At 33.0% G+C, this 72,089-nt stretch overlaps 5 protein-coding genes and 1 long non-coding RNA gene across 6 annotated transcripts; 2 read left to right on the top strand and 4 right to left on the bottom strand.

Annotated features, from left to right (window-relative positions):
* Positions 1-18,178: 18,178 nt before the first annotated feature.
* Positions 18,179-25,096, bottom strand: LOC133699836 (uncharacterized). The gene is made up of 18 exons (XM_062123323.1): positions 24,762-25,096; positions 23,903-24,019; positions 23,654-23,779; positions 23,491-23,553; positions 23,266-23,373; positions 22,433-22,510; positions 21,374-21,466; positions 21,194-21,280; positions 20,535-20,636; positions 20,303-20,422; positions 20,130-20,192; positions 19,871-20,025; positions 19,450-19,531; positions 19,220-19,278; positions 19,074-19,119; positions 18,758-18,849; positions 18,606-18,675; positions 18,179-18,424 (listed from the first exon to the last, which is right to left on the bottom strand). The coding sequence occupies exons 1-18, from the start codon at positions 24,987-24,989 to the stop codon at positions 18,353-18,355; spliced, it is 1,761 nt and encodes a 586-aa protein (XP_061979307.1). The 5' UTR covers positions 24,990-25,096; the 3' UTR covers positions 18,179-18,352.
* An 11,182-nt stretch (positions 25,097-36,278) lies between these two features.
* On the top strand, positions 36,279-39,078 carry LOC133698481 (probable polyol transporter 4). Its single transcript, XM_062121419.1, has 2 exons — positions 36,279-36,755; positions 37,579-39,078. The coding sequence occupies exons 1-2, from the start codon at positions 36,551-36,553 to the stop codon at positions 38,946-38,948; spliced, it is 1,575 nt and encodes a 524-aa protein (XP_061977403.1). The 5' UTR covers positions 36,279-36,550; the 3' UTR covers positions 38,949-39,078.
* Positions 39,079-46,376: 7,298 nt separating this feature from the next.
* LOC133698938 (uncharacterized protein At4g19900-like) lies at positions 46,377-48,286 on the bottom strand. Its single transcript, XM_062122051.1, has one exon. It carries the CDS (start codon positions 47,976-47,978, stop codon positions 46,641-46,643), a length of 1,338 nt encoding a protein of 445 aa, XP_061978035.1. The 5' UTR covers positions 47,979-48,286; the 3' UTR covers positions 46,377-46,640.
* A 9,787-nt stretch (positions 48,287-58,073) lies between these two features.
* On the bottom strand, positions 58,074-58,571 carry LOC133698300 (uncharacterized). The gene is made up of 2 exons (XR_009843053.1): positions 58,489-58,571; positions 58,074-58,360 (listed from the first exon to the last, which is right to left on the bottom strand). It is a non-coding gene; the product is annotated as an uncharacterized LOC133698300 (long non-coding RNA).
* Positions 58,572-58,676: 105 nt separating this feature from the next.
* LOC133698634 (probable polyol transporter 4) lies at positions 58,677-60,368 on the top strand. Its single transcript, XM_062121627.1, has one exon. It carries the CDS (start codon positions 58,880-58,882, stop codon positions 60,236-60,238), a length of 1,359 nt encoding a protein of 452 aa, XP_061977611.1. The 5' UTR covers positions 58,677-58,879; the 3' UTR covers positions 60,239-60,368.
* Positions 60,369-67,672: 7,304 nt separating this feature from the next.
* LOC133698940 (uncharacterized protein At4g19900-like) lies at positions 67,673-69,585 on the bottom strand. The gene has a single exon (XM_062122053.1). It carries the CDS (start codon positions 69,272-69,274, stop codon positions 67,937-67,939), a length of 1,338 nt encoding a protein of 445 aa, XP_061978037.1. The 5' UTR covers positions 69,275-69,585; the 3' UTR covers positions 67,673-67,936.
* Positions 69,586-72,089: the final 2,504 nt, after the last annotated feature.

Below are 72,089 nucleotides of genomic sequence, written 5' to 3'. Positions count from 1 at the left end.
TTTTAGTTTGTTTTTTATGGGGTTATTTCGACCTCATGAATCAGGTCACGGGTTTGGTTAGTTGACTCGAGTGGTTTTTTCATGTCTTTTTTTAATTGATTTTTTTTAATTTCATCTTTCAACAATGAATTGAATGAGAATTGAACTTTATAATTTGTTTTAGTTTTCTTTCTATATGATTATTCTTATCTTATGACTTAGATTTGATAGATTAACCCAGATTGACTCGACACATATTTATAACTGAATTTTATTTTCATTTTCTTCCTTCAATATTGGGTTGATTGAGAATTGAGCTTAATAAAAAAAATTATTTATTTTCTATAGGTTATTAGGGTTTTATGACTTTTATTGAAGATTTAGCAAGTTACCATGAGTCAATCTGAGTAAATCTAATAGATCCAATATGTTGTCATCTCAATATTTAAAAACATATATCGTCTTGAGTTTTTTTTTTTTCAATCTATAGCCTGTAAGCTTTGTGCATATCACATATAATTGTATTGTTTAATCCTTTGTGTATGAGATTAATAAAGGTTGGGAGAATTTCCTGTATTTGTTGTGTGCTTTGAGATTATTTACTTGTGTTGATTATTTGCTTACAACAAGGTAGTTGTTAGAACCTCTTTAGGTGAGTGAAACACATAGTTGTAGGCAAACACAAGTGAAAGGGGAAAACGAGACTTAGTCTAGTAGGGACTAGATTGCCACATAAGGCTAAATTTTAAGGTGGAAATTTTGACCTTGTGACAAATGATATCAGAGCATGGTTGGTTCTAAAATCGTGCAACCCAAAGTCATGGAAGTTATTCGAGAACGGTTGGTGTGTCTTGAGATTTTGATAAGGCCAGAAAAAGAGGTTGAAGAGCGCTCTATCATTTATTGATTAAAGGAAGCTATGAAATGCATCAAAAGGGATGAAAGTTTGTACATTTCTCTTGTAGCAGAATTGAGTGAACGATTGGAAGCTGCTGAAGAAACTATCGTCATTCTAAAATGAGCAGTAACAAACATTTCTAGTGGGGTAAGTACATCTAAATCTAAAGTGCCTGAATTGAAGTCTTTCGGTAGGGCAACAAGTTACAATGAACTTGAGAATTTCTTGTGGAACATGGAGCAATAATTTAGTGTTGCGAAGATCAATGTGGTTAAACAAGTGAATCTCATTATGATGTATCTTAGAGGTGATGTTAAACTTTGGTGGAGGCTAGGGACCAAAAAGGACTTAAGTGTTGGATGTCTCAAGATTGAAACGTGGGATCATCTTAAGCAAGAGCTGAAAGAGTAGTTCCTTCCAAATAACACATCTTGGATTGTGTGGGAGGAATTGAAAAGGCTCAAACATGAAAGGTTAGTTCGTGAAAATATTAAATCTTTCAGTTCTTTGATTCTCGACATCGAGAATATATCTGAGGAGGACAAATTATTCAACTTCATGTCTGGACTTCAACCTTAGTAAAAGATCTATCCTCTATTATTGATGTTATGAACAACTTGATTGATTTTAAATCGACTATTAGAGAGGGTTATGTGACTTGTCGTTCGAGTTGTCTTAGGACTTGAAAAGTCGACTCACATCATATCAGCCTCCATATAATTTATTTATTTTTCTCTAGAAAATATGTGAATAACATCTCAAAATTTTATAAAGTTTTACTTGAACAAACCATAATTAAAGTTATTAATATGTTTATATAAGAAATTTTTATAATTTCCTTTTGCATTTGAATCCAAAATGATACAAGTATCAAGAAAAAAAAATGAACATGGAGTCATAAATAGAGATGATAATCGACTAGACAAGTTTAGATATGGCACATAAAATATACAATTCGATCAAGTCTACAATTTTTAAATTTAGTTGGGTCTATAATGTTTATGATATATTTAAATATAATAAAGTTATTAAGTAGAAAAATCATATTAATAATGATGATGATGATGATGATGATGTATATTAAAAACAAAATAAAACTAATATATATTATTTAATTGGTCAGTTCGAATAGGTTTTACGAGTACTGAAGATCTAAGGAGCTAGCCAATCCCATCCTTCATCGAATCGGATTAAGATTAAGATTTTCTTTACAGATAAGATAAATATTATTACTTTGTGCAAGGCCGATTATTGGAGGGGCTGGTGGCGTGAAATACAAACCGGGCACACGTGATTACCGGTGGGAGACCACCTCAAAGAAGGTGTCGATGGGCCTCCAATGCATGTGATTACTCCATGTTATACGTTTGTGTTTGTGGTGGCTAGCTTCATATGCACGTGTAGCCTGCCCCCATGTGTGGTTTGAGCTTGACTCTCCCCTCTCTTTTCCCATGGCTTCGAGGAGGAGGAGGAGCTTAATTTCTTCTTGCTTTTACAATGGTCCATGCCAAAACCAGGGAGGTTGCAATCAGACAAGTATTTTTCATGTTTTACACCAACATGAACCATGCTCTAATTAGCCAATAGTTAGAGCTAGCTAGATCGATGTAGTAAGGATAGGACAGAGACATCAAAACATGCAGCTGGTAATCATGATGAAGAACACTAGTTAGCACTTACCATAGTCATGATGATCGAGTTGTTGGATCAATCCATACGAGAAAATTTATAGCTCAATTTGGAAATTTACTTGTTGCGGCAAGACGAGTTATAGCCCTATTATTAATCTAAAAGAACCGAAAGTTCATTGACCATGATTTGCTTGAATCAAGATTTTATAATTTCACGGCAAGTAGTGTTTCTTAACTAATTTTTCTTTCTTTTTAATCTGATAAAAAGAATTAATATGGATTTTATTTTTTATTGGAGTTTTTCCAATCAAATAGTCCCACGGAAATGGAATTTCAATGATAATTTTGGGAGATGAAGTTGTTTTTTCAAATGAATATAGGGGATGAGTGGCAAAGGAAATGAGAGGATTATTTCTAGCTAGTTGGCCCTCGCATACAAATTAGGACCACGAGAGCTAGCTAGCCACATGTATATGATTAAGCCACGAACAAGGCATAAATTATTAGTAAGTTTAAGCTTAAACAAATTAAATCAAATCTTAATTATTAAGGGAATGTGAAGATACAGAAATCAAACATGGTCGGTTGGTTAGGTAAAGTGACTTTGTATGGGCATTTTCACATTATCATAAAGGACAAAACCGAATGTCTGTCGAACAATTTAGAAAGTGACACTCATTAGCTAGCTTCATAAGTAATCATAGTCAATATGAGACTAATTTAACCTATTATAACACATCTAGTCTCCTGTTTAGTTTAATTATTAATTACTACTAGCTCATTTTGACTAATCATACCAAGAATTCATCACAACTTGAAGTGTTAAACTACGTACCTGCCCTTGAGAGGCTTGACGTGAATATGATGCTAATTAATTTGTTGTCGTTCGAAGTCTGAATTCTAAGGGATTTCACGATAAAGAAATTATTCTGTGATTGCATCAACGTTTATTGTGAATAGCTTAATTATTAAGAATTTAGTTAAAGATTTAATCTTGATGTATGAAAGCGAATTCGATCGAGAAATACTTTGATTATGAAAAATATATATTATATCTATCACCATCGCGTGCAAATGTTTGGTGGCTCTAACATTAAGAAATGGATTCGTATCATTGTCATTAACAAATTTAATATATGAGAGTGTTGATGTGAGATCTGATGATCCAAAGGTTGTAATTGAACGTGTTGCTGCGGCATTGAGGGGGGTGATGAGGGGCCTTCACGGTTGGACCACTCGTGCAATTCCAGGTTGGAGCATGGATTCTCAAGGTTGGTGTGTTTGAATGTTCAATTCGCTTAGATTCATTTTTTGGAATTATAAAATCTTGATGTTACATCATGGGTTATGACCTATCATCCTATACAATCATGGAAAGTAGTGCATGCATGATTATAAGTGCTAATTTGACAGTCAGGTGTGACATAATGGTTAAAGTAGCATGGTCAGGTGGGGGGGGAGTTTAAAACCACGTTTTGTCACAATCATAATTTTGAAAATGCTTAGTTTCAAAAACTAGCATTAGCGTCTTACATTCATCAGCTGATCAATGATAATGTCTATACAAGATTTGTACATAACGGGTCATAATGATCATAAGATGTAAGATGAAAAATCCATGGCTAAAGAACTGAGATGGAGTGCTGCAACTTTGAATGAACAAGTCAACAAAGGTTGTCATGATGAATAAAAGAAAACATGAACCAATTTGATACGCAATTGTCTTTATACATGCATGCATTCCTTAAACTATGTGCTGCTGTTGTCAGTTATGAAGTTTTTGATTGCTTCCATAGAAGAACCAACTAATCCATAAAATCCGAAAGAAGCTAACAGCCACAACAGCTCTAACCTCATCAGAATTCGTAAATGTAAGTGTTTTGTTAAGCTTTTTCCCTTCTAGATTAACTTTTGAACATGATAATTCAGTTGATGATAATGAATTCTATCTCGCCAATGATTAATTCTTAGTGGGGGTATTTGGCAGGACTGAAGGTTTTATCAGAAAGCAGGAGTTGCTGAGAAACAACTCATGATGAAGAGAGAATATCCATTAACTTTATGAATAATATTATTGGACTATTCTAAATTATTTGCGATAGAAACCTAACCAAGCTAGTGACAAGTAGCAAATTAGTTTTTATGGGGGGCTGTGTAAGTATCAATCCTTAGTTACTTGCACACCCAGAAGTTAGGTCATGCTGGGGGATTTCTTTCCATACAGAGGTCACCATCGTATCCAGAAGCTAGCAAATTGACAACTTGAATTAAAAGGAATATTCACTGCAACATTTGGAACATTCAGATCAAGTTTAACAGCAGAATCCAATAATTGAGCTCAACCATTAACAAGTCTTTGCAAGCTGATGAACTTCAGAAGGAAAGACGGAAGCTGAAAAATCCATCAAACTTGTGTCAAGAAAGATGCTTCAAATCAAGGGTTCCACCTACAAAAACAAAAATCAGAAAATGACCAGTTTTAGTGGAAAGCACATGAGGACCCTGTTGTCCTCAAAATATCCTTACATAGAATCACACTGGCTACTGAGATGCATGATTCTTGTTCATGAAATTATTAGCCAGTCATCTCGTTCCAAATGTGGGCTATGAATTGCTGTGGTGGCGGTGGGTCCATGTCCGTAATTCTAGAGGGGGGGCGAGAAAAGGAATATTGTTAACGAGCGAGCAGCCATGTTGCATGCACGTCTAGCTAAGAGATCAGATTTTTGTGACAATGGACAAGCACCCAATAATAGATTATTTGATCACAGAGAAAACTTAGTGTCAAAGCAGGTGGGTCCCATACTTGCTGTCGCTATTTTCCTCTTGTATAAAGTGTCAAATATTAGGTATAGCCACAAGGCTATATGTAGTACAATGTTTATCATATACACACACACACACACACACACACACACACACACACACACACACACACACACACACCTTCTTCGTCTTTCCCTGAATCATGGATTTTATGACATTTTACATGGGATTGTATCCCAAGTCAAGTGGTGCCTGAGGAAGAAACCAAAACAACCATATCTACGTAGATTTCCTTTTGGATATCGAGCTAGACTTTCTTCCCAATAACTTAGAATACGTATCCATGATCTATATCAGTAGAGCTGGTGACTATGACATTTTAGCACAGTTATTAAATTAAAACCACATTATTTGAGAGTTGATCCAATTAATTCACCCTGACGAGTCAACCTATAACATGATACCTGACTATGAAAACCATTGTTGACTTTTTAAAATATTTAAAACTACATTATTATTTTAATTAACTTGGATACCACCGACTGTGACCCTGGCCTCGAGTTCCATGAATTTATTTATAAATTTGACGAACGAAGTGAACGTGTAAAGCCCTGCGCACTCTCGTTGCTTAGTAGGGAAGTAGCTAACAGCTATAAGCTATCATGGAGGATGACGACGTGGATCACGCTATAAACTTTGACTCGGTCACTCCAGCACGGAAACCTTTTTCCTTGCGTGAAGACAACAATCAAATCTCGAATCGCTTCTTCCCCTGGTTTTGGCCCCCGAAGCTATTCCATTTGTCCTCTTCTTTTAAGAGATTCCATGGAAAAAGCCATTTGATTCTGCATATAAGCTTCCTCGTCCCCAGCATATGAGATTAGCAGAGATGTATTTCAAGTATACCTTCATCATTAAGCATATAAAAGGCATCAAGAACTGATCTCGGACATGCTCACTAGACCACCCAAACCACAAACACTATTCTTTCCCTTTATTCTTATGGCCTCCTCTTCCAACCTACTTCTACTTGACCAAGACTTCCCTACTGATGACCTACCTCCTTTTGCTCAAGAAACGGTTCTTAACCATACTCTTGACCTACAAGCCAAGGACAAACTGTTTAGCCTCCAAGACTACCTTCTTCTTAACTATGACATGTCTTCCCTTTGTTTTCAAAGCTTAGGCATCCACCCTAAATATCCTTTCATTCATCTCTTCACTTTCAAACCCTCTGGATTGTTCCCCAAAGAACTCTACTTCTTCTTATGGTATTTATGTCACATGTACCATGTTGCCATCGAGTTTCCCACTGATTGCTTTCTTTTCAGCCTTCTCAGGACTTCTTGGCCAGCAGATTCTTGGTACTATACTTTGAAGTTCCTCACTTGGTTCCACAACCCCACACAATGGATCTCCCTTATCCAACATGAAAAATCCAAATGGCCCCATCCATAACCTTGCTGGATTGAAGTACATCGTAATGCATCTCAAAATAAATCTGTTAAGCAGGCTTTTGCCCATTTGTTCTCTATTTTCATATTTCATAAGCCTTTCAAAGCTTTAACAGACAATCTGGTTATAAGTTTTCCACAGGCTACCATCTACAAAACTCATTCATACTCCCTGTATGAACACCCCTTAGAAAATCTCTCGGAATTCAGGACCTTGCAAAAAACAGTGTGCCTAAAGAACAACATCATTCCTGATGAAATCTGGCCTAAAGGAATAGATCCTGATGAAGAAATTGATTATGATTTGTATGACCCTCAATATTATGCTCATCTCCATGACCTGCAAATGTAGTACAAAAACAAAAAACTCAAGCAGATAATTTTGGGCATCTCAACGCTTCTGGAACCACATGAGATGGAAATGGTTGCCGATGATGACTATGTGTTGGCCCTACAAGTCCAAACTACTCGAGATTAGGATAACCTATCAGATCAGAATCTCTCTCCAAATCATGAACCTATTGTCGGTTGATATTCGTATTAGCTTGTCGTTTATATCATAAGGGTGCATTATTAAGTGTGTTTCAGTGCTTTTTGATGTAATGAGTGATGTAAGCAAATTAAATGTGCTTCAGTATTTTCTGATGTAATGAGTGATGTAAGCAAAAGCCTCACATGTAGTATATATAGAGGTTGTGTGTAGTGTTGCAAGGCAGAACCTTGGAAGGATAGACCTCGAGGGAGAAGCCTCTTCAATAAAGAACTTGTTTTTCTAATTCTCTGTTCTTCAAACCCTTTTTCCTATTTACATTAAAAAACTAGAAGCTTTTGTTATCATCCAATAACACATGACTCCAGTGAGTCGCTGTTGAGTGCCTAAAAGAATGGTTGTGTTAAGCCACTATGTTAGAGTATACATCTAACAATTGTGGTATCAGAATCCCTTTGGTTTGGGAGTGATCATGACCTCTTCTTCTCTATCTTCACCTCCTTCTTCTTCCCTTCTGACTTCTTCTTCCTCCTTCCATCTTCCCCCTTCCCCTTCCATTCGCAAGTCTATGTCTACTAAACTTGACTATCTCTATGAGGTTATCCTTTTAGATGATACCCAAAAAATCTCTGAAACAGACCTTTCTCTTGTCAATCTTTGCCATGCTTTTGCCAAAAAGTCTCCCTCTGTTATCCGCAGTATTAAAACTCTTATCAAACAACCTTCTCGTGTGGCCAAAGAATATGTTCAAGCTTCCTCTTTTGACCAACATAAAATTCCCGCTACTTCTCGAGAACAATTTGTTACTCTTGAAATTCCATCCGAATTTCCCGGCCAATGGATTTCTCAAGGATATACCCATATTCATTTTAGTGTTATCCAACTAGCCTTGTCTTATCATGGCTGAAAAGGTTTACCTGTTGCAGCAAGATTAGCTCTTCTAGATATTAGATATCTAGAGTATCAACATGCATACATTGGATCTCTTGAAACCACACTCAATTGTGGCACAATAGTTGTCACTTTCTATCCCAACTCAAATTTGGCTTTGGATGATCCTCAACTTCATCACTTTTTGAAAGTCCAACTACAAATCACTGGTGCTGATCAAGTTTTGGACACTTATCAAGCCATTTTTCATTATTAAATGGCTTACCGGGTCCAAAATCATGCCTTTGATTTAGTACTCCCTATAACCAATGATGTTTTGCTTATTACTGTTGATACCAATCAAAAAGCTACCTGTACTCATGTCCCGCGCCAAATCCCGAAAGAGGACTTACAGAAGCTATTCCCCTCTTCTTGGATTACCAATTATGAAGAGCTGCATCAAAGCTCTATCCCTATCCAATCCACAAAACCCGAGTTCACCAAAAAGGCTGATGGTACTGTTGAAATCATCTTTAAGAAAGAAGAAGCTTCTACTTCTCCACCAGGAATCTTTTCCTCCTCCATCTCGATGGTGCAACCAATTAACAAACCTCTACTAGTACCTGTAGAGTCCTTCTCTACGGACGGTCTCCCCGTCTATTCTTTTGCCCAGGATAATCATGTTTTTTAGGATACTTGTAATTGTGACGATTGATGTCGTCCAGATATGGAAAATGACTCCCCTGAGCAAAAAAAGGAAATCTTCCAGTAAGAAGCTGAAAGCCAGATACAATTAAGGAGACAGAACAGTTGACACTTTGGGACAACCCATTGGAAAATTTGACTATCTTGTCAAATATACTCCTCCCTCTTGGGCCCCTCCAGAACACGTCCCCACAATCTCCATGTATCAACCTATAAGACCTTATGATGATGATTTTCCTGCTTTACAAGAACATGTAAAAGATAGGGTTCGTACTCTTCCACAAGTTCACAACCCTCAAGGCGTAGATGTCGATGGCCGCCCTAAATAAGTCACCCAAGCGGAAGAAATTCTCAATTGGCAAAGTTAAAATGCCATTGCTCAAAATTTTATTCTTCATATAATAGAATCTAAGGTTGACTTGGTTCAGACTAATCTGAAAAAAATGATTGTCTCTGTTAATTCTCAAATTCTTCATCTCGAACAACTATGTGTTGAAATTCAACAAAGGATCTCCACCATCCATGAGTATTTACTTCTTCAAACTTCTAATGGCAGACATGTCAACCCTCAGAAGGAACACGAGATTCAGTCTCTCAAAATACAACTCAAGTCTCTTCAGACTGAATTAGCCAAATCCAAATCTAAGCCTTTACCATTTCCTGAACCTCCACAAACTAGAATGACCTCCTATTATCCAGACCCTTATTGGGCTAAACATTCCCCTTCCTACAACCCCCAATCTCTACCTACCACACCTCAACTATTTGGAAACCCAGACCCTGAAAAACTTTTCAAACCTCTCTCCAAAAGAGATAAAGGGAAAACCCTATTAGCAAGCACTTCCAAAAAACCCAGATCACTAGCCCCTATCATCTCTTCATCATCTGATTCTTTTGAATCCAAAAAGCATGACACTAATGATCCATTCCAAGACTCCTATGACCCTTATCAACTTATGATCCAATCAAACCACCCTTCCAACCCTATCCAGTCTTTTCTTACCACTTATTCCAAACAAACTATTCCTAAAATCCTTACCCATGAACCTCTTGCCAATACATCTGAAGAAGAGACTCCTGATGATGAAACTCTGGTAACTTCTGAAGACTCTTTTACTGAAGAAGATTCTTCTGACACTTGTTCTATGCCACCATTACTGATGGCTGATCCTCTTCCAGCACAGACATCAGATCCTCAATCATCACGGACTCGGCAAAAGCCTCCTCGACCTCTACCACAAGAGTTAGTGTGGATGAACCCATAAGCAGTGATGATGAGGTAAATCTCAATCCTCGACATTATCATCCCCATACCCATTCTCCAGGTACCGGTGGTTATTTTACTCTAGATGATATCCCACGAGTAAAATGGCGAGACAGAATCCTTGAATTTCTTTCATGGCTAACTAGTTATATGCTTAAGGACGGCGCCACCCTCAGGGATGCATTACAACAATTCTCTACAAAGTTCTCTGGCACTTTATGGGACTGGTTCCATGCCTTAGGTGATTACAGGTAAATGCAATTTGTGAACAGTGCATCTCTTTCTGAAGCTTTGGGCTGGCTTCATTATGAATTCCTTGGCGAAGCTTTAAATGACAAAGAAATAGCACAGTATGAGTACTTCAAAATGAAGTGTTGTTCCTAATTGCGATCTGATTTTGAAAGGCATTTTAAAGAAATGTGCCGACGATACCATATTCTCTCTGGTCCCGATGATCCAATCCTCAAACATGCCTTTTTGGCATCCATACCTAGAGATTTGGCTGATGAGACTTTCAGATTATTCAAAACCAGAAAAGAAGTTATTGACAACCAATTTCTTGGCACCATATTTCATCAAGTGTTGGAAGCACTCAACAAAATGTGTGATCAACACAAATATTTTACCAAGATATTACAACCTGACAAAAATATGTTTCGTGCTTGCAAATGATCAGATTTGCTGATTAAATGCTCCGATAATACTGATTGCAATTGTTCCATGAAAAAAAAAAGCATTTCAAGAAAATCCACCGATCTTCTTTCAGTGGTCGCCAGAAGAAATGGAAGTTCTTAAGATGCTGCCACACTAGACGCCCCAAGCACTTCACTCCCAGCTCTAACAGATGTTTCATCTGTAAGCGCAAAGGTCACTTTGCAAAAGCCTGTCCCCAAAAGAAGGCTCAGTCATTAAAGTTAATTGATTTTCTAGCCCAAAATACAAAGTTCAATCCTGATGATGATGAAGTTGAATCCTTATTCTCACTCACGGATGAAATCACTCCTGATACCATAATTGCTGTAGCAGATGAAAGTTTTGATGATGAGATCTATGAACTTTACCAAGCCCAACCTACCATTTCTCCTTCACATCTAATACCCTTAGCCCATGTTACCATTCTTACATCCAAATATGTTAAGCCCATCAAAGCCATAGCCTTATTTGACACAGGAGCCCACAGAACCATTTTTAACCTAAAAGTTATCCCCCTCATTGTTGGGTCACCCATAAAGAATACTTTCGAGCTGCCGATAATCAAGTCTTTTGCACCCAATTCAAAACTAAAAAGCCTATTACCATATAAATCATGCCTCAATGTTCTGTCAAAACCCATGTCCTTAGTTCTCCTTTACCTAGCAAAGACTTAGTCATTGGGTTTGATGTTTACTTCAAATCCAAGTTTAAAATCCTTCCTCGTGGTATTCAGTATAAAGCCCATTTCCTTCCATACACAATTATCCCTTCACTCTATGAAATCCAACCCTCTTCCACAGAAAACATTGCCCTTCTCAAAGCCCAAATTATCCAACATTCATGTTCAAACTCTCATTAAGACTTTCTTGCTAATTTCCTCATCCATTATGGCAAAATCCACAGTTTTTTATTAAACTTCTTTTCAAGCTTAATGAAGACATCAATCCCACGAAAGCTAGTCATTCAGGAATGAATCCTGAGTACAAAATATTAGCTCAAGAGGAATGTGTCCAGTTACAGACCCAAGGTTTAATTGAACCTACAGACTCTCAATGGTCCTGTGAAGCCTTTTATAATAATAAAAGGTTTGAACAAAAACGAGGCAAACTCAAGCTGGTCATCAATTACCAGCCCTTGAATCATTTCCTCCAAGATGATAAGTTCCCTTTACCCAATACAATGACATTATTCTTATGCCTTCACAATGCCAAAGTTTTCTCCAAGTTTGATCTCAAGGCAAGTTTTTGGCAACTAAGTATTCATCTTGAGGACCGATACAAAACAGGTTTCTGCATATCCGATCATCATTATCAATGGAGAGTCATGCCTTTTGGTCTTAAAATGGCACCCTCATTATTTTAAAAGGCCATGATCAAAGTGTTTGAACCGATGCTTCGATCAGCTTTAATCTACATTGATGATGTGTTACTTTTCTTCAAAGATGAGGACTCACATGCTACTTTGTTAAAGCAATTTACAGAGATTGTTCACCACCATGGCATCATGCTTTCTGAAAGCAAAATGCCCATTTGTCAAAAGGAAATCGAATTTCTTGGCATGATCTTTGCAGATGGCACCCATATAGCTGAAGAACTCCAAAAGTTTCCGGATGGCCCCCTCACGAGAAAGCAAATTCAATAATTTTTTAGCATTGTCCAATATCTCAGAAATTTTATCCAAGTTTACTTCAAATCCAAGTTTAAAATCCTTCCTCGTGGTATTTAGAGTTGCACAAATGACAAGACCACTTCATCTTATGCTCAAGCAAGATGCAGACTCTTGGACAGAAAAGCAGACTCAAACTGTCAGAAAATTAAAGACAGCCACACAAAATCTGCCTGCTTTAGTCATTCCATCCACAGGTCAGCGCATACTCCAAACCGATGTCAATGACAAGTATTTGAGTGATGTCCTCTTCGAAGACAAAAATAGCCACCGACACATGTGGCTACAAAAATAGGTCATTCAAGGAGTCAGAAACCCACTACCACTCCACTTTCAAGAAAATCTTAATTGGAAAGTATAGCATCCAAAAAATTTAAGTTCCACCTGACAGCCTATCACTTTACAATCATCCTGGACTGTTTCTCTTTTTCAAAAATGATTCCACGTGAAATGTTGTAGTTTCATTTATGCCTTGTTTGTTTCAAGGAAACCAAATTCCAGGAATTCATTTTTCTTATTTTCCAATGTTTGGCAATCATCCGGAAACTTGGTCAAAGGAAAATTAATTCCGGTCAACAAAAAATACTTACTTTACTCGTAGGAAAGTGTTTTCCTTTCCTTGTCAAAAGGAAAACACTTTCCTATCTTTACTGATAAAACACATCTAACTCCTCTCTGCATCTCTATCCAAAAACAATTGAAAAGCAAGAAGATTTGTCATTCGGTTTCTCATTCCCCTGTCAATCGATTTCTGAGAATCACACTCTTCATTTCAGGTATTTTTTCCCCCAAATTTCTCTATTATTTTTCAATATTATTTCCTTTATGTTTTTATCTTCTTCATATTTTTTAGATCTGCAAGAATTATAGCTAAAAATCTTTGCTCTTGTTTGTCTGTCCCGAAAAACTCTATATATTTTCTCTGTTTTATTTATCTTCTGTATGTATTTCTCTATTTAATTTATCTTCTGCCTGTCAATTTTTTTCCCATACCCAGTTTTCTTCTTCATCTCCTCGTCACAGTCAAAAATGCTCACAGAAAAACCCAACCAATTTCATCACAATCAAGCCATAAAAAACACATTTATTCTTGCACATTCGGCAGCTTCTTGAGAGAAATAAAAATCCCCAAACAAGACCCAACCAGCCCTTACCCTGTTTCCCCGTCACCGGATCCAGCACAAAGAGAGTGACGCGAACAGGAGGGGAAACTGTCGGGTGAGAGAGGGATGAGAACTGGGGATGAGGAGCAAATCAGTGATAGGCGAGAGAGAACCGAGAGAGAGAGAGAGAGAGAACAGGGGAATGGTGATGGTGTCCTGCCCCTTGAATCTGTGATGGTGTCCTGCTTCTTTAGAGAACAGGGGAATGGTTAGAGAGAACCGAGAGAGAGCAGGGGAAGAGAGACAACCGAGAGAGAACGATCAGTGATAGGCGAGAGAGAACGAATAGTGAGACGAGAAAAGCCAGGGGAATGAGGGGAATTGGGGGATTTCAAAAACTAAATGAGGGGAATCAGAGGGGAGTGAGAGGGGAATTTGAGAAACTGAATGAGAGAAACCGATTGAGAGGGGCATGAGAAACCGAATGAGATGGGAATGACAGTGGAATGAAACCGAATGAGATAGGAATGACAGTGGAATGAAGAATGAGAGGAGAAATCAAATGATGATGAGATGATGTCTTTAATTAGTTATGGGAGAGAGTTAGAGATAGGCGAGAGAGAACAGAGAAAACGGTGGGGTTTTTTTATAAAGGCTGCTGTAGTTTGTTCATGTGGTTGTAGTAGAACCCCACACAGATCATGAGAACTAATTATACTATATTTGTAATTTTAGTTATAAATTATGTGTTTAATAGCGTAATGAAATATAATGTAATACAACTCTAACTAGGTATTGTTCCTCTAAAAATAGAGATTAACAATAAAATCTCCCTAATTTGTAACTGGTGATTGGGTTGATTAGTTTTTTTATCATACAAATATTATGGACCAGCCTTGCCTACCTATTAGTGCTTAAACTCAACAATCTTCATGGTTATAACTAACAAATCAAAATAGAATAGAATTGAACCTAGCCATGAACTCGATCGTGTATTGTGTTGCCGCATACGAGGTGATTTTCGAAACTTATGTTTATTTAATTATTCGATAATCACATTATTAAGAATTAAAATGATTGATCTTATTGATCATTGTGAACTTATGAATTGTATATTGTCAGCTTCTTTGACATAATTTATTGTATTGATTATGTAAGTATTTTATATGCTTTTTTTAATATTTATTTCCCTACATTTTTAGGTTTTGTTATCAGAAAACTTCACTTTCATGTTATGGATAGTAAGATAATTAATGCAGCATGCATGGGAGCAGCTGTAACTGTGATAGCTACAGGGATAGCTATTATTGAAGAAGAAAGAAATAGAATTTATATACCAAGAAACCACATATAAATGCAATTGCTCAACGAGAATTCTATATTGACAGCATTTTGAATCGAGGTGATCGACATTGCATTGAACAAATTCGTATGAAACTTGTTATATTATATAGATTGTGTGATGTTCTCACAAGTCGTAACCTATTACGATCAACTCAAAATGTGTCTATTAGGGAGCAAGTAATTATGTTCTTACAAATTGTAGGCCAAAACCAAAGATTTCGGGTTATTAGTGGTATATACTATACGTCTGTTGAAACTATCCATCGTTACTTTAGAATTGTTTTAAAAGCAATTCTTAAGTTATACAAACACCTTATTAAAGATCCAGATGATACAGTTCCAGCTGAAATAATGAATAATAGAAGATTCTATCCTTATTTTAAGGTATGAAAACAAGACCAATATTTTATGAATTAATTAATGACATTCAGAAGAAAAGGTTATAAATTATTTTTTCATGTTTATATAGGATTGTGTGGGAGCAATTGATGGTACCCATGTTCCTGCAAATGTTCCTGTTGAGATTCAAGGAAAGTTTTGAGGACGAAAAGAAGGAACAACACAAAATGTTTTAGCAGCTATAACTTTTGATTTGAAGTTTATATATGTTTTAGCTGGCTGGGAAGGAAGTGCCTATGATTCACGGGTTTTACGTGATGCATTATCAAGATCTAATGGTCTAAAAATTCCAAAAGGTATATAATACAGTATGTATTATATGCAATAAACATATAAAATGTCTTATTACATAAAGATAGTAATAGGTTTTTTTTTTAATGTGTAGGGAAATATTATCTTGGTGATGCTGGTTACGGTATTCGAAAAGGAATCATTTCTCCTTTTCGTGGAGTTCGATATCACTTGAATGAGTTTACAGAACGTTCACCAGAAAATGAAAAGGAGCTATTTAATCTTCGACACTCTTCATTGAGAACCGCTATTGAGCGAAGGTTTGGTATTTTGAAGAGTCGTTTTAGATTAATTGATGGAAAATCTTTTTGGTCTTATGAAACACAAGTAGATGCTGTGCTTGCATGTTGTATTATTCATAATCACATAATGGGGGTTGATCCTTATGACTTTCTTATGGAAGAAATATGTTCGGATAGTGAACCAATTAGACGAACAATCAACTTAAGTCAACGGGAGGAAAGGGAAGAGAATAGGGAGTGGATAACAAAAAGAGAAATGATTGCCTCAACCATGTGGAATGATTATAACACTCAAAGAAACTAGTAATTGAGTGTTAATTATATGTGTTTGTTTTTATTATGTCTTGCTTGAGTTTGTATTATATTTGTTATGTATTTGGAGTAGATGTTGACTTTATTATAATTTCTCTTTTAATTATTAATTGTAGTTTTTATATGAAATTTATTAAATCTAAATATTGTATGATTTTATTTTGTATAAATTTGTAATTTTTTTTTTGTAGAAATGAGTTCCACACTGAATGAAAAATGCAAGGGCAAGCACTTTACATGGTCTAAGCCTATGTCTCACATGTTGCTTGAGATATTAGCTGAGGAGGCACTTAAAGGAAGCAAACCTTCTTCCACCTTTAAAGTAGAATCTTTTGTTAAGGTGGCTACAGAAATTAGTCAAAAGTTCAATGTGCAATGCGAGCTTAAGCATGTAGACAATCATCTCAAGACTGTGAAAAAAGAATGGGGAATAATTACCAAGCTTAAAAATAAAAGTGGCTTTGGCTAGGATGATTGTTTGAAGATGATTACAGTTTCGAAAGATGTATATGATGAAGAAGTAAAGGTATGATAATTATTATACTCTTTGTAATTTTTATATTTACTTTTGGTTCTAAAATGTTATACAATGAACTAAAAAATTGCATATTCTATACTTTATGAACAGGCACATCCCAATCATGACAAGTATCTCAACAAAAAACTTGATATGTACGAAATAATGACAATTGTTGTTGGAAAAGACATGGCAACCGGGAATTATGCCAAATCATATGCTGATGTCAACTTGGAAGAGAACACTGAAGAGCAATCAATTTCAATTGAAAATGAAGGGGAATATGAAGAAACTTCTAGGGGAAAAGAGACATCTTCCTCTAGTACGCAAAAGAGGCAACATAGAAAGAGAAATCGCATGTATGAAGATGATGGTGTTGAAAAGTTGTCTAAACAGATTGGAGATGTAGCACTTGCAATTCGAAGCCTCAGCAAAAATCAACTTGATGTTAATGCGTTGTATGCGGAAGTGATGAAAATTGAAGGCTTTGATGAGATCACTCTTGGGGAGACATTTGATCTTTTGGTCCAAAATGAAATGTTGGCAAAAGCATTTATGGCAAAAAATGCTAATTTAAGGAAAATTTGGGTTCAGAATTTTATGAACCAACACTACTACAGGCCTGTTTGCTAAGATGGTTTGACTATGTTTAAAATTTGGGTTCAGAGTATGTTTGTTATTTGACAAGTATGTTTACTTGTTTAATTCAGTCTAGCATGTTCATGTTTGTAATTTGAACTAATATGTATGTATATGACATCAAGACTTAATATTTATGCATGATTTTTTTTTATGTTAGATATTTATATTTATTTCATGATGCTTATTCGATATATATTAAAGGGATAATTGTCTTTACCCATAAAAAAATATTTATCCAAAAAACCCATCAAAATATTTTTTTGAATCTATTTATCTTTTAAAAAAAAATTCATACCAAAAAAAAAACCCAAATATATAACTCTTACCATAAACTAATTTGGCTTTCTTCATATGAAACAAAAAAAACTTTTTTTAAGCTTTTAAAATTGAAAAAAAATATAGTAATAGGTTTTATTTAAAAAATATTTCACAAACTTATTTCTATATAATATGATAAGACATATATAATTATATTTTATAAAATAAGCTATGTATGAATATATATTATAATAAAAAAATATTCATCATTATACTTTTTAGATTTTATTTCTTTATTGTAAGTAATTAAATATTTATATTAAATATTTTATATATATTAGATAAACTTGAAAAAAAAAATTAACTCATTAATAAATTATTTTCCAGTTTCTTTTTCATACATAACCAAAACTGGAAAGTGTTTTCCAGTTCATTTTCCATAACACTATCAAATATTGAAAAATACTTTCCTGAAATTCATTTTCCAAGAATTCACCGGAATTCATTTTCTAAAAGAAAACAACTTTCCTGCAAAAAAAAAAAAAAAACAGAGCCTTACAGAGATTCCTGTTTACTGACATGTCTCGAGCAACTTTAATTGAAATGCTAATGCACCTCCAGAATCTAGACACAGCATAGGACAAAAACTGATTGCTTGGGAAAACCAGAGCCGCTGCTGGCACTTGATATTTTATTGTTCTCAAAACCATACAACAAAGCTATGCACAGAATTCGTGAAATCATTCTTCATTCAAGAATTAACAACAAAATGCTGCAATTCTCTAGAGACTCTTGACCTCCATTTCTAATAGCCTTAGACATGACCACCTCAGAATTTGAAGTCCTTTTTCTTCGATTTCCCATCCTTGTCCTGCATCTTTCGCTTCCTCTTCTTCTCATTCTGCAAAGAGAATAAACAGTAAAGATTTCCATGTCAGAATTCATTAATGGGGCGGTGCCTTTTAGGCATGCCTGGAATGACAGGTCTCGCCAGCCAACTCCAATATGTCATGTCTTGGATATCCAAAACTTTAAAAAAAATAAACCATATCATTAATTTGATAAACAAGTAAAATGAGCACCTCTGCAACCATGTCACTGAAATCCTCTCGTTGACTACGCAGCTTCTCCTCCTCTCTTGCTTCCTCGTATCTATCAAATTCACCAAAGTTAGAAAACGATTTTGCAGTCCATTTATGAATAGATGGCAAGCATTTACACTGGGTCCACTTACTTTGAAGGTAAAACATTATCCATAACTTCCAATTCTTCGGGTAGTAGAGTGACATCAACTCTATCTGTTTTCTGACCTCTAAGCAGATCAACCTGCATAAATAATATTGACAAGATTGATACATTTTAATTCTTACTTTTGTGCAAAGAAAACAAAAAAAAATTGATTAGGTTACAGAAATAAGATTTCTCAGCTTAAATGCATAATCAAAACAGTTTCTGTAAAGCCTGGTTTTTTTTATTTGAACATTTTATGTCGCTAAATTGAACTTGCTTCAAATAGAAAAGGCCAACACAATCCCAAGTGTATTTTTTACCCTTTTGGCTGCTGCCTTGTCCTGGGTGCCCGTGTTAACAACGTATCTGAAAGCAAAATCATGTTGAAGAATGAGAACATTGAACAAGATGACAGACTCTCAGAAAGAAAAGAAAAAAGGATTTTTCCAAGTAGCTGATTGCATACGTGTGTGTTGTTCCAAGTAAAGTCCCAGCAGCAATCTTCTCTTGTTTTTCTTCAAGGACCTTGAAGATAGGCAAAAACAAAATAGTAGTAGTAATAATATCAGAACACAGTAGGCAAAAACAAAATAGTAGTAGTAATAATATCAGAACACAGTAGGCAAAACGCTAAAAATACAGTTAGGTATAAACTCACATGAAACCAGTGCAATTTTGAATGGTGAGTCGACTTACTTGATATAGAGGCCTCTCAGGTTCCTTTCTCTGCTGCTTACGTAGGTCGATAACATCAGGAGTCTCGACTCCAGTTGGTGTGCTGCATAATGGAAAACAAAGTCAATTCACTTAACATAATCATGTAGCTTTCAACATGATGAAGAAAAGGTATAGGTGGACTTTAAGAAAACTGTGCGCTTAAAAGGAATGTTCAGCCATAGGATTGCAAAGGCACAGTCACCAAATCTTGATCAACAAACTAAACAACTACACATGTAAAAGGAACAACTACATGTGAGAAGGAACAATTACACACGTACAAGGAATCAATGGCAGAATCATGCTTAAGCACACAATAACCTTGATTAACAAACAATGGACATGATTGCAAGATGCATGCGCTAATAAACATCGAGAAGTAAAGAATTCAATCCAATACCTTGAAAGGCTATCAACAGATTGAGCACCATCCTCCAACTCCTCTTCATCAAGCTGTTCCTCCTCTTCCTCCTCCTCATCCTCCTCCTCCTCCTCTTCTTCCTCCTCTTCTTCCTCCAAATCACCCCAATGCTTGGTCTTGTCAACTGGCTCCTCCTGAATTGGAGATCCAATAGATATTATAAATAGTAACAAATCATACACTAGAAGAAATGCATGATGATCCAAATTACCAAGGAGACCCTAATTATAGAAAGTACCTCATAGTTGGGCTGATCTTGTATCTGGACCCCAAAAACATCTCCATATAAAGGGCGTCCATACTATTCACAATACACAAGTAAATGGGTTACGCATTGAAATAATATCAGGGTGTGACAGAAAAGAACATAATATGAAATATTTATGTGTTTTAACAAGAAAAACAGCTTACTTCATCAACAGGAGGCTTGCCCCAGCCACCAGCATGATACCCAAAGCTAGCTCCAGGAGGAATAGGAGCATTAAGTCCAGGAATTTTTAGATGTGGATACGATGGAGGAGGGCCATATCTCTAGAAGAGAAATCACCGTCAATATAAAATTAAAAATATGGGTAAAGAGTGATGAGTACAACTACAAATAAGCAGTGGACTTCAACAAGTACAAGATGTCAGCCAATCTGACCTGCATATTAATAAGCCAGGGAGGAGGAGCACCCTCTGGCATACCAAGAGATTCTTTAAGCTCTTGAGAAAGACTGCCAGGCTTCATCTCCCTAAGTTTTACCTGCACATCAGAAGAAAAATTGGAATCACAAGTGGAATATATTATATAAATGCCACCCCAAACATTTTCATTATTTTGCAGCAACCTTAAGCCCATAAAATGAAGAAATTTTATCATGTCTTCTCACTTTTTCTTCTAAGATAACAACTATAACTGCTGCATCGAAACAAGAAGGTTGAATTTTAGCCAAGATATGGCCTATGGATAGCTGCACCTCTTCTGTAAGCAATGAGTTATTAATGATTGAACCCCCCACCCCCAAAAAAAAAAAAAACTTCCAAATTTTATTGTTTATGCACGAAGTTCTTCAAAAGCCAAATTCATATAACCTAGACTCTAACTTTCATACTGCAGATATATCAACAGCAAGAAGTGGTTATAGAGATTCATAACATTTCCTTCATCTACTTGAAGTAGAAGATTGTCTTACAGTAGTATAACACTAAACATCTTTAGTATCAACAAAAAAAAATATTAAGTATATAGAGATCTGATTTTTTAACATGGAAAAGAAACATGCGAGTGTCAAAGAAGCATAGTAACAAAAAAAATCATACCTCAAATTCTTTCCCCTCGTGATATAGGTCACCATGTGTGGTCAGCTTTGGCTTTGTTTGATACTTGAAAAAGGCATCGTGGAGAACCTAACAAACAAAAGCATAAACAAAATAATAAAAATGGGCAGAGAAACATTGCAAGCTCCTAAAATGAAAAGGAAATATATAAATGCAATAAACCTGATAGTCAATATCCATTTTCCCCATCTTTGGTTGCATTCGCTCACGTTGCTTTTGTTTTAACTTCTTACTGTCTTCCTTTTCAATGTAAGCCTGCACAAGAAAGAAAGGTGAATAACAATTGCTGTAGAATGAGAAGAGGGATTAAGAACCTAAAATCCAGCAGGCCAAACCCTTGGTCCACAAGGGATTCTTCTTGACTCCACAAGAGACTAGGGCTCTTCAAATCCACAACAATGAGATAAATAGGAAAGAAATGAAAATTCAATAGCTATAATATTCAAAGATGGCATATTCAATAGATTTCCTCAGCAATAATTAAAATTCCAAAATTCATGTAATTGCAGAATTCTCTGTTAGTCCTGCATTAAGTGGCTCAACTTCTATTTTACATGAATATGATTAAGCTATTAATCAATAGCAAGAGTTAATTTGGAAAGTCATATTGTCATGTATTCTATTTGAAAAACAGACAGTGAAATCAGGAAATCTCAAAGGCAGCAAGAGATCAAAATCAAATCAACACTACCCATGGCTGGCATCACTCACGCCATTCAACAAGATGAGCAATAATACATCGGTTGAGAAAATTGAATATTCTTGTTAATCTCCAATGGACTCAAGTAAAAAAAAAATAAAGATAAAAAATTTGAGCAGGAGAGGGTGAAAATACCATTGATTTGCTGAAAATCTTTTTAATTGTTACATTGAGTGAAAAAAATATATATCAAAACACTATCATGGTATTATGGAACAGCCAGGTAACTTGAACAAGCATTGGTGATCAAAAATCCAAAGAAAGAATTCTTTTTTCTGACAATAAAACAAGTAAATGAGCAGAAAAGCAAGCAGCAATGATTATTCTTCATCATGAAAAGCACGATCAAGTGAAAAACTCATAGCATCAAAAGACCAGCCTGGTATTATGCGAAAAACAGGTCATTTGAACAAGCATTAAGAGGAAATCAGAGAGCCAATGAAAGAATTATGTCATGACAAGCATGAGCATGTGAAATATAACTGCAGAATTATGATTGTGAAGAGTAGCAATGAAGTTACCTGTCTGATTTTCTCAATTCCTGTTGCAGCAATAAAATCAGGAAGCTGAAAAGGTTGCTTCTCAATACCACGCTTACCCTGCAAAACAAATAGAAACTCGATGAGATACCAACTTCGGAAAAATAAGTTCTATCAGCATAATTTGACATCCAGTTCACGTCATTTCAAGCTAAAAACTAAATAAATTAAATATATTGAATTAAACGAATCTAACACCAGCATTAAGCACAATGGAAAGGCATCTGAAAATTCAAAGTATATGATTTAGAACCTCAATAGCTAAAAAAAAAAACCATTGTGTAGAATACAAAAGTAAAATTTTACAAGAAAAATAAAGTTTCCCAACACAAGTAACATACAAACAATCATATTATGTTGCAGATCAAGCAGCAGGAGCACTCCCTTTGGTTATTATGTGTTATGAGTTTCAGGTGACCTAAAGGAGCAACAGTTGGATGATAAAAAATTAAACAGAGTTCAAATTTTGAAATCGAGGTTTGAAGGAAAGAAAGCTTGACCAAACTGAGAATCAGGAATGTCCTGCTGCCTGGTCTTGCAAGAAATTACGGTTCATATAATATCTAAGTCCCCAGTCACACTAGAAAATATGTTAAAAGAGATGACACTTAAGGGTCCCCTTTGCCAAACACATACAAGTCTGGGCTCCATGATTGTCACAGCCGCTCCCCTGCAAGAACCACATATATACAAATAAGAGAAGCCTCATCGAGTGTTATCTTTCCTCACCCCATCCCTAAACCTCTCATGATGTACTATGCCCATTTATCATGCATATTTTAACCCATAGAGTTCCTTTTACAAGATCCACTAACCTGCAAAAACTTCCTTTTCTGGCACCAGTGTCTAGGCACAGGAACAGTATTTCTGTATGACTTCAAAAACACTAAAAGCTTCGGGTCTGCAGAAGTTGCATCCCAGACCTGCAAACCAAATAATTTAATGAATAACCAAACATTAATGATGGCATATATTATATGATAACCAGACACAAAAGAGGAAAAATAATAAACCACTGAAACATTAAACACCAATTGTACCTCTACAACATCTGGCCTGGAGCATATCTGTTTCAAATTGGCAATTTTCATCCGTCGTTGAAGCTGAAAACCAAAACACCATTCAGTAGTGGAACGGCCATTATTCATTCTATTAATGCAATAATACCAACGACAATAATAAATCACCATGAGAAATGCAAACCTTTTTCTTCTTGTTTGACACGCCTTTCTCCTTTTGTTCATTTTCTTGTTCTTCCTCATCTGAATCTGAGTCAGCTTTCTTCTTGGCTTCCGCATTTTGGACTGATTCATCCTTTTTATCATTCTCCTATTTATAATAAAAGTACATGGGATTCAAAAAACTGCTTTCTTAAGGGGAAAAATGAAACAGTGATGCACAGTTTTGTCAAGCAAAAATAAAATAAAATAAAATAAAAACTAATCCTTTTACCTCGGAACCAGCACTTTGAAGGAGATTGAACTTCTCAAAGATATTCCTGAACTCATCCATGCCATCTTCTAACTCTGCCTTTTCTGGGACATACTCAATAACAACTTGGTCAACGACCTGCAAGTTTGGACAATATAAGAAGTTGCCAAGTTAAAATCTATACACCATAACTTGCATTTTTTGCAATTAAATCAACATAAAAACACATAGAATCAATACAAATTCAAATCTAATTCTTCTCTAAATTAACCGAGCGATCACAAAGATGACATTTATACAAAGAAAGTCCATCTAATTATACAAAGAACAGCCAAACAAACAATGAAGTGAACCTCAGAGTGCAACTTGATTACATTTCTAAGTACAAGAAGCAATCAAGAGAAAGAAAAGGCAGCATTGGAACAGATTATAAACTCCAATTTTTCTCCCAATTGATTAAATTGGTATTTACTGTTTTCAAGGAACATAATCAGTTTCACACATTGTACTATCATCTATTATTTACCGAAAACACCACGAACAGTGCTATAAATTCCTAATAATTACTAGCAGTGTTTTCCCTCTAATAAATGTATGCTCAAAAAAACTAATACAAAGAGAGCAGCATCATCGGTACATCATGCCAACATAGGATATAAAACCCTAGCTTCAAATCAACTAAAGTACCAAAAGCAAAACCCTAAAGTCTCATCTCAATTATTGAGAGCAAAACCCTAATTTCACAAATTTAGACAGTAAAAACAACCAATTCACACCACAAAATCAACTAAACTACCTCAAATTATTCAATTATTCAAACAAATAGACCGCCACAATAGCATTATCAACAAAAGAAAAACCCTAGAACTAGACTACGAACCTGTTGAGGATCGGCGTTCTCCTTGGCATCATCGCCATCATCATTGGCGGTGTCGCTGTCGTATCCGTTGGCGGAAGCATCAGTAACCTGGGACTTGTTCTTCTTCTGCTTGCGTCTGCGACGACGACGTTCGTTCACTTTGGATTTCTTTGTAGAGTTAGGGTTAGCGGAGGCTAGATCTCCGTTGGAGACGACGCCGTTTTGGTACGGCAGAGTCTCTACGGTCATGATTTTTGGGTGAGGTTCTTGAACTCGAGAAGAACACTTAGAAGTTAGAACAGATTATGCTTAATGGCGGGGGTTTTTTTATTTTTTTGGGGAGGTTGGGGTTGAAAAAGAGTAAGGTAGTGAGGAAATTTAAGGATAGGGAAGGTGTATAAAGGACCGGGCCTGGACTGGTTGGATCACGGAGCTTTTAGACCGGGCCTAGACTGGTTGGATCACGGAGCTTTTGGACCAGGCCTTGACCTTTTAGTTTCTCCTTAGCAACATTTCGGGAAGATGATATCCATGAAAACTCCAAAGAGTATACGTATTAGTTTCTCCTTTGAATAGATCCAAATATTAAATTGTGTTTGAAGTTTTTTTAGATTTTAAATATATTTATTTAAATTTAAAATAAAATTCAAATCATAAAAATCAGTAAAAAAAATTAAAATAAAAATACTATAATTCCAAATAAAAATTGTTATTTGACAATTTTTTTATTAGCTTGTCAATAAGGAAAAGCATCTAGCTTGTGAATGGTTTTTCATCTGCATCACACATATTGGAAAAGTTTTGTTTTTAAATTTAAAAATAATAATTTTTTTTTGTTTTAAATTAATTTTTTATATATTTTTAAATTATTTTGATATCATTATATTAAAAATAAATTTTAAAAAATAAAAATTATTATTTTAATATATTTTTAAAAATAGGTGAATCAACAAGATATTGGTCGAGAAGTGTCCAAACGAAGCTATAGTTTTTGTCACATTTAAAAAATGTCAAATTAGTGGTCTTTGTCTCCTGTAAGCTAGTTTTGGATCATCGTTCCTATTTTCTTTCTTTCGTTTAAAATATACAAGTCGGTATATTTTAAAAAATAAATATATTTAAACATATAGTAGTGATTATGATTAAAAATAATTTTTATTTAGAAATGCATTAAAATAATATTTTTTATTTTAAAAAAATTATTTTTGATATTAATATATTAAAATAATCTAAAAATATCAAAAAACTTAATTTGAAATAAAAAAAAAATTTAAAAATACATAATATGACCGTATTTCTAAACACTATCCAAATATATTGTTGCAGAACTATCATGGCTATGAAAAGCTCGGCAGATTTCTCGATATGCCTAAAAAGGTATTTGAGTTTGCTGTTGCGGCTACGGTTGGCATCAAAAGTTATTTTAAAGTGTTTGGTTATTTCTAACCACATTTTTTTTCACGTGGACCCCCCTTCAAAACTGAGGTTAGACCTTAGTTTTTGAAAAGCAAAAAACAATTGCTTTTTGTTGTCGTGTTTTCCTCTCTCTCACAGACACTATATAATTTTAATTAACATTGCAAAACTTTTCCGTTGGAGAGCCCATCTTCCCCTTTGTTCCTAATTTGTTTTGATTTCTTTGGCCTCGGCGACGATTCTGTAGAACACCTTATCCTCATCCAAGATCCTTTCCAAACAATTCAAGTGGTCTGAGTTCACCATGTGCAATGGGTCCTTTGATTCCATTGGATCCTTTCCAAAAGTTTCCCCCAGTTTTTCTTTTAGCCCGTCGATGTTGGGGAGGCAAACATCTTTTTTTGCCCATTATCCAGTAGCCATCTTTTCATCAACAGCAGTTGTGCTCTCTTCTCCAAATTCTAGGACAACTGCTGTAAGATGCTTCGTTGCACTGGTAATTACATCCTAATCTTGTGTTGTTTTTAGGCCGAGGGAGAAAGAAAACGAAGAGGAGGTAAATGGGGAACTAAAGGGAAGAGAGGATTTGGTGCTCTACGTGGTGGCGGCTGGTTCTGGAAATTTATAGATTTTTATCCGTGATTGAAAACAATGCCCTTTAAAAACAAGTATAAATACAAATTAAACATGCTTGGTTTTCATTGGTTGGTGAAAATTCAGACAAGTTTTTATGTAATAATGGCAACAAAACATATATTGCTTATGCTATTATAATTTATTTGTATAACGCTTTTTTATTGAGTGGTTATATTTAGATGTAATTTTTGTTAGAGATATATATATATATATATATATATATATATATGTTTATTTTAAAAAAAATTAAATATGTAGATGTTTAGTTATATCAATGGCACTATATAACTATATTAGAAGGAGATCGCAAGATGAGGTTTTTTTCGAGTATGATCGCAATTTCAATTTCATTCCAGATGACTTTTTACCTGATATTGTACCTCGTTTAGTTATTCAAGGATCGCATAGGCCTTCACATATGGGATTTGTACGCGATAGAATTGCAAATAGTTTGTTATATATACGTGTATGTTCTTTTAGGTAATTTTACAATCAAACCTCATACAAAAAGCATATTAACCAAACACAAGAAATTTTTTTTTTTCAACCACAATTTCAACCGCAGTTTTAACCAAACACATCAAAATTCAAAACGAACCTCACAAAAAGCACTTTTTATTAAACTATTTTTTTAAAACCATAACCACAAAAGCAACCACAATACCAAACGGACTCACTACTATGGTCCCTATATGTTTCCTTTGACTTGCAAAACACCATGTCCAGGTTAGTTACGTCCAGGTTAGTTACCATAATTTTACCAAAATAATTTATCATAAAATAATTTTTGGATTCTGATTTTATATTAGTAAAAAAAATGTTTTTTAAACGAAAAAATAATTTATAAATTAAAAGTAAAATAGCCAAGATTGTTAATTCAATTTAATTTTACAAGTATTTTAGATAATATAATTGAATTTAATTTAATTTTATGATTTAGTATTTTATTTCCAATATAAAAATTATAATAAATTATAAATTCAATTCTATGTATGATTTGATTTTATACATGTTGTTACGGATTCAATTTGGTGTCTAATGAAAAAGAAATTCTGGTCATTTAGTCATCACATCAAAATTGATAGGTCACCCCGGGCTTGCAGGGTGTTCAGTGGGTCCGGAGATTAGTTGTGGTGCGCGTAAGCTGGCCCGGACACCCCGGGTTACCAAAAAAAAAAAAAATTCATAGGTCACTAAACCAACATAAATTATTTTTTTATGAAAATAAAAATATTTAAAAAAATATATATTATTGGCTTAGTTAAATTTCACAATCATAAATTAACTAGGTTTGACCAGATTAATATTTTTTTAATACAAATTATAATATTTCTTTGTTCATTTAATAATTATAATTTTACCACGACGTCAATTTTCTTACAATAATAATAGATATTTTTCTTTATAATAAAATTCTCATATCAACTAAGAATAAATTCTCTTTTCAAACATTGTTTTAAAGACACGCCTCCCACGTTGATTTGAAACATTTTAAGGAATTTAAAAAAAAAATTGAATCTAGTTAAGAAAGAGATCTATAAAAACTTTATTCTTGAAATTCAAAGCTAAACAAATATATCCAAGTTGTTTACGACATATATATAAAAAATGCCCTAAAATCAATTTACACACTTAGTTCACAAATATCCGGTCCTTAACTCTTTAAAATTACCATTCAAAAAAACCTAAATCAAAAGGCAAATTCATTGCATACTTCTAGTTAGCATTTCTGTTACTTTTTAATATATTTTTTTGCTTAAAAACATATTAAAATAATTTTTTAATTTATTTTTGATATTAATATAATTTTTAATTAGCTTTTTTATTATCATCACGTTAGTTGAGGCAATTTATTTTTTTAATAAACATAAAATATTATTAAATTAGAAAAGTGGTTGGCACGTGTTGGGAGGCGTCCTCGGCCTTCGAGCGGTGTGCGCAGTGTCTTCTAGTGGCTACAACCACCTTTCCACAACGTCGTTAGAATCTTCACTGCATCCTCTTCCTAATGGTGCGACATGTGGCGATGGTGGTGGGTCGTATTGTCGCCGGCGGGAATTTTTTTTCTTTTTTTTTCTCTCCTCCCTTTGAAAATCACATTGGTCATATAAAATCTCATAGTTGTACTCCTAGTTATTGATATTTCAACTTCAGTTCTTTTGCAAAAAAAAAATTTTGTTTTCAATTTCATCATTCAATTTTAATTTTTTTATATTATTTTTTTTCAATTTGGTCGATATTTTTTTTATTTCTATTTTTTTCACCCTTTTGTACAATTTTGATTTCTTTTCAATTTTGTTCTTCAATCTAAATTTATGATATATTATTTTTTCCAATCTTGTCCTCATTCTTTTATTTTTTTATCCTTTTGTTAAATTGATTTTTCTTTTCAATTTTACCCTTCAATTGAAAATCCATGGTTGTCCTCTAAGTTGTTTTTTCTTTAATTTTGATCCTTGTACTTTTAATTACTATCTTTGGTTTTAGATCCTTTTGTACAATTGAATTTTTTTATCGATTTTATCATTTAACATTTGATTAGTTGGGCATGAAGATTCATGATTTTTTCCATGTACGGTATTTCCAGTTTAAGTAACTTGGGTCATGAGTTTGAAGAGTTAATGTAGGTTAACCTCTTTGTTTTCTTTTATTTTCTTTTTTGATTTCATTGCTTGATTTTGGTTTTTTTTTTAAAAAGCTCATCTTAGATTTCTTTCTTATTAGGTTTATCTCAATCTTATGATCTGGCCCATAGGTTTCACATATTAGTCTGGGCTGGCTCGCCTTCCTTTTATTACCTAGGTTACATGTCTATCATGCAAACCTGGGTTGATCTGAGTCTATTTTTTTTTCTTTTTTTTACCCAATTTTATCTTTTCATATTTAGTTGGTTGAAAATTCAACTATGCTGTTTTTACCCTTTTAAAAAAAGGTTTCTTTCCCAAGTTATCGTGATCGTTTTTTTTTTGTTTGTTTACTATCATTACCTATTGTTTATCATCTAATTAAAATATAACCAACTTATTTAACATAGTCAGGTCTATAACTATTGTCATAGATTTTTCTTTGTTTTTTTTTAAAACACGTTTGTAACATCTAAATATTATATTTTTATGAAAAACATAATTCAACCCCTCAGCATAGCGAGACTCACTTCTAGTTAATAACTAAATTTAAAAGGATAGTTTGGAAAATTCTTTCATTAATATTTTATTATGACCAAATTTGTTTCATGGTAATAAATCACTAATTTCACGTATTATATTACTACCGTTGATCTTTATAATAGCACTAGATTTATGGCCCACGCTTCACCATGGGCTGATTAATTTTTGTTTTGTGTCAAAAAAAAAAAGCTAAGGAACAAAATATGAGACCAAATTCACCAGTTCCATTGGTAATTTAAATAATATGAATAAAAAATATAACAATAATAAATAAAATAGAAAAAAATGATAACAAAAAAGAGGTAAAAAAATCGACATGAGCCCATTCAGTGGTTGAAAAAGCCAATGTTTAAAGTTGAAAATGAAAATAAAAAGCTAGAAAAAAATCTCAGTTAAACTGAGATAACTTACGAACTCTGTAAAAATGGATGTAGAATTGGGATAACCTTATAAAAGGAAAAGCAAGAAAAAAAAAGGATCGGTTTTAAGGAAAGGGAAAAAAGAATGAAGATCAATATTCAATACATAAATGTTGAATGATGAAATTAAAATAAATAAATTTAAAAATGACAAAAAAAAAGTCAATTATCGTTAACTTTTGAAATCGGTGTCACTAGCCATGAATCTAATACTAACCCTATAGAAGTTCAACTGAAAAAAAAATAACAAATCAAAATTCTAAAAAAAAATAGGGAAAACACCAGCTTGAAAAAAAAAAGAAAAACTAAACATACCCGAGCAAACCTTCAAAACTTAGTTGAATCTTAAAAACTTGCAACTTGTAAAATCTCGGACTCTAGTTGAATTAAGAAGCTTAATTTCAAACCAATTTAATTTTGAAAGATGAAATTGTGACAAGAAATATTAATTTTTCAAAATTTGCAAAGGCAAGAAAGATAGCAATAAAAAGGATGAAGATCAAATTTGATATTAAAAAACCCATAAGAATGAAATTTTAAAAAAAATCCAAAAAATGACCCTAAACAAAACAAATAGTAATAAAAAGATTGGGGACCAAATTTAAAAGATAAAAAAATAGAAGATGGTGAAATTGAAAAAAAAATGTAATTGTATGATGCAAACATGTTTTTATTTTTTATTTTTAATGTGACTTGGAACAAAGAAACAACTAAGGAAAAAAGCCTAATATATGGACAAACCTTTAAAAAATAAGGAGAGAAACAAAAAAAAATGCACGATTAAAAAAATCATATAAAAGATAGATGAACAAAAATAAATCTAATCACTAATGATATAAAAGTTAAATGATAAAAAAAAATAAAAAACATCATCTTTAAAATAGGGGAAAAACTCAAAACAAACTTGGACAAACCTTCTAAACCCGAGAAAAGATCTCAAACTTGTAATCCATTAAATCCTAAACCCTGGTTGAAACAAGAAGGTTAATTTCTAACCAATTTAATATTGATTAGTCAAAGTAAATCTAACAAAGAGCAACAATTAAAAAACCCAAAGAAAGTCGTAGTCATTTTTAAAATCAATGGAAAATCATAGAGAAAAAAAATGAATAAAAATATTTAAAAATATTATCTCAAATAAAACAAATAGCAATGAAAAGAATGAGAACTAAATTTAAAAGAAAACTAAAATAAAAGGGGATGAAATAGAAAAAGAATTCCAACCTTATAAATTGTTAAAAAAAAGTCATTTCAAATATTGAAGGAAGAGATTGGGGAAAAATATAAATTTAAAAAACCGTAAAAAATTAAAGAATGGTAAACAAAAATACCCGAGATAACGGGGTCATTTTCAAAACCAACAAAATTTTCCATAGAAAGCATGCTAAAAAAAAAGGAACCCAATATTCAATTGAATAAAATGAAAGGATGAAATAAGAAAAAAAAACTTAGATATAGGGAAAAAAGCTAAGCAAACCTGCACGAACATCCTAAACATGGTTAAAGTTTTAGAACTCGCAACTTGTGAAACCATGGATTTACGTCTAACCAATAATATTGTGAATCAATCTAAAAATATCAATTTTAAAATATTATCAAAGCAAAAAAATTCATAATCAAAAGAGTAGAGATTAAATTTGACATGAAAAAAAAACTAAAGGAAGGTGAAATCGTAAAACAAAATCAATTTTAAAAATGATTCCAAACAAAAAAATAGCAATAAAAAATAAGGATCAAATTTGAAATATGAAAAAACTTTAAATGGGTGAAATTAAAAAGGCATTCCAATTTAAAAAATTACTTGAGATAAAAAAAATCATAATTAAAAGAAAAGGGATCAAATTTGAAGAATCAGCAAATTCAAGGGTCGTTCTTTAATTTTTTAGGGAATGACATGAAAATATAGATGGGGAGAGAGATAATAAGAGGGAGAAAATGATTGTCGACGCAAACCGCTGTGAATCTTAGGACATACGTTGTCTCATCGGGTCAAAGGCGCCATGAACTTTTAAAAACCATCTCGAAAGACGGTGTTTGTTTGTTAAACAGCCCCTCTCGAGCCGTCAGAACAGTGCAGGGCCACTTATATGTGCTAAAAAGTCTTTGTTAAAAATTATATTTAATAAATATAATTTACATTAATATCCATAAGTACCCTTGGCATTTACAATAAAAATAATATAAAATAACAAAAAAAGCCTTTGGGTGAGAGTTTTGTTCGTTTTGTCTTTAAGGGCTTCAAAGTAATTACACTATTTAAACAAATAAAAAAAAGCAAAAATATCTCTGAGCAGTGGGTATTAGATCATTGTATTCTAGGGTTAAATTAATAAATTTACCGTATAAAATAAAATGAAATTATCCAGGGGGAAAAAACTATTAAACTGGAAAAATAACAAAAAATATCGAACCAAGAAAAAAAATTAAATTAGCCGACTAGAAAAAAATCACATTTGGTTTTGATTTTAAAAATCAAAAACTGATTGAACCGAACTGAATTGGTTCACACAACACTAGATCAAGTTGAAAACCAAGTATAAATATTAAGTTTTCTTCTAACCCTAAAGCATAAGTGAAACCCACTCGAACACCGCCCCTCCCTTAAGCTTTCTCTCGATTTCTTTGTCACCCCCAAGGTATTTCGTCTATCTCTTATTCTCTTCTCTGTAGCCTTCATCGTCGATTGCTCTCTGTATTCTTCATAATCATCGTCAGTCTCTGTCTCTAGGTAATAATAACTTTTCTGCTTTTTCTACTTGTTTTTTCTTGTCGGTCACTTTCTCTATTTGTTCACTCTGTTATTGTTTTATATTATTGAGGAAAAGTGTGAAGTGCAACTTAATGTATTTGGATTTTATTTTATGTCGTGGAATTTCTTCTCCAATTGGAGATTTGAGGAACTAGAATGACAATTAGAATATGAATTTTACATCAATTATAAGGCTTTTTAAAACCTATAAAAGCCTATCAAAATGCATAAAAAGCCTAAAAAAAGTTGCAAAAAGAAAGAAAAAACCTAAAAAATAAAATTAATTTTTCCTTTAACTAACATAACCAAATAGAACCAAAACTAGTTTTGATTTTTAATTTTTTAAAAAATCAGTTTGATTATTTTTTAAAAGGAAAACCAAACTAAATTAAAAATACTCACCTTTAAAATTACCGATTCAACCCTATATAATATAAAAAAGATAATTAGGTGAAAAAATCGCTTTGCCTTCTCTAATGTCTAGTTCAAATGGTTTTTTTTTCAAGGGATTTGTTTTTGTTCAAGGATGGCATTGTAACTACATTATTCGAATGAATAGAAAACTGAGTCCTAGGCTACATATTGATAATAATATATTATATAAAATAAAAGGGATAAGATGATAACTTTTTGCAATATTTTAGAATTTAAAAAACAACAATCATAACAACCATATATTTTTATTAAGCAAACACAAAAACTATAAACCGAACTGAACTAGCTAGTTTTTTCAAAATTTTAATTGGTTTTTTTTTGTTATTTTTTTTTTAGTTTTCTCGGTTTAACTGGTTTTTTGATTTTTTTACTCACCCCTAAACTTGATAGGTGTTCGGTGTTATGTTGTGGGCCGGGTTAAAGTTTTTTAACATAAAAAAGATCTTTAAGCGATGTCAATGTTTTTAAAGAAGCAAGAAAAATCTGAGACCCGGGTCATTGACTTGATTGGGTTCAGTAAGCTCGGTTAATTTAATAGTATGATTAATAAAAAAAAACATTGACATTAAAATAAGGTGAAAAAAAGGCAGTAATTGACTATAAAAAATGAGTTACCAATATCATACCCGAAAAGAGAAGAAAAAAAAAATTGTTAAAGACTTATCGTCACTTTGTCGTGTATATCACTTCATCACCAGAAAAAGCTTATCAAGATGATTCTAACGTCAATGCAAAAGATTGCATGACGGTACTTAAAAAAATTGCACATGTCATCAGAGCAATGACCCATAAAGCAAACTAAACAAAATATCTTAAAGTGAGTATCTCATGCTCATATTTAATCAATTTAATTTAATTAAAAAATATATTTTTTTAAAAATGACAAATTAAAAGATCCGAGAAAACCCGTGTCATTTTTAAAATTAGTGAAAAATATTATAGAAAGCAAATAAAAATAATAATAATAGAGTTCAATCTTCAATTAAATAAATATTAAAAAATTAAATTAAAAAAAGACGAGTTTTTTTTAAAATGAGTAAACCATTTAATTCCCAATCAATTAATAATAACAAATAAATCCAAAAAATCATTCCACCCCAAATAGGCATTTCATTGGTTTTTACCGAGAATAATAATAGTAATAAAAAAAAGAGTCATTACTCTACACCAATTCATAGTACAATAAAGTCTTAATCAATAATAACACACTTATTCGTTTCAGTTTTTCTTTTAATTTACTCGGGAATTACTTTTTTTTTTAAAATCTATTCCAAAAGTGAAAAAAAGACGTTTCTAAAACCTCACATATTACTTATGAAAAAGAACTTCAAAATGCAACGTTATTTCCATCTATGCAAGTGAAAAGAAGTTTTATTTTTTACCCACTTTTCTATAATCAAACACCAATTAAATAAGATTTTTACCAAATCAAGCTTATATTCTTAAAAATCGGATAATTTTTTTTTACATCATAAACCTAACAAGTCAGCAAGGCAAAATAAGGTCCCGTTTGGGAACGTGGCTGCGGCTGGGTTCCCAAAAAAATTGAAATTTTTTTTGTTAAAATTTAATATGGTTTGTACGTTTTGGATCGTTTTGATGTGCTGATGTCAAAAATAATTTTTTAAAAATGAAAAAACATCGTTGGCATATATTTTAGCATAAAAAATTATTTGAAAAACACCCGCAACCACACTGCGAAACACGCTCTAAACCAATAGTATCCTTCCAACTCGAAACTCACTAATTTCTTCTAATTCTTGGAAAATTGATTTGCGTATAATAATTAATTCCCCCGTAAAACCTTCCACGGAGAATAATCAAATCTCCTACCGAGTACCGACGCTGGACACGGCTTAAATATTGAAAATTCTCTGTTGGCCAGTCAATTTGCTAGTCCGGACAGTTCTATTGACCCACGTGTCATTATATCACTGGCTGCTTACGACTAGAAGAGGACTTTCGGGCAGAGAAGAAGTTCAACTCATCTGTCATTTTTGGATTGCCTCGACGTTGCTTGCAATGGAAAAAAAGAGGCAAAATAGGGCCCTCAGTTTGACAACAATTTCCCACATTGAATCTTATACTATGAAAATGTACATTCAAATCCCTAAATTTTAGTAACCCGTGGTTGGCATGGTAGTTGATTGAGATTTGCGTGGGTCTTAAATTTCGGATCGACCATGTTTGATATTGTTGTATAAGTTATTTTTAAAGTATTTTTTATTTAAAATACTTCAAAATAATATATTTTTTAGTTTTAATATCAGTATCTTAAAACGATAAAAAAACACACCAAAAAATTAATATGAAAATAAAAAAACTCAAAATATTTAAAAAATATGGTTTGATCGCGAAACAAACACTATTTTGAACTTTTAAAACTATAATCTAGGTTAATGATTTTGATTATCATCTTATATTAGCAAAGATCGAGGAAATGATATGGAAAAAGTCATGAATAATAAATTTCTTATAAGTTAAAAAAGGTTCTCATAAGTTATTTTTTATCTTTCAAAATCAATCACAATTACAGCAATGCTCAGATCAGCGAGTGAAAGGGGAGGGCAAATTAGAAATTAAGGACTCTCACAAATATTATAATAGTACAAGGCTCAATATGGAATAAGTGTCAAAGTACGGGGATGAGAAATTGGCATTAAACCCTTGGCATTCACCTAAAGTGATATACGACCAAGACAAACATAGGACCCCACATCTTGCCATCTCTTAGTTTTCGCAAACATGGTTCCTTCTTACCAGATCTAAAAACCGTAAACCTCGGAGAGAACATAAACACAACAGTCGTGTTTCTCTTCTCCACACTGCTGCTCTCTCTCTCTGCATCCTCATTGACAAACAAGTAAAGAAAATAAAGAGGCGGAGAGAGTCCAAACTGTATAGAGAGAAACACAACATTTTGAATTTTTGTTTTTTTGATAAATACCATTTTGAATGTTATTAACGTGTAGGTGAATATAGGGAGAGATGGGGGTGCAAGAAAATGGGAATGGGATTGTGGGGGGAAAGAACAAGTACAAGAGGATGGATTCTGATGCGTTAGAAGAAGATATTGTGTTGTCAAATAATCTTCAAGATCAAGAGGGTGTTTTTGTTGAGAAAAGGGATACAAGGATTTATCTTCTTGCCTGTGCTATCTTTGCCTCTCTCAATTCTGTACTTTTGGGATATGGTTAGTTTGTTGATCTTTTTCTTTTTAACTTGATCTGTTGGTCTGGTGTTTGATCTGCTTGAATTTTGGGATACCCGATTTAGCATTTTTCGTAAATATTTTTCTCTCTATAATTTATTTGTGTTTTCATTGCTTTTGTGTCTTTCTCTGATTTGTTTATTAGTTGAAAGCATATGCAAAATCAAATTCTGAACTTCATTGTTTGTAAATTCAATGCGGCTCTTAGGTTTGTCTGATTTTTTATACGAGCACTGTAAAACACAGGATATTTTGTGTAAGTGAACATAGTAATTTTACTGAACTAATAGGAAAATGTCTGGTGAGCAGCTTAAGATAGAAATTTGTAGGGTGGAATGCACATTTGTGGAAAAAAAAAATCTTACCAGAGGGATGTAAGTAAACTATTAAGATGGTTAATTCTTATGTGCAGATTATTTATCTAGTTTATGGATATGCAATTTGTTATACTTGAAGATGATCGATGTGAGTAAAATAATCCTAGGCTGTCTAAAGGGATTCTATTGGCAAAATACCATCTTGCAAAATTTGTTGATTTGTGGTTAATTACTTAAGAGATTTGAAAATAACTAACTTAGCTGAAAGCCTGGAACATCTAATATTATTTATTATCCAAATGAAGGATGATGGTTTTAGGCCGTGAACATATGCACAAGTGAGGGTTTTTTAATCTTTGTATTTATTTGTTCACTTGAGACAGGATTTACAACCGACATGCATGGGGCATGTTGTTACTTGTTATAGAAGAGAATCTGTTTGGCTGTAGTCCAAAGTTCTAATTTGTAATCCATCTTTGTGACTGCAGATGTGGGTGTTATGAGCGGAGCAATTTTATTCATCAAAGAAGATCTTAAGATATCTGAGGTACAAGAAGAAGTTCTTGTTGGAATTTTAAGCATAATTTCGCTTTTGGGTAGTTTAGCTGGAGGAAAAATGTCAGATGCCATCGGTCGCAAGTGGACGATAGCCTTTGCAACATTTGTTTTCCAGTCAGGAGCTGCTATAATGGCTCTTGCTCCTTCGTTTACAATTCTGATGACAGGAAGACTCTTGGCTGGCGTGGGGATAGGCTTTGGGATCATGATAGCGCCAGTGTACATTGCAGAGATATCACCCACTGCTGTTAGGGGATCCCTCACCTCCTTTCCTGAAATTTTTATAAATCTAGGAATCCTTCTTGGATACATTTCCAACTATGCTTTTTCAGGACTGCCAGTACATATAAACTGGAGGGTTATGCTTGGCATAGGAATTCTTCCCTCAATCTTTATGGGAGTTGCTCTGTTTGTGATCCCTGAATCCCCAAGGTGGTTGGTGGGGCAGAACAGAATCGAAGAAGCAAGAGCTGTGCTGTCAAAAACGAATGATAGTGAAAAAGAAGCGGAGGAAAGATTGGCTGAGATACAACTGGCTGCTGACCTTGCTAATTCTGAGAAGCATGAAGCAAAAGCAGTGTGGCAAGAATTATTAAAACCTTCACCTGCAGTTCGAAAGATGCTGATTACTGGTTGTGGAATACAGTGTTTCCAACAAATTACAGGTATTGATGCAACAGTCTACTATAGCCCCACGATTTTTAAGGATGCTGGGATCAAGAGCGAGACTCATCTACTTGCTGCAACTGTTGCTGTTGGCTTTACCAAAACTATTTTTATCTTAATAGCTATATTTCTCATTGACAAAGTGGGTAGAAAACCTTTGCTTTACATAAGCACCATTGGAATGACTGTCAGCTTGCTTTCTCTGAGCCTTACTCTATCTTTCATGAGTGATGAGAAATTTGGGATTGAATTGGCAATTTTATCAGTCTGTGCGAATGTAGCATTCTTCTCTGTAGGTATTGGGCCTATTTGTTGGGTTTTGTCATCTGAAATCTTCCCTCAAAGGCTTCGAGCTCAAGCATCAGCTCTCGGGGCAGTGGGCAGTAGGGTCAGTAGTGGTGCCGTTTCTATGTCCTTCCTCTCAGTGTCTGCTGCAATCACAGTTGGAGGAACCTTCTTTGTATTTTCATTGATTTCAGCTCTTTCTGTTGCTTTTGTCCATATATGTGTCCCGGAAACAAAAGGCAAGTCTTTGGAGCAAATTGAAATGATGTTTCAAAATGAAGGAGAGCTGCAAAGAGGTGAAGTGGAATTGGGAGATGTAGAAGTACAGAGACTGGTGCAGAAAGAATAAAGTGGTAGCATTCTTGTTTCACCCACGAGCTTCATAAAGAGGCTTGTAATACTAAAAACTAGTTTAGGCTAAAAGCATTATTTGCACATCCTGTGAATTCAATAAAGCTGATCGCAAAATTCTTTTTCAATACGCTATTTTACCATGGATAATAGGTACACAACCATGGAGCTTAATATACAGTTGATTATTGATCCAAATCATTGAGATTATTCATCTTGTCTTCTGCTTCTATCTATGTAAGATCTCGTAAAGACCCACCCTAATCCCTGCTCAGGAACGTAAATCTTGGATGAAAACAAGATTGTACCCCAGTGAAGTATTGAGAATCTGGGCTATGAAGATGCTGCTGCTGTAATCCTGGCATGTTTCTGGTTAGTCTTTTGATAGTTGGAAGTTAAATGGTAATTCAGACCGAAGTTATTAAATCAGTCTGTTTTAGATCACGGTTGGATAGGTTAACTGAATTGACTCGAATAAATAAAAATAATAATTAAAATGACATTATTTGAAAAAAATTAAAACTCCAATTGAAATTGGATTATATTAGGTAAACTTTCACTTAATTTGAACCACATGTTGGGTCAATAGAACACCGAATGAACTTGCAGTAGTAAGCTGGGTTTAATAACACTAATTCATAAATGAGACATAATTCTAGTGAAAGGTTCAGGTAAAAGCTTAGCCCTAAGTTCTAACTCCAGTCAGCTGCCTGGATATCGATAGCAAATTTTACATGCCTAGCGCAAGCAGCTTGTTAATTTATCAACTAACCAGTTCATATTTGACAGAAGATGGATCGCCATGGTTCCACGTGCAAAGCTAGCCCTTATCAGGTGTAAGCTAATAGAATCACACAAAATTTAATAATCACCTTCACAACTCATTTTAATGGGGCATGAATTCAATCGCGATTCTTATAATTTTGCCATGGCTCCCTGAAAAAAAATATTCAGCGTTCACTTTCGAAACTCAAAACAGTTCAACAAACTTTTACTCTCGACTTCGAGAGAGACAAAAGGGTCTTAATTCAATAGAAGATATGTTTAAGAAAACTCTTGTCTTATTAATTATAACATCGCCTTCGATACTAGCATGTATAATTATCGGATGATTCGAACGGGACCATGCATGATTAACCAATACAGCTGACAAGGTTCACAAAAACCCTTAATTACAAGTTTTTTTTCTCTGAAGTTGGTGAATTGAATGAAGATTCGAAATAACATAACTTGGAAAGAATGAGCACCTGTAAGGTGATTTCTTTGTATTGAGTTTAGCACTGGTGATAGAGAAAAGAAATCTTTCGGACTGTATCTTGTATGTTTACAGAATTTGTAAACATAATTGCTTAGAAGAAGATCCGAATGGAACTATTCAGATCAAGATTATAGTCTCTGGGCGTGTCGAGGCAAGAACTAAAGTGGCTAATGTGATTATCACAATAGTTTTGGATTACGTAAAGACACATGTCCAGAATGATAATGATCTTTTGCATAGTGAGTTTAGGGTTTTATAGGCTGTGAGGGGGTGTCTAGCCCGGGGCTTGAGTTAAAAAAAGAGAAGAAATAAATAGAACTACATGGAACTAGAAGAGAAAAGGAACAAGATACGCGTTCGAGGGAGACTTGAACACCCTCTCCTTTGTCTCGTACCTCCAAATATCCGAAGGCTACTAATTAACTATAAGCATTAAAATAAGTTCCTTAAATGATTAGATATTCCATCCCAAGGCTTTATAAAACTAAAATATTCGCTGAGTTTAATATGAAATCAAGCTTTTAATAGATATAGATCAATATAATAGATAGATATAAAACAACAATCATAGTGTCATTTGATCATTACAAGTGAAACATAATGCCTTTTGAACTAAAAAAATGCTTCTTCTAAGTTCTGGTGAATAATGCATGAAATCTACAATTCTTTTTCAGGATTTATCATAATTTATATTGATGATGTTTTAATTTTCTTTGTCTCTAGATCAACACTTCAAACATCTCAATACATTCTTCAATGCCATAAAAAAAACAGGCCTAGCTGCATCATCTAAAAAGAAGACAGGGCTATCCAATTTATTGATAAGTTTCCAGATGAAATCAATAACAAAAACATAACTACAATGATTTCTTAGATGCCTTAATTATGCACAAGATTTTTATAAAAATATCACTCATGATTGTAAGCCTTTATTTTAAAGGTTTAAAAAAGAACCTGCAAAACAGAACCATGAACACATAGTTGTAGTGAAAAAGATCAAGACCAAAGCTAAAGAGTTTCCTTGTCTTTCTATTGCCAATCCTAGTGCTTTAGAAATTGTTAAGGCAAATGTCTCAGAACTAGGTTATGGTGAAATCCTAAAACAAAGGATTGATGATAAAGAACAAGTTGTAAGATTCACGAGTGGACTTTCAAACCCAACAAAACTATTCCACGATTTAAAAAGAAACCATATCAATAGTTTTGTATATCTCTAAATTTAAAAGTGATTTTATCAACCAAAAAATCTTATTAAGAACTTATTGCAAATCTACAAAAAAAAAAATAATCATATTAAAAGATGTAATAAATATTGCCTCCAAACAAATATTCGCTAGATGACAAGAAATTCTCTTTTTATTTGATTTTGATATAAAATATATCGAAGGAAAAAAATAATTGTCTTCATGATTTTCTAACTAGAGAATTCTTATAGGCATCGCAAATTAAAGGCAATTTAGAGGTATTCATAATTCAAGAGATCCAATCCTTGCCATATTAGAGGAACATCTCACTTTATTCTAATAAAGAAGAAGACTCTAAACTATCCAAAGAAGTTTATGAGATAACCCTTTTTCCTGCTAGTAATAAAGAAAATTTATACCCTTTCATTCTATAAAATATTTTTGTCCTATATGATTAAAAAATCTTTGATTCCTTCTTCAACTCCACAAGAGGTGATGGCATTGCTTTTATCAAAGAACTTTCACCCTTTACATGATAAAATGGAGCTATTTATTACCATGAGCTCTTATTAGAGACAAGATCAATCTTTCTTCAAAAAGTTCTCAAAAATAAAAAAGATCGAGCTTGTTCTAATCTTATAATTAAAAGAATTATTGCTCCTGATGAATGAGGCCCTAATCCCCATACCTTTATATTTCTTACTAACTATCGACTTTCCCCCAAAACATACATTTACTTTTACTACATCAATGCATGAGAAGGAGCCTTAACATATGATAACAATGTTGGTAAGCATAGTTGGTTCATCCAGTTCTAACTATCTCATAAATCTCAAGTCTTTTTAGAATGCTTTTGAAGTTGGTATAACAAATGGGAAATCTTTCCAATCCAAATGCCAATTTCCATGAAACCTTATTTGAAGAATTTTCTTCAGACTAATAAGTCTATTTTAAAACTATTAAGTTTTGTGAGCCATTTCCAAGTCCCCAGGATATTCAAACAGGATTATCAAGTCTCAGATTAAGAAGAAGATAAGTTTAACTTCACACGCAATATCTTAATCCTTATGAGGAGAACATTTGTCAAATCGTGGGATAAATTCAATTTTTTAGATGAACTGTGTCGCGAGGTGATGTTAGGCTGACGCGCTAAAGTGCCTTATGAGAGGTATTGTTGTTGGGAAATGAAATGAGTTTGGGTTTAATCATAAGATTACGATTGAGGTTCAGGAGTCGCCACCTAGTATTATGGTTACTAGAAACCTATGGTCTGCGAGAATTTGGGTAAAGGACCTGTTGTGCAAGGAGAAAACGCATCACCCCCAATGCACCCTACTTAAGGTTAGCTGCATTGTTGTTTGATTGTTTTTCTAAGTCGGGTTTCTATTCATTGATCTTTTTCCAACGCCTAAGGCAGATATCCTTTCGTGAGAGAGTCTCTACTTCATCGGGTTTAATCCTAACCATTCTAAAGTGCAAATTTAGCATCACATTTATTTTTCAATTTGTATCTTTAATACTCGAAAGTATACTCGACTATGGTGGAGCTGATGGCAGACAAGCTAATGGTAGGGATAATCAACGGCTGGGATGGCAAGTAGAGAAAACAAAATGGCAGAAACCAAGGAGAAGGGCTGATTTTTTTCAATTTTTGCACCCGATTTTCTTCATGCTCGGGCCATGAAATCCACTCCTATTTATAGGGGGTGGAAGAGGGCAATCTTGTTTTCACTGGGTAAAAATTTCAGCCCTTAATTAAGCTGAGAAGGATCCCAACCGTTGACTCAAAGTAGACACCGTAAACTGTCAAATTTGACAGTAAAAGACTGTCTGAGTTTGCCTTTTTTGGCTGGTGTCATGATCGTTATGGTGTCAATCGGTCAGAAAGAACCATATCGGGGTGTAGAAGGATGTCAAGTGATCATTTTTGTGTAATTTTTACAAAATTGGTAAATGGTAGAGGCATTAAATGCACCTGCAAAGTAGCTCGTTGGGCTGTCTTTTCAAAGAAAAATTAGAGAAGAAGATGAACAGTAACTAAAATGACACTGTTTTGGTAACGTTCAATATGGTCTTTCGTTCTGCTTTCATTCAATTACATCCTTAATTGACTTCAAACTTTCAATTCTGTGTAATTTGGCCCATGACTAACTTCAATTTCAGCCCCATATTTGAGTGTCATTTTTATTTTGGGTCTTGGTTGCGGTTTTATACAAATTAACCATCAATTGACCATTAAATTTTCAATTCTTTAATTTCACCATAATTCCAATCAATTGTGTCCCCATTGTTTGGCGTTTTTTGTAGATTGGTTTTTGGTTTTGAATTTTTTCAATTTAACCCATAATTGACCCCAAAACTTTAATTTTCTTGTGATTTTGTCCCTGATTTCAATCACTTGACTTGGTAAAAAGTAAATTTAGTCTCTTAAAATTTCAATCTTCTCAATTAAGCTCAAATTGGGCTCCAAAACTTAATTTTTCACCAATTAAGCCCTTAATAAAATTAATTTGACCCCTTTAAAGTATAATTAAGTCCTTGCACCTAATTAAATCCTTTAATTGGACCCAAATTAATTATTAAACATAATTAAACTTTAATTTGGCCCATGATTAAATCAAATTGGCATATTAGAAATTTAATTATGTCTTTGGACTTAATTTTTATGAAAATTTGTCTAATAATCCTTTAATTTGATCTTGAATCTGCATTATTTCTTCATTCTTGGGTGTAATGAGATACAATTAGACTTTAAAATTCATCCAAAATTGCAGCTTAATTTTTCTATATGTTTGAAATCCTCCTCAGCCTGCTTTCTTCACGTTGCTATTTTTTATTTTATTTTATTTTTATTTTGAAAGAAAAGAAAGTTAATTTGGAGAATAATCTAGAAATAGGTTATGACAAACTGTATGTTTTTCATAGAAAATATCAATCTTCTCCATAAAGATCAAGATCTCCAATCTTGAAAGAGCTTTTTAAATACCTTCTCTCCTCATCTTTGAAGCAAGCGATCAAGAAATATCTTCTTGAAGCCTTCCAAATTGTTATCACACTCTCATGACACGAATCCTAAATTTGACGGGTTAACTTGGTTTGGCGTGTTAACCTAGTTGATTGAAAATTTTTTCTTTTTCTTAAGTAGTTTTGTTTCTTCCAATTTCATCTTTTAATATTGATTTGAGTGAGAATTAAATTTCATGATTTATTTTGTTTACATTTCATTAAATTATCGTCATCTCCTGAGGGGATTTTACTGTACCCCTCCTCGCAAAGCACTATTCATTAGAATAGTGCTTTGCTTTGTTGTTTTTTTCTTTTCAATTAATCTTTTTTTTTTTATTTAATTTCATTTTGTAAGATTAATTTTTTCTATTTAGTTATCATACTTTCATGACACAGCCTTGCAGTTAGACCCACATCTAAAGCTCTTGGATCTGGTGTTGTAACCATACCCAAGACTCTTGGGTTTAGTATTGCAGGCAGACCCACTTAAACTTGGATTATGCAAGTTTAATATTATTATTTGTATTGTAAATATTACTATTAGTATTATAATTAATATTATAAATATTACTTTTAGGTTAGACGTTGTAGTCAGACTCAAGACTCTTGAACCTAACTTTGCAGATAGACCTAATACTCTTAAATTTTAATTTTATTTTATATTTTTTATGTAAAAAAATATATTAACCCTTAATATATAGTGCGGGATACCTACCTGGTTATAGTGTATAATGAAATCGGTGGTGGTGAACAATATTTCCCGACCTTTTAATGTTTAAAGGTAAAAACAAAAAATAATACAAAATATATGGGGCACAGCATGGACCAAAGCATGTTCAGGGAAGTATAGCCATGTGCACAGAGTATAAACTATCACATCATATTAACAACGGGTTCTATGCAACATTCACATGGTCTATTGCAAACCTAGGTTGTGGTTCTAGTTTGATGTTTTAATTTTTTTATTTAAATTTTATATATATATATTTTCAGTTGTTTTAAAAAAATTATTTTAATATATTTTAAAATAAAAAACACTTTAAATTATAACTATTACCATATCACTAAACACTCCCATTAAAAAAAAAAAAAAAAACTATCTTCGTCGTGAATACACCGTCATTGGTAAAATTTTAACTGGACAATTCTAATCCTTAATTACCAATAAAAAGACTTCGGCACTAGCTTAGCTCTCCACTTCGAGTAGTCAGACTCCCTACAAAGAAGATCAAGTCTCACATGGTAACAGTCAGCAAGCAGCTTGTGTATCAGCTAACCAGCTCCTATTTGACAGATAGATCACCAAAGTCTCATGTGCAGAACCCATCAAATTTACATGAACTTGATTTTCAATCATGCATGAACCCCGTCGTTGTAATAAACAAAGGAAAACTAAAGTTGTTGTCACCTAATTATATTCTGGCGAAGCACAGAGAATTAAACATTAGGGAGTTGGTAAGATTGCTCTATCCATAGACTACTGAAAGGAAAATAATGTTGTAAATGTCTAATTTTACAACCTGCAGATGCAAGACTAGATCATATGGTGATAAGAAATCAATCAAAAATAAATAGGAGATTCATGTGGGGCCAGAAAGTAGGTGCCCGGAAGCTGAAAAATCACTCTCACAACTTATTTTAAGAGGCATGATCTTCAGCATGATTACGTATTCATTACATGTGATGACAAATCGTAGAGTTTACTTTCAAGAATTAAATGAACTGGCCTTGCTTCATATTTAAAGAGGATTGCATGGGCATTTAGTACTGCTCAAATAGTGTTATTTTTCTTTATGCTGTCCAAGAACATGCAATAAATTACAAGAGAATCAAAGGGTCATTAACTCTCAAAGAATAATTTATTTTCTAAGAAACAGTGGAATAATTGGATTGGTCCATGATTAACCAATAAACTATTCATAAGAGAAGACTATAACACCAACGAGCCATTTCTGCTCCTTATTATATAAATGCAAGATGGCTAAAACCCGCAGTAGACACGGAAGGTTCTTATTATATTCAATTCTGCGAGTATTCATACCTTGCAAGAAGATACACATGAGACAAATAGTAGGAAACAAAAACAAAGGGTGGGATGTATGAAAGAAAAAAGATTTTCCTTTTGTTTCTTTCTTCAACCTTCATCAACATTGTAATGGTGGAAAGGATTGAGTTAGTCCATGACCACAGATAGCAAAGCAATCTTCAACACTTACATAATCATCAATTTTCCTATAGTAATTTACAAACTTGAGCTCGAAGAATTGCAGAAAACACAACAATCCAACATTATATGATTGATAATGCTTCCACTTTCGGCCTTGATCTTTCTGCTCTGCCTGTTCCATAAGTGAACTGCAAAACTTTCACTTTTAATCTGCTCAAGTTTTTTACGCAGCCATGTTGAATGGGCCTTACCTTCAGGCCCCTTAAAGAGACTTTTAATTCGACTCCAATTCACCGGATAAAATGCAGATGGAGGCAATACAGTGAAGTTAAACCCAGGCGTTCTATTGACTCTTGAAACAACTCTTGAAACCAGATAAGGACCGTTATGACCCCACTTGTTTCCATCGAATGTGAGTGCAAATTCTTCAATGAATTTGAAGAGTAAAGGATGCTTCTTGTCAAAAATCAACACGGCATTATTCAATCTGCTCCAATTCCCATTTTCAAGATCAATACTTTGTGCCCCTATAGCATTTCTCAATTTGGTAAGTGTCTTCAACACTATCACATCAGTGTCCAGATAAATCCCACCAAACTTATACAACAAAGCAAGCCTAAGCAAATTAGACATATTTTGACCCAAAGAAACTTCTCCAGGGCTAACATTCCCTTTCTTTAACCCTTTAAACCATTTCTCAGCATGAGTATCCTTGAATATATAATCAAAATCAGGCTTAATTGCAATCAATTTAAACCCTTTGTCAAGAAATGGCTTTAAAACAAGACTCCCACTTTCAGCATCCATGGAATTGGAAACAATAACCAAACAAGCATATGGATGGGACTTGAACAAGCTCTCAATAGCAAACAACTCTCTATCACCAAATGGCTTCAAAGAAGAAATCCATGTCATAAAGAACCTAACCTTACAACCACGATTCCCAAGGAAGTCTCTTATTCTTGTCGAAAACTGTTTTGAATTGTCTCCAGAACTCAGCATTCTCTTCACAGCTTTGTATCCATGAGCCTTCTTTGGCTTCAAAACCACAGAATGATCAATTGGTGTCACTGAAATGGCTGGATTTTGCAAGAGAGGCAAAAGGGTCTTTAAAATAACTGATGGTGTGTCTTCTTTAACTGCATACATCACTGAAGATGGGAGCTTTTTAAGTGAATTTCCAGCAAGATTGGCCTGGGAGAAATTGGCGGGTTCTGGCTGAGGTTTGGAGGGAAAGGGAAGGTGAACGTAGAAAACAGCGAAACCATTGTACAAAAGTAGGAGAAAGAATATAAGAGCAAGGAGTGAAGTTGGTAAGCAAAAGAGAGAGGCAAAAATTGATCTTTTTATGTTTTGCAACTGTTTAACACAGACAAAACAATTCTGTTTAAGCTTGGTGATCTGGTGGTACATGGTGTTTATTAGTAGCTAAAATGTGGCTTTGGGTTTTGGTTCTGGTTCATTTATGAGTCAATAAGAGCCTGAGAGTTGCAGAGAGAGAGAGAATAATGGAGGGTAAGTGAGAGCAAAGGATTTTAATGGAGGCGGCAAAAAATCAATCAAAGAAATATTTTTTGTGCTGTGTGCTTTGGCACTGGGAACCAAAAAGATAGTCTAGAGGAAGTGGGAGTGGCCAGTTCACTTCACTGACAAAAGTGAAGAGAGAGAGGGAGAGATATAAAGAGAGATATGCAAGCTTCTCTTTGCTTCGGTTTGGTTTATGAACTTGAAAGTTGACTCCCATTTTGAAACAGGAACCATTGTTTATATATATATTGCGGTTAAATTATATTTTTAAAACCTTTTGATTTTGTTTTAGTTTTTAAATTAGTTTTTTAATGTTTTTAAATTGTTTTAATGTATTGATATTAATAATACATTTTAAAAAATAAAATATATTATTTTGATGTATTTTCAAATAAAAATGAACTATATCTAGTGCTGAAGTGAAAAACCTGATTTATTTGATTGACTTCGCCAAACTTAATTTAAAACCTGATTAAGTTTATATGTAGATTCAAAACTTAATTTAGTTTGTGCCCAGATAGATTGATTCAAGAAATTCAGGATTTGAAACCTGATTTGAATTATATATAATTAATTGACATGATCAAGGTTTTTTTATATTTGATTGACTTCGCCAAACTTAATTTAAACTTAATACCAATTGAAAAATAAAAATAAAAACAAAAAACTGTTATTTTAATAAATAAATAACGCAGTTGACTCGAGCTGGTACAGTAATTTGGTGAGTCTTTTAAAGGTCAGTTCCAGATCGAAAATGACAATTATGGCAGGAGGCATTATCTCATCGTTCAATATACTCTCTCGGAGATTCAACAATCACTAGTTTTTTTGGTTTTGCCGACTATATATGATAATTACCACGGTACCGTAATTATTACTTTTTTTTTATCCGACAAATTCAAAACTATATATATATATATATATATATATATATATATATATATATATATATATATATATATATATATATATAGTCACACACTGGGTGGGGTGGTTTTACTGTAGATGAGCACTGTTTACAAACTCGTGGATTTATTGTTTATTTTCTAATAATTCATTTTGATATTTAAAGTTTTATTTTATGTTATTTAATTCTAATTGAAGACCAATTACTTATGATTTTTTAGACAAGGATGAAATTGAAAGAAGGGAGCCCGAAATTAAAAAGACGCTAGAAAAAGGTGGCGTGCTAGAGATGGTATGAAAAATACACTTAGGTTCTCGATCTTTAAAAATAACACAATTAAGACAATTTAAGTTCCTCTATTTTTTTAAAAAAAACACTTTTAATACACATGTTTATTTATGTTATTTTTTAGTTTCTGGTTAGAGAAAGAAAAGAGAGAGATTACTGGATTCTAATGATGAGAGAAAAAGTATCTTTCACCTTAATTCCACTTAATTCCAGCCACCAAAATGAGTTTATTGGTGTCCATGAGTTCCTCAGTCATGGTGATTGTTTGAAGCTTTAATGTTGCATGAAAACCAGATTGAAGTCCAAAAAGCCAAAACTAACTCAGTTTGATTTCAAGTAGTTGGGCTAATTTTTGAGTATTTGGAGTTGATGGAATAATTTGTTGGTGTTTTAAGGGTGTTGATGACGTGTTTTTAAGTTGAAATAGTTTATTTTTTTTTTCATTAAAAGAGTCGTAATCTTGATTAGTGGCCAAAATATGGGCTTGTAGATGACAAGACAAGCGACATGTGACCTGCTTATTTTTTTTTAAAAAAAATAGGGGCGTCTTCCATCTTTTTATGAAATTTCAAAGAAAAACAACCAAGTCTAGGCCCGCAACCCTGGGCTTGAAGGCCCACCAACACTCCTAGGCTCTTCATTGTAGTGGTCAGGCGCGTTGGGCCATAGGCCCACTAGTTTGGATTTTTTAAGCCTTTTTATTTCTTTTTTTAGGTTGAGTAAAAATTTAAGGGAAACTAAATCTGGTTGAATTCATGTTCCAGGTCACAGGTTTGACGAGTTAAACCACAACACCCGAGCTATTTTTTTCTTCTAATATTTCTTTTTTTAACTAATATCTTTTTTAACATGTTTTTTTTAATAATTTTTAAATTTATGTTTCAATTAATATCCCTCATTGTGATTTGTTTTTGTTTATTTAGCATTTTTTGGATACATATTGTTTTTTAGATCCCAAACTCTTACCACTAAATCATTCACAAAATAATTAATAATCCACCGTTCATGAACTATATATAGGTTCAGTGCATTACGAGACCAATTAAATGAGTGCAATTATCAATGTGATCAATTCGTCTTTTTCATTTTTCCTCTTTGATGATGGGAATTGCGTTCTAGAACCAATCTTAATTATTGTACATACTAAAATTGATGTTATAATATTATTAAAAGCAAGTAATAGTTTAGAATATATTTTTATATAAGATACAGTCTGATCTATTTATTATTTATTATATATATATATATAATAATAATAATAAGTTAATAAGAACAAAACCAAATAATTCTAATAAGAATTTCTAATCAAAGGCCAAAAGTAATTTAAATTAGGCAAGAAACATAAGAAACCTTAAAAAAATAGCAAAAATGTCTACTCTAGGTACAACTTGATTTCCATGAAAGGAGATTCTAACGTGTTTACAAAGAACAAGCTTGAAATGGATAAGAGACTCAAAGCTATCACTTCTTCTTCTTCTTCTTCTTCTTCTTCTTCTTCATCTGAGATGTGAAACGATGAAGATTCTTTTGGCGATTCACGCAAGCAGCAGAAAATTTCAAATTGATGTTTGCAATGCGTGCTCAAGGCTATTATAATACTCCTTAAAACATTGGATACAACTTCCTTCAGTTGGGCCCTCCTGGTTCGGGACTTCATGCCCATCAAGCCGCACGCTTTCCGGCTCCCAATTTATTTGGAACCAAGCAGGGATCACCGGAGGAGTGGATAATGATAATAATTACCTTAAACTTAACACCTGGCTTTGGAGGTGATCCTTTTTAGAGTTTCAAAACTAGTTGACGCACTTTATGCTTACTTTCTAATTGAGCTAGCCATTTTTATTAAAACAAAATAAATATGCGGCGGGTTTTTCACTTCAGCACTAGATATAGTTCATTACAGTAAATTAATTGACATGATTGATTCAAGAAATTCAGGATTTGAAACCTGATTTGAATTATATATAATTAATTGACATGATCAAGGTTTTTTTATATTTGATTGACTTCGCCAAACTTAATTTAAACTTAATACCAATTGAAAAATAAAAATAAAAACAAAAAACTGTTATTTTAATAAATAAATAACGCAGTTGACTCGAGCTGGTACAGTAATTTGGTGAGTCTTTTAAAGGTCAGTTCCAGATCGAAAATGACAATTATGGCAGGAGGCATTATCTCATCGTTCAATATACTCTCTCGGAGATTCAACAATCACTAGTTTTTTTGGTTTTGCCGACTATATATGATAATTACCACGGTACCGTAATTATTACTTTTTTTTTATCCGACAAATTCAAAACTATATATATATATATATATATATATATATATATATATATATATATATATATATATAGTCACACACTGGGTGGGGTGGTTTTACTGTAGATGAGCACTGTTTACAAACTCGTGGATTTATTGTTTATTTTCTAATAATTCATTTTGATATTTAAAGTTTTATTTTATGTTATTTAATTCTAATTGAAGACCAATTACTTATGATTTTTTAGACAAGGATGAAATTGAAAGAAGGGGGCCCGAAATTAAAAAGACGCTAGAAAAAGGTGGCGTGCTAGAGATGGTATGAAAAATACACTTAGGTTCTCGATCTTTAAAAATAACACAATTAAGACAATTTAAGTTCCTCTATTTTTTTAAAAAAAACACTTTTAATACACATGTTTATTTATGTTATTTTTTAGTTTCTGGTTAGAGAAAGAAAAGAGAGAGATTACTGGATTCTAATGATGAGAGAAAAAGTATCTTTCACCTTAATTCCACTTAATTCCAGCCACCAAAATGAGTTTATTGGTGTCCATGAGTTCCTCAGTCATGGTGATTGTTTGAAGCTTTAATGTTGCATGAAAACCAGATTGAAGTCCAAAAAGCCAAAACTAACTCAGTTTGATTTCAAGTAGTTGGGCTAATTTTTGAGTATTTGGAGTTGATGGAATAATTTGTTGGTGTTTTAAGGGTGTTGATGACGTGTTTTTAAGTTGAAATAGTTTATTTTTTTTTTCATTAAAAGAGTCGTAATCTTGATTAGTGGCCAAAATATGGGCTTGTAGATGACAAGACAAGCGACATGTGACCTGCTTATTTTTTTTTTAAAAAAATAGGGGCGTCTTCCATCTTTTTATGAAATTTCAAAGAAAAACAACCAAGTCTAGGCCCGCAACCCTGGGCTTGAAGGCCCACCAACACTCCTAGGCTCTTCATTGTAGTGGTCAGGCGCGTTGGGCCATAGGCCCACTAGTTTGGATTTTTTAAGCCTTTTTATTTCTTTTTTTAGGTTGAGTAAAAATTTAAGGGAAACTAAATCTGGTTGAATTCATGTTCCAGGTCACAGGTTTGACGAGTTAAACCACAACACCCGAGCTATTTTTTTCTTCTAATATTTCTTTTTTTAACTAATATCTTTTTTAACATGTTTTTTTTAATAATTTTTAAATTTATGTTTCAATTAATATCCCTCATTGTGATTTGTTTTTGTTTATTTAGCATTTTTTGGATACATATTGTTTTTTAGATCCCAAACTCTTACCACTAAATCATTCACAAAATAATTAATAATCCACCGTTCATGAACTATATATAGGTTCAGTGCATTACGAGACCAATTAAATGAGTGCAATTATCAATGTGATCAATTCGTCTTTTTCATTTTTCCTCTTTGATGATGGGAATTGCGTTCTAGAACCAATCTTAATTATTGTACATACTAAAATTGATGTTATAATATTATTAAAAGCAAGTAATAGTTTAGAATATATTTTTATATAAGATACAGTCTGATCTATTTATTATTTATTATATATATATATATAATAATAATAATAAGTTAATAAGAACAAAACCAAATAATTCTAATAAGAATTTCTAATCAAAGGCCAAAAGTAATTTAAATTAGGCAAGAAACATAAGAAACCTTAAAAAAATAGCAAAAATGTCTACTCTAGGTACAACTTGATTTCCATGAAAGGAGATTCTAACGTGTTTACAAAGAACAAGCTTGAAATGGATAAGAGACTCAAAGCTATCACTTCTTCTTCTTCTTCTTCTTCTTCTTCTTCTTCATCTGAGATGTGAAACGATGAAGATTCTTTTGGCGATTCACGCAAGCAGCAGAAAATTTCAAATTGATGTTTGCAATGCGTGCTCAAGGCTATTATAATACTCCTTAAAACATTGGATACAACTTCCTTCAGTTGGGCCCTCCTGGTTCGGGACTTCATGCCCATCAAGCCGCACGCTTTCCGGCTCCCAATTTATTTGGAACCAAGCAGGGATCACCGGAGGAGTGGATAATGATAATAATTACCTTAAACTTAACACCTGGCTTTGGAGGTGATCCTTTTTAGAGTTTCAAAACTAGTTGACGCACTTTATGCTTACTTTCTAATTGAGCTAGCCATTTTTATTAAAACAAAATAAATATGCGGCGGGTTTTTCACTTCAGCACTAGATATAGTTCATTACAGTAAATTAATTGACATGATTGATTCAAGAAATTCAGGATTTGAAACCTGATTTGAATTATATATAATTAATTGACATGATCAAGGTTTTTTTATATTTGATTGACTTCGCCAAACTTAATTTAAACTTAATACCAATTGAAAAATAAAAATAAAAACAAAAAACTGTTATTTTAATAAATAAATAACGCAGTTGACTCGAGCTGGTACAGTAATTTGGTGAGTCTTTTAAAGGTCAGTTCCAGATCGAAAATGACAATTATGGCAGGAGGCATTATCTCATCGTTCAATATACTCTCTCGGAGATTCAACAATCACTAGTTTTTTTGGTTTTGCCGACTATATATGATAATTACCACGGTACCGTAATTATTACTTTTTTTTTATCCGACAAATTCAAAACTATATATATATATATATATATATATATATATATATATATATATATATATATATATATAGTCACACACTGGGTGGGGTGGTTTTACTGTAGATGAGCACTGTTTACAAACTCGTGGATTTATTGTTTATTTTCTAATAATTCATTTTGATATTTAAAGTTTTATTTTATGTTATTTAATTCTAATTGAAGACCAATTACTTATGATTTTTTAGACAAGGATGAAATTGAAAGAAGGGGGCCCGAAATTAAAAAGACGCTAGAAAAAGGTGGCGTGCTAGAGATGGTATGAAAAATACACTTAGGTTCTCGATCTTTAAAAATAACACAATTAAGACAATTTAAGTTCCTCTATTTTTTTAAAAAAAACACTTTTAATACACATGTTTATTTATGTTATTTTTTAGTTTCTGGTTAGAGAAAGAAAAGAGAGAGATTACTGGATTCTAATGATGAGAGAAAAAGTATCTTTCACCTTAATTCCACTTAATTCCAGCCACCAAAATGAGTTTATTGGTGTCCATGAGTTCCTCAGTCATGGTGATTGTTTGAAGCTTTAATGTTGCATGAAAACCAGATTGAAGTCCAAAAAGCCAAAACTAACTCAGTTTGATTTCAAGTAGTTGGGCTAATTTTTGAGTATTTGGAGTTGATGGAATAATTTGTTGGTGTTTTAAGGGTGTTGATGACGTGTTTTTAAGTTGAAATAGTTTATTTTTTTTTTCATTAAAAGAGTCGTAATCTTGATTAGTGGCCAAAATATGGGCTTGTAGATGACAAGACAAGCGACATGTGACCTGCTTATTTTTTTAAAAAAAAAATAGGGGCGTCTTCCATCTTTTTATGAAATTTCAAAGAAAAACAACCAAGTCTAGGCCCGCAACCCTGGGCTTGAAGGCCCACCAACACTCCTAGGCTCTTCATTGTAGTGGTCAGGCGCGTTGGGCCATAGGCCCACTAGTTTGGATTTTTTAAGCCTTTTTATTTCTTTTTTTAGGTTGAGTAAAAATTTAAGGGAAACTAAATCTGGTTGAATTCATGTTCCAGGTCACAGGTTTGACGAGTTAAACCACAACACCCGAGCTATTTTTTTCTTCTAATATTTCTTTTTTTAACTAATATCTTTTTTAACATGTTTTTTTTAATAATTTTTAAATTTATGTTTCAATTAATATCCCTCATTGTGATTTGTTTTTGTTTATTTAGCATTTTTTGGATACATATTGTTTTTTTATGGTGTTGTGCGTAGTTAATTTTTTGAAAAGATTATTCTAGATTATCTATAATTTGTTTTTTATCTTTCATATACAAGAAATTTATTTAGATAATATTTCTAATATATGCAATATTGCATGATATTTTTCACACTTTTATTTTATTTAATCAATTTAATATGTGTGTCTATTTTCAATATCAAAATCAATTTAAACAAATTCAGTAAACACAACTGCGTAAATGTCTCGTCTTGTAAGATTAATTATCTTGATCTATACATGTCTCTTGATTTGTCCAGTTTTATTTTTAGTTATAGTTAATAACTTTTTTATGTTTATTAATATACATAGTTCTCAATTTATTTGATTACATATATGCATGAGCTTTTTAATTTATACTTAAAAAATATTTTATATACAAAAATACATCAAAAAAGACTGCATGTAAAATTTTTTTATATAAAAAAAATATCTAGTTTGCGGCGGAGCATATGTTAAATAACTAGTATAAGTTAAGGCAAATCTTTGCCCTTCTAAAAAAACCAATAGCCTTTGCGTCAATGGTATTTTAGTCTTTTTACACAATACATCAATCATTAAAGATTTGTGCGGGTGAGAAATTTTCACCTTTTTTAACTACAGTTGAATGACCGAATTACCCTTCATGTCAAAATTTCTAAACCAAGGTAAGAGGGGTCTTTTTGATCTTTTTATTTTTTAAAATATAATAGATTTACAATTTTGCCTCAAGAAAAAAAAATTTAAGCCACACGTGGAGTGACATTTCTATCTTTTCACATAGTTTGTGGTAAATTCCAGGAGTATTGGGTACTTTCATCTTTTTAGTTTTATGAATTATTTTTTAATAGAAAAAATTATTGTCATGTGTAGTGTACTTGCCAATGCACTTTGGACAATGCATGTAACGCCTCCTGTTGGCCGAAATTGTCCTTTTATCGTATCATTGAATGTGTTGCTACGCCATTTTCTTGGTGACGCAACACGTGACGATAGAGGTGGAGTGATTTATCGCTTGTAGGCCTTTCATATATTTTTTTCTTTTCTCTCCTCCCCTAAAAATTATAGACTGGTCCTTTTTTGTTTTAACATTTCAACTTCAGTTTTTATTCTTTTGATTTTTAATTTTTATTCCTAATATTTTTTATAAAAAAATATTTGTTTTCAATTTTATCATTCAATTCCAATTTACCATATATATAATTTGGTCTTTATTCTTTTTAATTTATAATTTTTTTCCCTCGACTATTCTATAGAAGTTTTATTAATTTTTAATTTCATCATTCAATCCAAATTTATAGTATATTATTTTTTACAATTTGATCCTAATTCTTTTGATTTTTTTATCCTTTTGTTAATGTTATTAGTCTTTTCAATTTAACCATCAAATCAAAAATTTATTTTTTCTTCTAATTTATTTTTATTTTGATTTTAACCCTTATTCTTTTAATTTCTATTTTTTTTTATTTTGAAACTTCTTCAGTGATTTTGTTTTTGTCAGCATTTTATTTCTTAGGGATTGAGTTTTGCAGTTTTTCCATGCATGATATTTCCAATCTGATGACTTAAGTCACGAGTTGAAAAAGTTATCATAGATTGACATCTTTCTTTTGTTGATTTTCTTTTTTAATTTCTTCTTTTAACATTTTATTTATAAAAAATTAGCTTTGTGATTTGTTTTCAATTTTTTTCTATTATATTATCCTGACTTCCTGATATAGAACATGAGTTTAAGAAGTTAACCTGAACTAACTTGCATATCTATTCATGCTAGTTTAGGTTCACTTACATTGAGTTTTTTTCTTTTTTAATTTTATTTCATTATTCCATATTTACTTATTTGAAAATTGAAAATAGTTTTTTTTTCACTCCTGGGTAAAGTTTTTTCCAAGTTTTACTTTTTTAATTGCTCAGGATTATTATGTTATTGAATTTTTCTTCTTTCTTTAGAAGGCGCCAGCTACGTAGTTTATTCGATTATCGGAAGAGAAATATCAAGTACAAGGATTCCCTCAGACCAGGAGGGACATCCTGACTTTCAGACCGATAATATTGATTGCCGCTGGGACAGCAAAGCTTGAGCTTTAATGGATTAATTACATGGACGAAGAAAAGAGAGAATCTATTTAAGAAAGCAAAATTATGAAAAAAGAAAGAACAAAAAGAAAATGCAACAAAGTTCTCTAATACAAGTTAAAAAGAGGGATATTTTGATAAAATTAAATATTTCAACAAAGTTAATATTTTTATATATAGTTATGAATAAATAAGGGAAGGGTGCTCGAGATGGTTTGGTGCCCGAGATGGTTTGACCATGCCCAACGTAGAACACCGGAGGCTAGATCGGAGAAGTTAGAAGTTGACAATGATAGAGACAGAGAAGTAACCTACATTATCGTGGATGGAAGTGATATCAACGTATTTAAAATCTTTTGATGTTGAGATGATTTGGTGTATGATTGAATGGAATGATGTAAAAGGATCCATATAGCTTACCCCACCCAATTAGGGATCGAGGCTTGGTAGCTTGGTGCCAAAGTTCTCTTCCTCATCTATTCACCCTCTTGTTCTTTCTTTATTGCTTTAAAATGCTGCTGCCACAGTGCTGCGAGCTAGCGATGCAATCCTTTTCTTCTAAAACAAATACTGTAAAACCTCAATTCAGCTGACCCCTAACCAGGAATGTTTTGTGGGACATTAATAAAAAAATTTTTCCAAAATCAGTATCACTATTTTTTCTTGAGCACCACAGATTAAAATTCTCAAGACGCTGCAAGTCTTGTAAAAGTTCTCAAATAACCTTTCACAAACCGTTATTCTCAGAATACAATCATTTGGGAGAAGAGTCCTAACCATTTTAGCTGTATATATGATTTCAATTCCAAACAGCTCTATAGAATAGCCTTCTTTGAAATCCGGTAGCGACTAGCAACTTGTCTTCGCCATTCATGAATTGGAACCTACAGATCAGACCAGGAAAATAATTTCCATATTAATTTGAATTTGTGATGTCATTAAGAATAAATCGACACCAAGAATTTGGCCACACATCAGGATGAGATAAAAGAAAGAAAAGAATAAATCTTACTGCAGGGAAGCCACCATAATCCCCAGGCTCTCTAATGTCTTTGGTCACACAGCTATTAGCAGCAAGCCGGACCTGCAACTCAACCAAATCACTTGTGCAAAATTTGTTGATTTGTGGTTAATTACTTAAGAGATTTGAAAATAACTAACTTAGCTGAAAGCCTGGAACATCTAATATTATTTATTATCCAAATGAAGGATGATGGTTTTAGGCCGTGAACATATGCACAAGTGAGGGTTTTTTAATCTTTGTATTTATTTGTTCACTTGAGACAGGATTTACAACCGACATGCATGGGGCATGTTGTTACTTGTTATAGAAGAGAATCTGTTTGGCTGTAGTCCAAAGTTCTAATTTGTAATCCATCTTTGTGACTGCAGATGTGGGTGTTATGAGCGGAGCAATTTTATTCATCAAAGAAGATCTTAAGATATCTGAGGTACAAGAAGAAGTTCTTGTTGGAATTTTAAGCATAATTTCGCTTTTGGGTAGTTTAGCTGGAGGAAAAATGTCAGATGCCATCGGTCGCAAGTGGACGATAGCCTTTGCAACATTTGTTTTCCAGTCAGGAGCTGCTATAATGGCTCTTGCTCCTTCGTTTACAATTCTGATGACAGGAAGACTCTTGGCTGGCGTGGGGATAGGCTTTGGGATCATGATAGCGCCAGTGTACATTGCAGAGATATCACCCACTGCTGTTAGGGGATCCCTCACCTCCTTTCCTGAAATTTTTATAAATCTAGGAATCCTTCTTGGATACATTTCCAACTATGCTTTTTCAGGACTGCCAGTACATATAAACTGGAGGGTTATGCTTGGCATAGGAATTCTTCCCTCAATCTTTATGGGAGTTGCTCTGTTTGTGATCCCTGAATCCCCAAGGTGGTTGGTGGGGCAGAACAGAATCGAAGAAGCAAGAGCTGTGCTGTCAAAAACGAATGATAGTGAAAAAGAAGCGGAGGAAAGATTGGCTGAGATACAACTGGCTGCTGACCTTGCTAATTCTGAGAAGCATGAAGCAAAAGCAGTGTGGCAAGAATTATTAAAACCTTCACCTGCAGTTCGAAAGATGCTGATTACTGGTTGTGGAATACAGTGTTTCCAACAAATTACAGGTATTGATGCAACAGTCTACTATAGCCCCACGATTTTTAAGGATGCTGGGATCAAGAGCGAGACTCATCTACTTGCTGCAACTGTTGCTGTTGGCTTTACCAAAACTATTTTTATCTTAATAGCTATATTTCTCATTGACAAAGTGGGTAGAAAACCTTTGCTTTACATAAGCACCATTGGAATGACTGTCAGCTTGCTTTCTCTGAGCCTTACTCTATCTTTCATGAGTGATGAGAAATTTGGGATTGAATTGGCAATTTTATCAGTCTGTGCGAATGTAGCATTCTTCTCTGTAGGTATTGGGCCTATTTGTTGGGTTTTGTCATCTGAAATCTTCCCTCAAAGGCTTCGAGCTCAAGCATCAGCTCTCGGGGCAGTGGGCAGTAGGGTCAGTAGTGGTGCCGTTTCTATGTCCTTCCTCTCAGTGTCTGCTGCAATCACAGTTGGAGGAACCTTCTTTGTATTTTCATTGATTTCAGCTCTTTCTGTTGCTTTTGTCCATATATGTGTCCCGGAAACAAAAGGCAAGTCTTTGGAGCAAATTGAAATGATGTTTCAAAATGAAGGAGAGTTGCAAAGAGGTGAAGTGGAATTGGGAGATGTAGAAGTACAGAGACTGGTGCAGAAAGAATAAAGTGGTAGCATTCTTGTTTCACCCACGAGCTTCATAAAGAGGCTTGTAATACTAAAAACTAGTTTAGGCTAAAAGCATTATTTGCACATCCTGTGAATTCAATAAAGCTGATCGCAAAATTCTTTTTCAATACGCTATTTTACCATGGATAATAGGTACACAACCATGGAGCTTAATATACAGTTGATTATTGATCCAAATCATTGAGATTATTCATCTTGTCTTCTGCTTCTATCTATGTAAGATCTCGTAAAGACCCACCCTAATCCCTGCTCAGGAACGTAAATCTTGGATGAAAACAAGATTGTACCCCAGTGAAGTATTGAGAATCTGGGCTATGAAGATGCTGCTGCTGTAATCCTGGCATGTTTCTGGTTAGTCTTTTGATAGTTGGAAGTTAAATGGTAATTCAGACCGAAGTTATTAAATCAGTCTGTTCTAGATCATGGTTGGATAGGTTAACTGAATTGACTCGAATCAATAAAAATAATAATTAAAATGACATTATTTGAAAAAAATTAAAACTCCAATTGAAATTGGATTATATTAGGTAAACTTTCACTTAATTTGAACCACATGTTGGGTCAATAGAACACCGAATGAACTTGCAGTAGTAAGCTGGGTTTAATAACACTAATTCATAAATGAGACATAATTCTAGTGAAAGGTTCAGGTAAAAGCTTAGCCCTAAGTTCTAACTCCAGTCAGCTGCCTGGATATCGATAGCAAATTTTACATGCCTAGCGCAAGCAGCTTGTTAATTTATCAACTAACCAGTTCATATTTGACAGAAGATGGATCGCCATGGTTCCACGTGCAAAGCTAGCCCTTATCAGGTGTAAGCTAATTGAATCACACAAAATTTAATAATCACCTTCACAACTCATTTTAATGGGGCATGAATTCAATCGCGATTCTTATAATTTTGCCATGGCTCCCTGAAAAAAAATATTCAGCGTTCACTTTCGAAACTCAAAACAGTTCAACAAACTTTTACTCTCGACTTCGAGAGAGACAAAAGGGTCTTAATTCAATAGAAGATATGTTTAAGAAAACTCTTGTCTTATTAATTACAACATCGCCTTCGATACTAGCATGTATAATTATGGGATGATTCGAACGGGACCATGCATGATTAACCAATACAGCTGACAAGGTTCACAAAAACCCTTAATTACAAGTTTTTTTTCTCTGAAGTTGGTGAATTGAATGAAGATTCGAAATAACATAACTTGGAAAGAATGAGCACCTGTAAGGTGATTTCTTTGTATTGAGTTTAGCACTGGTGATAGAGAAAAGAAATCTTTCGGACTGTATCTTGTATGTTTACAGAATTTGTAAACATAATTGCTTAGAAGAAGATCCGAATGGAACTATTCAGATCAAGATTATAGTCTCTGGGCGTGTCGAGGCAAGAACTAAAGTGGCTAATGTGATTATCACAATAGTTTTGGATTACGTAAAGACACATGTCCAGAATGATAATGATCTTTTGCATAGTGAGTTTAGGGTTTTATAGGCTGTGAGGGGGTGTCTAGCCCGGGGCTTGAGTTAAAAAAAGAGAAGAAATAAATAGAACTACATGGAACTAGAAGAGAAAAGGAACAAGATACGCGTTCGAGGGAGACTTGAACACCCTCTCCTTTGTCTCGTACCTCCAAATATCCGAAGGCTACTAATTAACTATAAGCATTAAAATAAGTTCCTTAAATGATTAGATATTCCATCCCAAGGCTTTATAAAACTAAAATATTCGCTGAGTTTAATATGAAATCAAGCTTTTAATAGATATAGATCAATATAATAGATAGATATAAAACAACAATCATAGTGTCATTTGATCATTACAAGTGAAACATAATGCCTTTTGAACTAAAAAAATGCTTCTTCTAAGTTCTGGTGAATAATGCATGAAATCTACAATTCTTTTTCAGGATTTATCATAATTTATATTGATGATATTTTAATTTTCTTTGTCTCTAGATCAACACTTCAAACATCTCAATACATTCTTCAATGCCATAAAAAAAACAGGCCTAGCTGCATCATCTAAAAAGAAGACAGGGCTATCCAATTTATTGATAAGTTTCCAGATGAAATCAATAACAAAAACATAACTACAATGATTTCTTAGATGCCTTAATTATGCACAAGATTTTTATAAAAATATCACTCATGATTGTAAGCCTTTATTTTAAAGGCTTAAAAAAGAATCTGCAAAACAGAACCATGAACACATAGTTGTAGTGAAAAAGATCAAGACCAAAGCTAAAGAGTTTCCTTGTCTTTCTATTGCCAATCCTAGTGCTTTAGAAATTGTTAAGGCAAATGTCTCAGAACTAGGTTATGGTGAAATCCTAAAACAAAGGATTGATGATAAAGAACAAGGTGTAAGATTCACGAGTGGACTTTCAAACCCAACAAAACTATTCCACGATTTAAAAAGAAACCATATCAATAGTTTTGTATATCTCTAAATTTAAAAGTGATTTTATCAACCAAAAAATCTTATTAAGAACTTATTGCAAATCTACAAAAAAAAAAAATCATATTAAAAGATGTAATAAATATTGCCTCCAAACAAATATTCGCTAGATGACAAGAAATTCTCTTTTTATTTGATTTTGATACAAAATATATCGAAGGAAAAAAATAATTGTCTTCATGATTTTCTAACTAGAGAATTCTTATAGGCATCGCAAACTAAAGGCAATTTAGAGGTCTTCATAATTCAAGAGATCCAATCCTTGCCATATTAGAGGAACATCTCACTTTATTCTAATAAAGAAGAAGACTCTAAACTATCCAAAGAAGTTTATGAGATAACCTTTTTTCCTGCTAGTAATAAAGAAAATTTATACCCTTTCATTCCATAAAATATTTTTATCATATATGATTAAAAAATCTTTGATTCCTTCTTCAACTCCACAAGAGGTGATGGCATTGCTTTTATCAAAGAACTTTCACCCTTTACATGATAAAATGGAGCTATTTATTACCATGAGCTCTTATTAGAGACAAGATCAATCTTTCTTCAAAAAGTTCTCAAAAATAAAAAAGATCGAGCTTGTTCTAATCTTATAATTAAAAGAATTATTGCTCCTGATGAATGAGGCCCTAATCCCCGTACCTTTATATTTCTTACTAACTATCGACTTTCCCCCAAAACATACATTTACTTTTACTACATCAATGCATGAGAAGGAGCCTTAACATATGATAACAATGTTGGTAAGCATAGTTGGTTCATCCAGTTCTAACTATCTCATAAATCTCAAGTCTTTTTAGAATGCTTTTGAAGTTGGTATAACAAATGGGAAATCTTTCCAATCCAAATGCCAATTTCCATGAAACCTTATTTGAAGAATTTTCTTCAGACTAATAAGTCTATTTTAAAACTATTAAGTTTTGTGAGCCATTTCCAAGTCCCCATGATATTCAAACGGGATTATCAAGTCTCAGATTAAGAAGAAGATAAGTTTAGCTTCACACGCAATATCTTAATCCTTATGAGGAGAACATTTGTCAAATCGTGGGATAAATTCAATTTTTTAGATGAACTGTGTCGCGAGGTGATGTTAGGCTGACGCGCTAAAGTGTCTTATAAGAGGTATTGTTGTTGGGAAATGAAATGAGTTTGGGTTTAATCATAAGATTACGATTGAGGTTCAGGAGTCGCCACCTAGTATTATGGTTACTAGAAACCTATGGTCTGCGAGAATTTGGGTAAAGGACCTGTTGTGCAAGGAGAAAACGCATCACCCCCAATGCACCCTACTTAAGGTTAGCTGCATTGTTGTTTGATTGTTTTTCTAAGTCGGGTTTCTATTCATTGATCTTTTTCCAACGCCTAAGGCAGATATCCTTTCGTGAGAGAGTCTCTACTTCATCGGGTTTAATCCTAACCATTCTAAAGTGCAAATTTAGCATCACATTTATTTTTCAATTTGTATCTTTAATACTCGAAAGTATACTCGACTATGGTGGAGCTGATGGCAGACAAGCTAATGGTAGGGATAATCAACGGCTGGGATGGCAAGTAGAGAAAACAAAATGGCAGAAACCAAGGAGAATGGCTGATTTTTTTCAATTTTTGCACCCGATTTTCTTCATGCTCGGGCCATGAAATCCACTCCTATTTATAGGGGGTGGAAGAGGGCAATCTTGTTTTCACTGGGTAAAAATTTCAGCCCTTAATTAAGCTGGGAAGGATCCCAACCGTTGACTCAAAGTAGACACCGTAAACTGTCAAATTTGACAGTAAAAGACTGTCTGAGTTTGCCTTTTTTGGCTGGTGTCATGGTCGTTATGGTGTCAATCGGTCAGAAAGAACCATATCGGGGTGTAGAAGGATGTCAAGTGATCATTTTTGTGTAATTTTTACAAAATTGGTAAATGGTAGAGGCATTAAATGCACCTGCAAAGTAGCTCCTTGGGCTGTCTTTTCAAAGAAAAATTAGAGAAGAAGATGAACAGTAACTAAAATGACACTGTTTTGGTAACGTTCAATATGGTCCTTCGTTCTACTTTCATTCAATTACATCCTTAATTGACTTCAAACTTTCAATTCTGTGTAATTTGGCCCATGACTAACTTCAATTTCAGCCCCATATTTGAGTGTCATTTTTATTTTGGGTCTTGGTTGCGGTTTTATACAAATTAACCATCAATTGACCATTAAATTTTCAATTCTTTAATTTCACCATAATTCCAATCAATTGTGTCCCCATTGTTTGGCGTCTTTTGTAGATTGGTTTTTGGCTTTGAATTTTTTCAATTTAACCCATAATTGACCTCAAAACTTTAATTTTCTTGTGATTTTGTCCCTGATTTCAATCACTTGACTTTGTAAAAAGTAAATTTAGTCTCTTAAAATTTCAATCTTCTCAATTAAGCTCAAATTGGGCTCCAAAACTTAATTTTTCACCAATTAAGCCCTTAATAAAATTAATTTGACCCCTTTAAAGTATAATTAAGTCCTTGCACCTAATTAAATCCTTTAATTGGACCCAAATTAATTATTAAACATAATTAAACTTTAATTTGGCCCATGATTAAATCAAATTGGCATATTAGAAATTTAATTATGTCTTTGGACTTAATTTTTATGAAAATTTGTCTAATAATCCTTTAATTTGATCTTGAATCTGCATTATTTCTTCATTCTTGGGTGTAATGAGATACAATTAGACTTTAAAATTCATCCAAAATTGCAGCTTAATTTTTCTATATGTTTGAAATCCTCCTCAGCCTGCTTTCTTCACGTTGCTATTTTTTATTTTATTTTATTTTATTTTATTTTTATTTTGAAAGAAAAGAAAGTTAATTTGGAGAATAATCTAGAAATAGGTTATGACAAACTGTATGTTTTTCATAGAAAATATCAATCTTCTCCATAAAGATCAAGATCTCCAATCTTGAAAGAGCTTTTTAAATACCTTCTCTCCTCATCTTTGAAGCAAGCGATCAAGAAATATCTTCTTGAAGCCTTCCAAATTGTTATCACACTCTCATGACACGAATCCTAAATTTGACGGGTTAACTTGGTTTGGCGTGTTAACCTAGTTGATTGAAAATTTTTTCTTTTTCTTAAGTAGTTTTGTTTCTTCCAATTTCATCTTTTAATATTGATTTGAGTGAGAATTAAATTTCATGATTTATTTTGTTTACATTTCATTAAATTATCGTCATCTCCTGAGGGGATTTTACTGTACCCCTCCTCGCAAAGCACTATTCATTAGAATAGTGCTTTGCTTTGTTGTTTTTTTCTTTTCAATTAATCTTTTTTTTTTATTTAATTTCATTTTGTAAGATTAATTTTTTCTATTTAGTTATCATACTTTCATGACACAGCCTTGCAGTTAGACCCACATCTAAAGCTCTTGGATCTGGTGTTGTAACCATACCCAAGACTCTTGGGTTTAGTATTGCAGGCAGACCCACTTAAACTTGGATTATGCAAGTTTAATATTATTATTTGTATTGTAAATATTACTATTAGTATTATAATTAATATTATAAATATTACTTTTAGGTTAGACGTTGTAGTCAGACTCAAGACTCTTGAACCTAACTTTGCAGATAGACCTAATACTCTTAAATTTTAATTTTATTTTATATTTTTTATGTAAAAAAATATATTAACCCTTAATATATAGTGCGGGATACCTACCTGGTTATAGTGTATAATGAAATCGGTGGTGGTGAACAATATTTCCCGACCTTTTAATGTTTAAAGGTAAAAACAAAAAATAATACAAAATATATGGGGCACAGCATGGACCAAAGCATGTTCAGGGAAGTATAGCCATGTGCACAGAGTATAAACTATCACATCATATTAACAACGGGTTCTATGCAACATTCACATGGTCTATTGCAAACCTAGGTTGTGGTTCTAGTTTGATGTTTTAATTTTTTTATTTAAATTTTATATATATATATTTTCAGTTGTTTTAAAAAAATTATTTTAATATATTTTAAAATAAAAAACACTTTAAATTATAACTATTACCATATCACTAAACACTCCCATTAAAAAAAAAAAAAAAACTATCTTCGTCGTGAATACACCGTCATTGGTAAAATTTTAACTGGACAATTCTAATCCTTAATTACCAATAAAAAGACTTCGGCACTAGCTTAGCTCTCCACTTCGAGTAGTCAGACTCCCTACAAAGAAGATCAAGTCTCACATGGTAACAGTCAGCAAGCAGCTTGTGTATCAGCTAACCAGCTCCTATTTGACAGATAGATCACCAAAGTCTCATGTGCAGAACCCATCAAATTTACATGAACTTGATTTTCAATCATGCATGAACCCCGTCGTTGTAATAAACAAAGGAAAACTAAAGTTGTTGTCACCTAATTATATTCTGGCGAAGCACAGAGAATTAAACATTAGGGAGTTGGTAAGATTGCTCTATCCATAGACTACTGAAAGGAAAATAATGTTGTAAATGTCTAATTTTACAACCTGCAGATGCAAGACTAGATCATATGGTGATAAGAAATCAATCAAAAATAAATAGGAGATTCATGTGGGGCCAGAAAGTAGGTGCCCGGAAGCTGAAAAATCACTCTCACAACTTATTTTAAGAGGCATGATCTTCAGCATGATTACGTATTCATTACATGTGATGACAAATCGTAGAGTTTACTTTCAAGAATTAAATGAACTGGCCTTGCTTCATATTTAAAGAGGATTGCATGGGCATTTAGTACTGCTCAAATAGTGTTATTTTTCTTTATGCTGTCCAAGAACATGCAATAAATTACAAGAGAATCAAAGGGTCATTAACTCTCAAAGAATAATTTATTTTCTAAGAAACAGTGGAATAATTGGATTGGTCCATGATTAACCAATAAACTATTCATAAGAGAAGACTATAACACCAACGAGCCATTTCTGCTCCTTATTATATAAATGCAAGATGGCTAAAACCCGCAGTAGACACGGAAGGTTCTTATTATATTCAATTCTGCGAGTATTCATACCTTGCAAGAAGATACACATGAGACAAATAGTAGGAAACAAAAACAAAGGGTGGGATGTATGAAAGAAAAAAGATTTTCCTTTTGTTTCTTTCTTCAACCTTCATCAACATTGTAATGGTGGAAAGGATTGAGTTAGTCCATGACCACAGATAGCAAAGCAATCTTCAACACTTACATAATCATCAATTTTCCTATAGTAATTTACAAACTTGAGCTCGAAGAATTGCAGAAAACACAACAATCCAACATTATATGATTGATAATGCTTCCACTTTCGGCCTTGATCTTTCTGCTCTGCCTGTTCCATAAGTGAACTGCAAAACTTTCACTTTTAATCTGCTCAAGTTTTTTACGCAGCCATGTTGAATGGGCCTTACCTTCAGGCCCCTTAAAGAGACTTTTAATTCGACTCCAATTCACCGGATAAAATGCAGATGGAGGCAATACAGTGAAGTTAAACCCAGGCGTTCTATTGACTCTTGAAACAACTCTTGAAACCAGATAAGGACCGTTATGACCCCACTTGTTTCCATCGAATGTGAGTGCAAATTCTTCAATGAATTTGAAGAGTAAAGGATGCTTCTTGTCAAAAATCAACACGGCATTATTCAATCTGCTCCAATTCCCATTTTCAAGATCAATACTTTGTGCCCCTATAGCATTTCTCAATTTGGTAAGTGTCTTCAACACTATCACATCAGTGTCCAGATAAATCCCACCAAACTTATACAACAAAGCAAGCCTAAGCAAATTAGACATATTTTGACCCAAAGAAACTTCTCCAGGGCTAACATTCCCTTTCTTTAACCCTTTAAACCATTTCTCAGCATGAGTATCCTTGAATATATAATCAAAATCAGGCTTAATTGCAATCAATTTAAACCCTTTGTCAAGAAATGGCTTTAAAACAAGACTCCCACTTTCAGCATCCATGGAATTGGAAACAATAACCAAACAAGCATATGGATGGGACTTGAACAAGCTCTCAATAGCAAACAACTCTCTATCACCAAATGGCTTCAAAGAAGAAATCCATGTCATAAAGAACCTAACCTTACAACCACGATTCCCAAGGAAGTCTCTTATTCTTGTCGAAAACTGTTTTGAATTGTCTCCAGAACTCAGCATTCTCTTCACAGCTTTGTATCCATGAGCCTTCTTTGGCTTCAAAACCACAGAATGATCAATTGGTGTCACTGAAATGGCTGGATTTTGCAAGAGAGGCAAAAGGGTCTTTAAAATAACTGATGGTGTGTCTTCTTTAACTGCATACATCACTGAAGATGGGAGCTTTTTAAGTGAATTTCCAGCAAGATTGGCCTGGGAGAAATTGGCGGGTTCTGGCTGAGGTTTGGAGGGAAAGGGAAGGTGAACGTAGAAAACAGCGAAACCATTGTACAAAAGTAGGAGAAAGAATATAAGAGCAAGGAGTGAAGTTGGTAAGCAAAAGAGAGAGGCAAAAATTGATCTTTTTATGTTTTGCAACTGTTTAACACAGACAAAACAATTCTGTTTAAGCTTGGTGATCTGGTGGTACATGGTGTTTATTAGTAGCTAAAATGTGGCTTTGGGTTTTGGTTCTGGTTCATTTATGAGTCAATAAGAGCCTGCGAGTTGCAGAGAGAGAGAGAGAATAATGGAGGGTAAGTGAGAGCAAAGGATTTTAATGGAGGCGGCAAAAAATCAATCAAAGAAATATTTTTTGTGCTGTGTGCTTTGGCACTGGGAACCAAAAAGATAGTCTAGAGGAAGTGGGAGTGGCCAGTTCACTTCACTGACAAAAGTGAAGAGAGAGAGGGAGAGATATAAAGAGAGATATGTAAGCTTCTCTTTGCTTCGGTTTGGTTTATGAACTTGAAAGTTGACTCCCATTTTGAAACAGGACCATTGTTATATATATATATATATATATATATATATATATATATATATATATATATATATATATATATATATATATCGGTTAAATTATATTTTTAAAACCTTTTGATTTTGTTTTATATTTTTTTGATAATTTTAATGTATTGCTATCAAAAATTTAAAAAAAATCTAAAAAATTTAAAATCAATGACTCAATTTAAAGTTTGATGCAAGCAAGACGGATAAAACTAGTTTACTGTGCAGGAAAAAAGAGAGTAAGACTTTCCAGCTTTTAAGAGAAAGCAAGCACTCCTAATCGGCTGTTTCAATTTTACTGTCGAGTAGGTTTTTTTTAATTGAAATTGATTATATAATTTTTTATTTTTTTATTATATAGTTAAAAAATAATTTAAAAATATATATTATTAATTTTTAGAAAATTCAGGGCTTGTCAACGGGTATGATGAGTTTTTTTTTTAATTTTATTGTTTTTATTTTACCATTCGATATTCAACTGATTAAGAATTAATTTTCATAATTTATTTCATTTTATTTTTTATGAGGTTATTATAGTTTTTTAAAAAAATCTTATTATTAGTTTAATACTCGATTTTACGATCATTTATTTTTATCATCATACAATTAAATAAAATACAATTTAGAAGAAAACAAGTTATTAATCCTAATAAAGTCTATTATCTGGTTTGTGGGTTTGACGTGTAGATCCAGGTTACTCGATTCATAAGTTTAGCGATATATATATATATATATATATATATATATATATATATATATATATATATATATATATATATATAGTTTTTTATCCTATAATTTTTCAAATTATTTTAATTTTATTTTACTCTTCTCTAATATTGGATTGGATGGAAAAAGAAATTCATGATTTTTTTTTTTACTTTCTATAGGATATCATGATCTCAAATAAATTTTTTTTTTTTTGTTAGTGCTAGATTTTACAAGCATCTAATTTTATCATAAGTTTAAATAAAAATAATTTATAAAAACAACAAAGTTATTAAACTTATTAAAGTCCATGACTCATATTGTAAGGTGACCGAGATCGATCCAATATAATATTATTTCAATATTAAAAAAGATATTATCTTAATTTTTTTTTAAAAGTTATGTCATGTTCTTATCTGTCTTTCAAGTTGTTTTTGGACCCATTATATTGAATGATTCATTTTGGGTCAGCTCCCACGCGGTTTAATTTGAAACTTGAGATAGACAAGAAGCCGAGCTTGCATGTTTCAAGATCAAATCAATTGATTGGATTTAATAATACTTCTAGAAAATTCTCTGTACTTTTAATATTTTTTTAAAATTAAAAAAAATAATAATTCGACCCCAAACAATGCGCGCTGGAGAATACACTAACGCACCATCTGTAACAAGACGTGTTCTCGTTATCATACAATTAATGTTCCACGTTATCTAGATGGAGCTTAATCAGTTGTCAGTACATTACAGCTAATTCCTCAAAATTGTTTATGCAGGGCAGATTCCAATCCTGAGCTTAGCTGCCATGCCATGCTAAGCTCTACTGAGCCAAGCCTCAGAAATTCTAGTACTGATATTCCTTCAAGTTAAACAGAGCAAAAAAGACGTTTCTTTTTCCTGTATTCCTTTTTTTTTTTGGATGGTATACTTAAGAGTATAGTACTGTATTCATGGACATGCAGTATAAAACATAGTTTTTAAACCTTTCATGCCCAGATAGATTGATTCAAGAAATTCAGGATTTGAAACCTGATTTGAATTATACATAATTAATTGACATGATCAAGGTTTTTTTATATTTGATTGACTTCGCCAAACTTAATTTAAACTTAATACCAATTGAAAAATAAAAATAAAAACAAAAAACTGCTATTTTAATAAATAAATAACGCAGTTGACTCGAGCTGGTACAGTAATTTGGTGAGTCTTTTAAAGGGCAGTTCCAGATCGAAAATGACAATTATGGCAGGAGGCATTATCTCATCGTTCAATATACTCTCTCGGAGATTCAACAATCACTAGTTTTTTTGGTTTTGCCGACTATATATGATAATTACCACGGTACCGTAATTATTACTTTTTTTTTTATCCGACAAATTCAAAACTATATATATATATATATATATATATATATATATAGTCACACACTGGGTGGGGTGGTTTTACTGTAGATGAGCACTGTTTACAAACTCGTGGATTTATTGTTTATTTTCTAATAATTTATTTTGGTATTTAAAGTTTTATTTTATGTTATTTAATTCTAATTGAAGACCAATTACTTATGATTTTTTAGACAAGGATGAAATTGAAAGAAAGGGGCTCGAAATTAAAAAGGCGCTAGAAAAAGGTGGCGTGCTAGAGATGGTATGAAAAATACACTTAGGTTCTCGATCTTTAAAAATAACACAATTAAGACAATTTAGGTTCCTCTATTTTTTTTAAAAAAAAAAATACTTTTAATACACATGTTTAT

The sequence above is a fragment of the Populus nigra genome, chromosome 7 (assembly GCF_951802175.1).
Source record: "Populus nigra chromosome 7, ddPopNigr1.1, whole genome shotgun sequence".
In the NCBI taxonomy this organism is placed as follows: domain Eukaryota; kingdom Viridiplantae; phylum Streptophyta; class Magnoliopsida; order Malpighiales; family Salicaceae; genus Populus; species Populus nigra.
Note: the sequence above shows the minus strand (reverse complement) of the source record. Positions and strands in the feature narration are given on the sequence as shown.

Excerpts from the sequence above, each read along its gene's own strand:
- LOC133698634 (XM_062121627.1), top strand. The coding sequence starts at position 58,880 with ATGAGCGGAGCAATTTTATTCATCAAAGAAGATCTTAAGATATCTGAG.
- LOC133699836 (XM_062123323.1), bottom strand. The coding sequence starts at position 24,989 with ATGACCGTAGAGACTCTGCCGTACCAAAACGGCGTCGTCTCCAACGGA. Across the intron at positions 23,780-23,902 it reads TTCAAAGTGCTGGTTCCGAG|GAGAATGATAAAAAGGATGA; the intron begins GTAAAAGGATTA and ends TATTATAAATAG. Across the intron at positions 20,193-20,302 it reads GCAAGCCTCCTGTTGATGAA|TATGGACGCCCTTTATATGG; the intron begins GTAAGCTGTTTT and ends TATTGTGAATAG.
- LOC133698481 (XM_062121419.1), top strand. The coding sequence starts at position 36,551 with ATGGGGGTGCAAGAAAATGGGAATGGGATTGTGGGGGGAAAGAACAAG. Across the intron at positions 36,756-37,578 it reads TTCTGTACTTTTGGGATATG|ATGTGGGTGTTATGAGCGGA; the intron begins GTTAGTTTGTTG and ends TTGTGACTGCAG.
- LOC133698938 (XM_062122051.1), bottom strand. The coding sequence starts at position 47,978 with ATGTACCACCAGATCACCAAGCTTAAACAGAATTGTTTTGTCTGTGTT.
- LOC133698940 (XM_062122053.1), bottom strand. The coding sequence starts at position 69,274 with ATGTACCACCAGATCACCAAGCTTAAACAGAATTGTTTTGTCTGTGTT.